The sequence below is a fragment of the Bidens hawaiensis genome, unplaced genomic scaffold, assembly GCF_021521415.1.
Source record: "Bidens hawaiensis isolate Kalapana, Puna unplaced genomic scaffold, B.hawaiensis_p1.1 tig00018610_1, whole genome shotgun sequence".
Lineage (NCBI taxonomy): Eukaryota > Viridiplantae > Streptophyta > Magnoliopsida > Asterales > Asteraceae > Bidens > Bidens hawaiensis.
This window is the reverse complement of record NW_027492819.1, coordinates 104,148-176,236: the sequence shown is the minus strand read 5'-3', so window position 1 is coordinate 176,236 and position 72,089 is coordinate 104,148. Positions and strand designations below refer to the sequence as shown.

The 72,089-nt window shown below is 37.0% G+C and overlaps 4 protein-coding genes across 4 annotated transcripts in view; 2 read left to right on the top strand and 2 right to left on the bottom strand.

Moving 5' to 3' along the window:
• LOC143556541 (putative serine/threonine-protein kinase PBL7) overlaps window positions 1-3,026 on the bottom strand; it is an 8,198-nt gene extending 5,172 nt beyond the window's left edge. Inside the window, exons 1-2 of the mRNA XM_077045831.1 lie at window positions 2,735-3,026; window positions 1,118-1,486 (exon numbers count right to left, since the gene is read on the bottom strand). Of these exons, the coding sequence (XP_076901946.1) occupies window positions 1,118-1,469 (352 nt within the window). The 5' untranslated portion in view covers window positions 1,470-1,486; window positions 2,735-3,026. The remainder of the gene's footprint in view (window positions 1-1,117; window positions 1,487-2,734) is intronic.
• A 21,056-nt stretch (window positions 3,027-24,082) lies between these two features.
• Window positions 24,083-37,914, bottom strand: LOC143556546 (uncharacterized). Its single transcript, XM_077045836.1, has 22 exons — window positions 37,797-37,914; window positions 36,840-37,198; window positions 36,065-36,216; window positions 34,804-35,043; window positions 34,582-34,691; window positions 34,428-34,505; window positions 34,204-34,310; window positions 33,033-33,127; window positions 32,729-32,951; window positions 32,570-32,647; window positions 32,403-32,481; window positions 32,162-32,330; window positions 32,010-32,080; window positions 31,829-31,909; window positions 30,612-30,682; window positions 30,371-30,527; window positions 29,288-29,342; window positions 27,852-28,234; window positions 26,164-27,036; window positions 25,048-25,623; window positions 24,571-24,629; window positions 24,083-24,481 (listed from the first exon to the last, which is right to left on the bottom strand). Exons 2-22 carry the CDS (start codon window positions 37,190-37,192, stop codon window positions 24,286-24,288), a joined length of 4,206 nt encoding a protein of 1,401 aa, XP_076901951.1. The 5' UTR covers window positions 37,193-37,198; window positions 37,797-37,914; the 3' UTR covers window positions 24,083-24,285.
• An 8,664-nt stretch (window positions 37,915-46,578) lies between these two features.
• On the top strand, window positions 46,579-48,021 carry LOC143556533 (WRKY transcription factor 22-like; the record flags this gene model as incomplete). The annotated part of the gene is made up of 2 exons (XM_077045824.1): window positions 46,579-46,733; window positions 47,455-48,021. Coding segments are annotated over 2 exons (621 nt in total), but the record flags the coding sequence as incomplete, so codon positions are not given.
• Window positions 48,022-53,441: 5,420 nt separating this feature from the next.
• On the top strand, window positions 53,442-53,981 carry LOC143556532 (uncharacterized). Its single transcript, XM_077045823.1, has one exon. It carries the CDS (start codon window positions 53,442-53,444, stop codon window positions 53,979-53,981), a length of 540 nt encoding a protein of 179 aa, XP_076901938.1.
• Window positions 53,982-72,089: the final 18,108 nt, after the last annotated feature.

The following is a 72,089-nucleotide window of genomic DNA, read 5'->3' as shown; positions in this document are numbered from 1 at the left end:
TAGGAACAAAGGACAAATTGCACAAACTTATAATGTCGAGTTTCTTAAGATTTATGAAAAAGGGCAATTGCAAAAACTGTCCTAAGGACCATTTCCCTATCACTAACATGTATCTCGCGAGCACGCGCATATATCATAGACTCCTAAGTCCTATTAAACGGCTCATAGAATCATCTTCACGATATTGAGGTGGATGTGCTCCAATACTTGGTCTTCAATTTTCTAAAAAGGTAATTTCAATCGCTACGATGACGTTTACGTCAATCGATCGTAGATATTGAAATTACCTTTTTTGGAAAATTGAAGACCATGAATTGGAGCACAAAGACATAGGTATGATAAAGATGTTTTCATGGGCCGTCCGCCATCGTCAAGAGGCAGTAATAGGGGTCAGTGGTATACCAGTGTGCGCGCGATACAACTTTGCTGATGGGTATATGCTGACAATAGTCCATAGTAGGTCTAGTAAACCGGGTGACCCAAATCAACCCGTAGACAATTTACATTTTGCCCATATCAACCCATTGTTTTAAAACCGGGTCACCATTGCCACCCATAAATTCCTTAGGCCAGTTTGTGCACTTTGCCCTTCTTCTTAAGAAACAAGACATAATAAGTGTTACTAATATCAGCAACAAATTGTTCCCTTGTGAAATTTGCCCATTTAAAATAAAAAAAGCTAACAATAGCACTTACAGGTACTACTAACAACCAATTTTAACTACTTTTCTTAAAAAGAGTAATTGAAAAGACAAAATATTTAGACATCCCCACCAATTAAACTCATTGAAGATTGAACCCACCTTTGTTTCTCTATCTTTAACCAATTATTAACTTTTATTCTTCAAATGTCTTTTTGTTCTAAATGTTTAAAACAAATCACGCATAAGGTCGTTAAGACTTGCCCTAAGGACTATCATTAACATTTCCCTATTAAAAAAATAGAGTTAGAAAATGATCATTTTTTTCAAACGAAACAAATATAATTTTTGTTTTCCATGTAACTATTTTTTGCATATGTGGGCATGTGACAAGGCAAATAGCATGTCATCAAGTAGTGCCACATCAGCAATGATGCAATATACAGATACAATCAGTTAAAACAAGGTAAAGTTACCTGGGGCAGGAGCAATGGGCTTGAACCAGATTAAGTTAAGAAGCTCATAGCCACCGACAAGCTTGGGGTCTAATTGAACCTTGTGCATAATAAGTGAAGAGTTTATACGAGAAGCTTCAGTGGAAGTAAAACTAATTCCTGTGTGTGGAGTTATATCCATTGTAATATTAAGTCTTGATAAACTTAGTAAATAGAAGTTTATTAGCTCAATTTGAGAAACCCTAAGACCAAGTTGACTAGAAAATTGTTCAAGAAATTGATCCCAATTCGGGCTCGAGACATTTATAAGAAGAATGTCGAGCTTTATCGGATATACACAGTCACACTCCTTAGTGTCTCGTTTTAGCACCATTTTGGGTCCACAACAGTCTACAAAAAAGAAACAAAAACAAGTGTTAATAAAAAGGAAAAAAGAATGGGCAATTTGCCGAATGTTCTGTGAGCCTTTCAGCAAGAAGTTCACTTATTTAATAAACGAACGAATGAACTCATACAAATGTTGCATTCCTTTTATTTAGTTTCATTTATGTTCATTAGTTTATGTCTGTTACATTCATTTATATATTTATTTAAAATAATTATGCTCAATACATTTTGGTCTTATTCTGTGAAATTATCACTTCTTACAAGCTATTTTAATTTTATTAATTTTTTTGACCCAACAGATGTTCCCTTTTGATTTTAACGGGTGTGTTTGCTCGGTTATGTGAGTTCATCTATGATCATTCATTCATGTTTGTTTACATTTGTGAACTGTTCATTTATACTATTAACAGACAAGCATAGACGGACGACACCAACAAGAAAACCATGTTCTTTTAATTGTTTGTTTGATCTTTTTGTTTGGTTAGTGTTAAACAAAAGAACATGACATGCCGTTTTTGTGATTGCTCGGCTCGATTACAAGCCAATAGCAAACCAAAACAGCTTGTGGTTAACAACTCATTTTCCATACGAAATGGTCCAGTTTAGATTAGGTCGGCCTTCAAATACCTTTTGTCTGCTTTTTTTAAAGGTATATGAATACATGATATGTTGTTTATGATTAAAAACAATAATAACCCAATGATAATCAAAAACTTCAAATAAAAAGACTTTGAAATTGTAGGTAGTCAAATAAAATAAACTATGGGTGAGTTTTAACCCGTATGACATGTTCCCCCGGTGGATTAATATATAAGTTTGATCCAATTAAGATTAAAAAAACAAATGAACTCATTCATAAGTAAACTGTCAAAATTTACAAATGCTTATAAAGTTAAACTAGTCTAGGTCGGGTTGGGTTGATCCACAAACACTTATTTTATCGGTTTTTTAAAATACCATATGCAATTCCTGTGTTAAACTTGATCAAAAAACAATATTATCACAATCATAGTCTATATCACTAAATAAACGATAAAACGACTCAAAAGGTTGTATGCACTATGCAGTAAAAAACTATAGCTTTGGGCGACTGTCAGCACATTTGACCAAAGTAATACTTTGTGATCAAACCTAACACAATCAGCACCATTGTAAGTAAACGGGTCAAACTTAACAAAAACTTACACAAAAAAGTAATGAAAACCTTTTGTAACTATTTTCAGAAACATATGTCAAAGAAAGGAGTCTTACTGGAGGCATGAGGAGACAATGGTGGCTGGGCTAAACCAGTTGGTGATGCACCCGCACCAGATTGACTAGGAGCCAAATCGGCTAACAGCGGGGGAGTAAACAATGGTCCATGGTTAGGTGGCTCAGCTTGTAATAGCACAAATTTGGGTCCACTATGGTCTGAAAGACGTCTCTTAGGTCGATATATGATGTGTGGCCCGCCTCGGTTATCAGTAATTTCAGCATAAACAGTGAATATTATAATATACAGAATAAGTAACTGTTTCAACAAGAAACGAATGGTATTGTTTATTGATCCTGCAATTTAAATAAGGAAGCATAATCAAATCAACCATATGTCAATTAATCATGAAACTGATGCTATGCAGTTAACGCAGTTGAAAATCAAATAGCGGTCAGTCAAGGGCCGCTATTTGAGATATAGGTTATCGAGGTTATTTTAATATCATGCAAAATTTGTATATATGTATATCATATATTTATCAAACGTAAAGCATATATAATATTAATAGTAATATCAAAAGTCAAAACATAAAAGTGTCAATATTTGAAACATGATCTAATCATGAGCAATGAAATCTTCTTCCAAGTCGCATCAACCAAGGAATCCAATTGTTCATCAAGATAGCAGGCAAATAGTGGTCGATAATAGGGGTTCTGCTATTCCCCACTATTTTGCAAGGGACCGCCAACCGCTATTGACTGCATAGAATTAAATTCTATGGAAAAATATCGGTTATTGCGGTGGGATATCGGTAATTTAAATACCTTTGAGAATTTATATATATGACTTGACAATTTAACACTATCAGTTCAACATACTATCCTACCATTAAGCACTAACAATTGTAGCAGAGCAAGTAGGAAGTTAATAAGACTTAAAACAGTAACATTAAGCACTAAAAATTGAGAATTAAGAGACTGATACTGATAATATCAGGAGCAAGGGAGCGATAACTGATATATCATTTACTTACCTGCATAGGAATTGAATTGAATTGATGATACATATAGATAGTTGAAGTAATTAGGGTTGAAAAGGCTTCTAACATAATCAACGAGAATGAAAAGAACATTATAGAAGAAAGGCTAATGAGAATTATAGAAATCAATCAGGAGTGTAGTGTAGGTACAATAGAATAGAATTGAATGAACATATATATATATATATATATAAGGAATGAATTATAATTAGGTAAAATCGCACCAGTGCAGCAGCTAGAAGTAGAAGTAGAAGTAGAAGTAGAACGAGCAGGCGACTTTATAGCTTCTGGCATCACCGATGGAGGTTGAGGTTGAGGTTGAGATCTGCGGAGATTCAATCAACAAAGATCAATCAGTTAGATTAGATTATAACAGATCACATTCACTCCGCCATCAATACGCACAAATTAAAAGGTAGGTTTTCTCTCTCTGTCTGTCTGACTTTAACGGAGAAGAAAGATACACACACACTTTATAACGGTTAACAGACATCGCCGTCAATCTCCTCACCGTCCAACCAACTTTCAACTCTGCTAACTTTTTTTTAACGGAGAATTTCACAGTTAACTTGACCGCAGCTCTCAAGTCGGAAGCCCCAACCGTCCCACTCTGGTCAAGACTATGTTGTTTTAATCGGGTCCACGCTTGACATCCGAGTTTGGCTAGGCGTTCCTCGAGAAAATTTACAGCCACCTGCCACGATGTTTTACCCTCCACAAGAGCAAGTCCTCTGAAGTAAATACATTGTAATAGAAAACTCAAAACGGCTTCCAGATTCGAACTGAGACCTCAAGGAGGTTAGGTTCTTATCCTTCGACTCCACTAACTACTCTTCTTCTTGTAGTAATAAGAATTTACACTGCATTAGCATTAGAGTTTTTTTATTTAAGGGATTGAAAAAAAATAAGAAAATTTATTTTTTTTATTTTTGAGTTTTTTTATTAAAAGAAAAGAAAAGAATGGAATGAAAAGTTGATCTTTTTTTCCTTCAAAACTTTCATGTCAAATATGGCCGGATTGTGAAGTAAAGTTTATATTTCATTACCATATTATCAATTTACCCTATCTTAATTCTCTTTTTCATGTTGATCCAAAGCCTTTCAAGTGAGCCTTTCAAATGGGTTGATTTGGGTAAATATTTTAACTAGAATGGTCAGTTGAAATTTCATCTTGTTAATTTTGGGTAAGCGGGTGACAACTATAAGCAAATGGATTGATGTGAGTTAGTGTCTTAAAGAGATGTGACATGTTTTGGATAGTAACAGGTTTGGTTGAGAACACGTTTTCACGCCCGACGGGTTTTGGATCGGAACATATTCAGTTAAGATCAGGTTTTGGGGCGGGACGTGATGGGTTTCGGCACAAGACAAGTTTCGGGTAAGAAGGGAGTTGGCTCGGATAGTGTTTTGGTTCATAACGGGTTTCAGATCGGAAAGGTTCGGTCGAATTGGGGTTCGTTCGGTTTCTATTTATTCGAATTGGGCTTCGGTCCGGGATTGTCTTGGGGTAAACACCGGCAACACAATGTTTACAAACACTACCCCAGCCACCCAAGCTGGGGCAAGTGAAGTACATTTTACGAACACTACCCCAGTCACTCATGTAGGGGCAAGTGGAGTAAATATTCCACTGGGATTCACTGATGCCCAGCTGGAAAAACGAACTCGAGCCCCTCGCCAAACACTTGATCAAGTGAAGGCATGGGCCGAGGCACGTCAAAGAGAATCAGGCTGAGTTGGACGAACGCTTGCGTTCAGTCCAACAAACTGAGGAATTCGGTAGTACTCGCCAGCACCTCAACATGAGTAGTGAGTACGAGTACTCAGACGCCGAGAGGGAAGACTCCGACACCGACGCGAACCCTCGCCATAGGGCGAAAGGGAAGCGTAAGGAAACGGATCCCCAGCCAAAAAGGAATTTTGGGGAAGCATTCCAACCAGTCACGGAAAAAAGCTCGCGTGACTTCTCCAAGGCCTTTAGACCTACTGCCACAAACGCAGGAAGGTCAAAATTTGCAAGGGACATTGCAGAAGCAATCGCCCCGAGGAGTGCCAAACAAATGTCCAATATTGGCACATACGATGGTATATCCGACCCAGATGACCATCTGAACAGATTCATTGCGGGGGCAACCGTCAGTAACTGGACGGAACCCACGTGGTGCTACATGTTCCAGATGACTCTGGTAGGAGCAGCCAGAGCATGGTTCGACCGTTTACCGGTCCACCACATTTATGACTGGGCAGACTTCCAGAACAAGTTCAGTCAACAGTTTAGTCAACAGAGGAAGCACACTGAGGAGCAGTGGACGATCCTCAACTGTGTGAGAGAAGAGGATGAATCCTTACTGGACTTCATCACCCGCTTCAACTCCAAGAAGCTGAGTCTGGGCAACATCAGTGAAGACCTCGTTCGCGCCGCTTTCATTCAGGGCGCTGAATACCCAGAACTCATCCGCACTCTGACGGGTAAAGACGGCATGCCATCCACGTGGGATGCCATAATGACGGCAGCCAAGCGCTTTGCCGAAACGGAGAAACAGCTGGGAAGAGATCTCCCCCAGAATACAAACCTCTACACGCAGAGGACAAGGGAGAACAATGTGAGAACCGCCCGGCTAAACAAAAAGAGGCGGCAAGGTATTTGGCAGTCAAGGATAAACTTTGACACCCCCTCAAGCTCTCGCCCTCTGGTTGGCGGAAGGGACAACACGCACCCTTCGAACCGGAAAAACCGTTGGACGCCACTCACCAAGAGCGTCACGGAGATATTTGCCACGGAAAAACTGCCGTGGCCAAAAGCCCCAGCGATCCGACAGAAACCCAATGCGGATCAAAGCAAGTCTTGTGACTTCCATGGGACAAAGGGCCATAGCACTGAGGAGTGCACATCCTTGAGGGACATCGTCGAGACATTCGTCAAGGATGGGAGGCTCGCACACCTCGTGGCATCTATCAAGAAGGGAGGAAGGAACGACAACAGGTACAGGGGTAACGGACGAAAGCCCGTCGACATTAGCATCAACATGGTCCATGGTAAGGTCAGAGGAAGAAAGAGACCGATAACCGAACCATGCGCATGGAAGGAAGCAGAAGTGCGCTTCCCGCGAGTGCCGGGAGGCCCAAACAAAGAAGGCCCCATTGTCATTAAAAGCCAGCTGGGGCACTACATCACCTCCCGCACCCTCGTTGACAATGGCGCATCGTCGACAGTGATGTACAGGCAGTTCTTCGACAAGCTCGACGATGAAGACAAGGAACGCCTGGAGACGGTCTACGCTTCAATGGAAGGGTTTGACGGCAGCATGAACACTCCCTTGGGCATCCTATCTTTCCCCGTCACTCTCACCGATGGAAATTATTCACGCACGGAGGATGTGGATTTTGTTGTAATGAAAAAACCACATCATACGTATGACATCCTATTCGGGAGAGACGGGATGGCAAGATTCAACGCCGTGGTATCCTCAGTCCACGGCATGATGGGATGGCCAACAACTGAAGGCGTAGCGATGATCACGGGCATTCCCCAGGTATGCATCGCATCTGTCTCCTCTAAACCCAAACCGAAGATGGCCAAACAAACCATCACTGAACCTGAACAGTGGGCATTCAATGGGAAATATCCCGATCAGGCCGTTACCATTGGCCCGACAATTGTTGATCCAACACGCACCTTACTCAAGCGCTTACTGCAGCGAAACGCAGACATCTTCGCGTGGACACCAGCCGACATGACTGGTGTACCCCGGGGTAAGGCAGAGCATAAGCTCAAATGCGATCCGGCCGTTACGCCGATCGTACAAAAGCGCAGAGTAATGGGGCCCGAGCAAACCAACGCGTGCAGAACCCAAGTCAAGGAACTCCTTGATGCGGGCATCGTGCGCGTTAGCAAATATCAAACGTGGGTTGCAAATCCCGTAATGGTACCGAAGAATAACAAACAATGGCGCATGTGCATAGATTTCAAAGATTTGAATAAAGCATGCCCCAAAGATTGTTATCCGTTGCCAGAAATTGATCTCAAGGTGGATTCGGTGGCACCATTTCGCCTTAAATGCTTCTTGGATGCGTATAAGGGGTACCATCAAATCCACATGGCTGTAGATGACCAGGACAAAACCGCCTTTCGGACGCCCGATGGCACATTTTGTTATAAAATGATGCCATTCGGACTTAAGAACGCGGGATCCACGTACCAACGACTAATGGACAAAGAGTTTCACGCCCAAATTGGGAGAAACTTGGAAGTCTATATGGATGATTTGGTCATCAAAAGCCCCGAGCCAGAGGCGATGTTGAAAGACATTGAGGAAACTTTCAACACACTTAGAAAGATAAACATGAAGCTCAACCCGAGCAAGTGTTCATTTGGGGTGGAAGAAGGGAAGTTCTTGGGAGTCATTATTACTAAAGATGGCTTCAGAGCGAACCCTGAAAAGGTCGAAGCCATTGTCAAAATGGAATCACCTACCACCATAAAACAGGCTCAAACACTGAATGGACGACTAGTCGCGCTTAACCGCTTTTTGGCAAACCATGCGGATAGGTCGTTCCCATTTGTGTCAACACTAAGAAATTGTTTAAAGAAAACGCACTTCCGCTGGACACCAGAAGCGGAAGCAGCTTTTCAGGAGATTCGATCACGCCTGATCGAACTCCCAACACTCACAGCACCACAAGCGGGGGAGGAGTTAATCCTATACCTCTCCGCAACAGATAGAGCAACCGGGGCAGTCCTGCTTGTAGAACGAAAAGGTATCCAGATGCCAATCTATTATGTTAGCCGCGTGCTGGCAGACGCGGAAACCCGGTACTCTACCCTGGAAAAACTGGTCTTGGCACTTATTCACGCTTCACGCAGGTTGAGACGATATTTCCAGGGTCACCCAATCACTATTCTCACCAACTTCAAACTCTCAAATGTTCTAGGCAAACCCGAGTTATCGGGACGTCTAGCCAAGTGGGCAATTGAATTGGGAGAATATGCGATTCAATACAAGCCGAGACCAGCCATTAAAGGCCAGGTCCTGGCTGATTTTATTGCAGAAGTCCCCGCTTCACGGGAGAAAGAGTGCCAGGAGGAGGTTCAACCCTCCCCAGCACACGAAATCAATGAGGTCTGGCGACTCTACACTGATGGAGCAGCTAGTAACGAGGGTTCAGGCGCAGGGTTAAAATTAACAAATCCAGCAGGCCAGGAATATACTTATGCTATTCGGCTGGATTTTCCAAGTACGAATAACGAGGCTGAATATGAAGCATTCCTGGCCGGATTGAGGATTGCGCGTAAAATGGGTGTAAAAAATTTGGAAGCCCATGTAGATTCCATGCTAGTGGCAAACCAAATAAACGGGACGTACACGGCTGTGAACGACACAATGGCCCTGTACCTTGCCCAGGCCAAAGCCATCATGCGCGATTTTAATGATTGTAAAGTGATACACGTCAAGCGCAGCGAAAACAAATCTGCGGATGCGTTAAGCAAGCTTGCATCACTGGCCTTCACCCACTTGGGAAAGGACATCCGCGTGGAACTCCTCGAAACACCATCAGTCCCGCACAAGGAAATCTGTGTCATCCAAACCGGTACAGAAACATGGATGACCCCAATAATAAAATACCTTGAAGCAGGAACGTTACCAGAGTCGAAGTCACAGGCAAGAAAACTACGCTGTAAAGCACTGAATTATCAGCTGGTCAATGACATCCTTTACAGACGTAACTTTCTTGGCCCATTGTTAAGATGCGTGGACAACCAAGATGCCGACTACCTCCTAAGGGAGGTTCACGAAGGCATCTGTGGAGTACACGCAGGCCCCCGCGCTGTGGTAGCCAAGCTAAACAACGCGGGATACTTCTGGCCGGGGATGCATATGGACGCATTGGCATACATCAGAAAATGCAGATCTTGCCAGCTTTACGCACCCAACACGCATCGCCCGAAAAATGAACTTGTTCCTGTCACTTCCTCGTGGCCATTTCAGAAGTGGGCCATCGACGTGACAGGCCCATTTCCTACAGCAGCTGGGAATGTTCAGTTCCTAGTGGTAGCCATTGACTACTTCACCAAATGGATAGAAGCGAAACCTTTAGCCCAAACAACCGCAAAGCATATCAAAAAATTTATTTGGGAATTTATTATTTGTCGTTTTGGACTTCCACAGAATTTGGTAAGCGATAATGGCACCAACTTTGCTGACAAGAAGCTACAGCAGTGGCTGAAAGAACTTCAAATCACCCACACCTTTACCTCAGTGGCACACCCGCAAGGTAACGGTGAGGTGGAAAGAGCAAATAAGAGCATCGTCGAAGGCATAAAGAGAAGACTCTTGGAACATAGATCCGGTTGGGTGGACGAGCTTCCACACGTCCTTTGGGCAAACAGAACGCTGAAGAAGACCAGTACGGGAGAAACCCCGTTCAGTCTCACTTATGGCACTGAAGCCATGATCCCAGTCGAAATCGGTTTACCCTCACCAAGGGTCTTAATCCAACCAGAAGACAATGATGCGGAAAGACGGTTAGACCTTATGCTAACCGAAGAGCGCAGAGACTTAGCCGCCGTGCGTGAAGAAAACTACAAACGACAAATGCAAAAATACTACAACACGCGGGTAAAACTCTGCAATTTCAATAAAGGAGACTACATACTGCGTAACAACGAGGCTTCGAACCAACAACGCCCAAGAAAGTTGGCCCCGATTTGGGAAGGGCCATACGTTATCAAAGAAGTTCTGGGAAAGGGCGCATACCGGCTCGAAAGGCTCGATGGCACTCCCATCCCTAGAACATGGAATGGAGCTCAATTACGCAAATGTTATATGTAGATCAATTCCAACTTGTAAAGAAAAGGCCTAGAGCCACTTCTAATGGAAATGATTCTCCTTTCATGATGTATTGATAGCTTGTAACCTATGAACTTCCCTTGCGGGAAGAAGTAGTTGCGTGTGGAAGGCGGCAATACCCGCATAAACACAACGCCAAAATGTTAAAAAGTTCTAAGGAAAACCTACACGCAGGTCAGATGTAGGTAAAGTTTAGCCATCCTTGTAAGTGCAAGTGACGGTCTTACCCGCACAATCACAAACAAGGAAGCCAAACTTAACTTACCATCTACCACGTTAAAAGGTTAACTTATGAACACTTAAAAAAGGATAAGAAAAACCTACACGCAGGTCAGATATAGGTCTAAAGTTAAAGCCATCCTACTAAGTGCAAGTGACGGTTGCACCCGCACAATCACGAAAGAGGAAGCAAAAACTTTAGTCCATTATCAACCACGTTCAAAGGTTTAACTTAATGCCTTAGAAATTTCGAAAAGGAAAACCTACACGCAGGTCAGATAGAGGGTAAAGATTAGCCATCCTACCAAGTGCAAGTGACGGTTTTACCCGCACAATCACGAAGGAGGAGGCAAAACTTTAACCCATCATCAACCACGTTCAAAGGTCCTTATTCTAAACACTTGGAAAATTGCTAATTCAAACTAAGTATGCAAGTCATAAGTTTATAAAGCAAGGAACCCAAGGAAGGAAATAACAATCTTATACGCAAAAAGATTAATATTTCACAATCTATTACAAGAATGGCTGGGTAACTACCCGCCTAAAAGAAATCTATACAAAGCCAAGTCTATCCTAGCAGTGGGAAAAGATCTTCAGGATCAGGCTTAAGGGCCACCTCCGCTTGGACCAGCACCGTCAGAGCGCGGCTGCCCAAGGAAAGCCTTAAGGATGTTTAGCCCATCATCAGCAGCAGCAGCTTCATTCACCTTTTCCACCACTGGATGCGGGAAGGAAGCGTACTGGTTCACAGCTTGGTCATAAGCAGCTTCAGTATTAACATTGAATAAAGGGAAGTTGGAGGGCGGAAAGCCTCTCTCAGCAAACCCTAGACCAAGCAGGAAGCCAGTCTTCTCCCCATCCTCATGAGAAGCGTTGAGGGCTGCGCTCATCGCATCGTCATAAGAGGTCTCTGAAAGGACCCGACGCACAACCTACAAAAGAATACAAGTTAGAACATTTTCTAATTACGAGCGGAAAGCGTAAAGAAAAAGATAAAGATACCTGAGGCAACGCTTCTCGAAGCAGCCATTGGAGGGTAGCTTGACTTTCTTTGTAAGCACGTTCGGCTCCGCTTTTATCAAGGTTGGCAAGTTGAACTTCCTTGGCGGCAGCCTCTTCGACGCTTTTGAGTTTCCTTTCAGTGCGGTCAAGCACCCCCCTCTGGTCAAGGATCTCCTGCAGCTTCTTGGCATCTTCCATTGCCAAGGCGTCATGAGCATGCTGAAGAGCCTTTAATTTGCATTTAAGCTGCTCATTCTCTTCGCGAAGCGGCTCAGCAACAGCTTCAGCCTTGGCAGCCCTCTCAGTTGAGTTTCGCGCAGTCTTCTTAGCCAGCCGAAGCTGTTCATTCACAGCTTGGGCAGCCTTGGAGCGGGCCTCGAGTCGCGCCTGGACCTCAACCTCGAGGGCCTTGAATGCCTTCTCCTTCTCGGCTGCGGCAGCGGCCAACTGCCGGTTCTCCTCCCGAAGAGCCCGCGCTTCAGATACATCTTTGGCGCGAGCTGCTTTTAACTTGTCGTTTTCACGACAAAGCAGCTCGACGCGGGGCTGCGTCCGGGCCTGGAGAACCCGAAGCTCATTGGTTAGCCTACCCTCTTGGTAGCTAGCCATGGCTTCCCCCAACGCACCATGAGGAGCAGTGTGGCGAGCCCAGTCCACGCACTCCACAGGGGTACGAAGGGTTGTTCCTCGGCGTATGTTCCATCTTGGAACATACACTTCATTGGAATCCGACACTGCAAAAGAAACAAAGGCAGTTAGGAAAAGATGATAAAAATATACAAAGGAAAAAGAACCCTACGTACCTGTAGGGTCAATAACAGGCCGATAGCCGCCAAACCCATCACCTGAACCTAAAGGAAATCCATCCAACAGGTCAGGTAGACGGGAAGGTGGCATAGATCGGCGGGAAGCCCGGCGCGTACCTGATGGTCCGGCCATCGGTGCCGGTGGCGCAGGTATAGTGGCAGCCGCTGTGGTAGCCATTGTTGGCGCCACCTCCTCAGCAACAGTAACCGCCGGCTCCGTGAAAGATGCTGTAAAAATTGCACTCACGGCCGGCGGAGACAACTTCTCAGCTGGAACAGCCTCAGGAAGGCTGGAACCAGCGGAAGCAGGCACAGACGCCTGGGTCGACGCCTCGGGAAGGCTGACCGAGCCTTCCCTCATTGGCGGGGGAATACTTGCTCCAACTCCACCCTGGAATGCGTCAACATCCACACCTGCACAAGCAAAAGTGTTAGAAAAATTTATTTGAAACAACAAATCTAGACAAGAATTATGGGGGCACTTACGGGGTTTCTTGAGCTTGAACGTACGGACGAGCGGGGGCGAACCCGATGGAGCCGGCCTCTTGACACCGGTAACCGTCGTCGTCGCTGCCTCCCCGGAGGTAACAGCTACAGCCTCCGGAGCGGTGGTCTCCTCACCACCGGGCTCCCCCGCCACCTCTGCACTATCTGACTCCGAGTCAGATAGGACTACCGGGTCGGCCGTAGAGGCCACCTTCTCCTTGCCTTTCCCGACGGCAGCCTTTTTCTTCCGCACCAGTGGAGGACCTTCTGCGGATTCCTCAGAAGAAGAAATGTCAAACTCCAGCAGCAGGCACAGCATTGAGAGGTTCAGGGTAGAAGATAGGCTTACCTGGCCGTCGGTGGCTCAGGATCTCTTGGCCTGGCGGGTAAACCTCCACGAACCGACCCGCGGTCTGCTCTAAGATGGGCAACTCGTTCTCGTCCAGAGCACGAGTACCCATCCGCGCGGGACCATCTTCCTCCCGCGGGTTCAGGAGCGACTGAAGATCGTTCCCCTCTGAAATCAACAAGAAAGTTAGAAAAAATCGAAGTCAGCAAAATGAAACAAGACGTACCATAAGGGACAGAGTTCGAACCATATTCAAGGACGATCGGAACCTTATCCGCATTCGCCGCCTTCCACACCCGGCTCATCCCCAGCATCACCATCGCCGACTCCGGAAAACGGAAAACCGGGGACTGGACCCGGGATATCTTCGAGAACCATTCCGCCTCCTCGTAGTTGAGGGCGGGAAGGTTCGGAAGCGCCTGGCCATTCTTGAACTTCATGGCGATGGGGATGGCGCGAGCGGATATGAAGAAGAACTCTCTTCTCCACGAGCGAAGACTCCGCTCGGTGGTACAAATCTTTAAACCCTTGATACGGGTTGTAAGAGTGTACCACCCCTGGATGCACCTCCAAGTGTAGAAGGTCATCAGACGGTCAACGAGGGGCTCAAGGCCCAGTATCCGGCACACCCACTCAAAGTGCCGGACCTTGGCAATGGCCATGGGGTGCACCTCTGTCAGGTGCACACCGTGCCTCTCCAGAACACGGTACACAAACTTTGTCAACGGAAACCTAAGGTTTCCGTAGACAAAGAATGCAGCATAAACCCCGATCTTGCCACTAGGGGCATCGTACACAGTATGGTGGGGTTCAGGAAACTCAGGCTCGAGAGACTCGAGCATGAACTTCCTGACAATATACTGGTACAGATCGACAGGAAGAGAGCACTGGCATTCGCCAGCAGTCTTCTGGTCATCAGCATCATGAGAAGGCATGGTGGAAGAAAGATGAAAAGAGATTTCAGGGTAATGCTTTACTGAACAGAAAAATTCGCCGGAAATTACTTGAGAAGAAGATATGAAAGTGAAAAGTGTGAATTGCAAATAACCCTCTCCCCCTTTATATACTAATCGCAATTAATGCGGTGAATTTAATACGGAAGAGAGAGAAGTCAAAGGTGCAATGAAACTATGACACGTGGCAAAGGCAAGCTGGCAACAGCTGTCAAAAGGACGTGTGCCAGAGATTTCGCGGCTACGCGCCCGGAATCCCGTGCCCACGCGCCTGAAAAAGCAACTGGAATGACCACATAATGTCATGTCGCCATAACTTCTGACACGTCCTGACACAGTCAGAAGAAACCGTCGCACGACGTTTGAGGTATTGGGTTGTTATCCATCCACCAACTCTTCAAATTTCAAAATTTAAAAAATTTTTTTTGAAGACTAAGGTTCGAAAAAGTAAGCGGGAAAATACCCCTTACCTTGGCAAACAAGTAACCATAAGCCGGGTGTGGGTACAGTGTAAAGGCAAAACCCTTCACATACCTAACACCCGCAGGGAATTGAAGCCAAAATATTTGGCAACCAAGTAACCATAAGACGGGTGCGGGTACAGTGTAAAGGCAAAACCCTCCACATACCTAGCACCCGCAGGGAATGGACGCCAGGAATACCTTGGAAGTAAAGTAACCATAAGACGGATGCAGGTACAGTGTAAAGGCAAAACCCTTCACATACCTAGCACCCGCTGAGAATTGAAACCAGGAAGGATCTTCTGGGCAATGCTTGTGAAAACGGAAATAATATCCCCGCATAGCGGGAACATCGAGTACTACGTTGTTTGAGGCTCCAAGATGGAATTGGTGGTTTAAACATAATTGATCACTATGTTCAAAAAACTACCAGAACCACAGGGAGAATCCGCACAACTAAGACTCAATGCTCCTGACTTGCGAGGAGGTTACAGACCTACCCGCATCATACCCAAAGACCAAGCAGGAAACTCGGGAATTTCTGCAAGTGACAAGGACTTCCGCGGGAAGAACCCCCATGGAAAACCTTACAAAAACCCCTTTTCAAAACCCTTTGCTTAAGTCCAAAAGTTCACCTCACTTTATTAGACATTCGTGAAAAGAACATTGGACTGGGGGGACTTGAAGAGGTAGGTCCCAGCAGGGCTCAGTTGGTCCCGCATGACTCACCTTGAACAGGGATGTCTGCGCAAAGACCATCTACTCCCGCAGGACCCACCATGCTCAGAGAAGCCTACGCGCAGTATGCAAGCTGCATACGCAGGGAAAAGCCTCCCAATGGTAAAGTAACCCGCCTGTTCCCGCAGTTGCGGATACAAGCCATCAGGGAAGGCTACCCGCACAGCATAGCTACACGCATAAGGCTTAACACTTACAAATATTCAGTGTCACCTGAAAGAATGAGCAGAGGCGGGAGGGGGAAAACTCCCGCCAAAATGGGCCAGTCTGTATGATGGAGGATCTTTTGCGTGATACCTGACGAGGTAAAGACAAAAGATCTGACCAAGAATGCGACAGCTCACTGACAGCAGCGTGGCAGACAGCACGCCACAGCACTGTGACCAATAGCCGCCGCCTGCCCACCAACTCCTGCCAGACCACGTGCCTAGCCTGCAGTTGGTAGAAGACGAAGAGTGCACGGCACGCCTGCTCTGTGTCAGCCGCTACCTATCCACCACTCACAGGTAGGGCACGTGCATAGGTTACAGTTGGTAGCGTGTTGGGCCGGCTAAACCCCTTGGAAACCCACCTTCGGCTATAAAAGACAGCAAATGGTATTATCATTTCATCATCTACTATCTCGTATAACTTACTTGATAATTGCTCTAATAGTATCCATATACTTTTATATTTAAAGAGCAATATAGACTGATTCTCACGCCGGAGGGTGGTCACAAGGAGGAACCCCCCCCCTTCTCAGTGACGAGCTTACGGTGTCTGTTTTGCAGGTTCCTTGAAGTACAACTTACTCTGCTGGACCTAACCTTCGTGGGAAACATTACTTAGCCCCCAGATTACCCATAATCTGCCCGGGGTCACTTAGTGTTTCTTCAGTCCGAGATGGGTTTCATATCGAAACATATTTGGTTCGGATGGGGTATTGGTTAAATACGAGTTTTGGTCTGGCGCACATTTCCGAAACCCGTTTCGACCCAATCCAAAACAATCATTTTTTAATTTGACTTTTTTCGACCCTAACCCTTTCTTGCCCTAACCCAATTTTACCCAACCCGATTGCTGGTCCTAGTTTGAGTAAAATACAAATTTATCCGTTACGTGTATACTCAAGTGGGGGTTCGATTTGTAACACTTTGCAACCTTAAACTAAATGGGTTTGTGACACTTATTATACCAACACAAAAGCGTACCATCACAAAGTGTACCGACACTGTTGGACCTGTGCTTGCACAAGAATGTAACCAACGTAAAAAGGTAACTGATGCCAAACGTGTATCGGTTCCAGAACGTAACGGTCCCGAACCGTAAAACTTAATATATCTAGGTTGTACGAATAGTTCATATGAAAGTAAAACTTAATATATCTAAGACCAGTATATCACCAAAGACTTTATTTTTAGAGTGTTTTAAGTTCTAACTTGAATTTTAAACAAAGATTTTAAACATAAAGTTTTTAACACTAAATAGTAGTATAATAATAATAATAATTTAACTTATGTTTTTTATTTTGCAAACAGTTTACTCTTCACTTAATCAGTTGCAATGATAATTTGGCGAGGTAGCAAATGTGATTTAATAACAAATTGGAGGTTGGGTATTCAAACCTAGACACATGTAAATAATATTTGCTTGTAAAAAAAATGGTAACTTAATAAAAGAATAAAAGTGTAAAAGGTTCTTACAAGATTTTGTTTCTAGTTTGTACGAATAGCTCACATGAAAGTGAAACTTTAACATGTCTATAGTCTAGGTAGGTCTAAGAGTAGTCAATATCACCAAAGATTAAAAGTAGTCACTATCTTTTCTTTTTCTTTTTTTCAATGACCAACAAAATAATTACATTAAGACAAAACTAACAAGACGTTAGATACACCAACCACCTAAAAACAACACGGCCAAAAACAACACAAAACCGACCGAAACCCAAACGAGCCTACAACACCGCCATGACTCTATAAATTAAAGCGACACCAATTTTCCCAAGTAAGACCCGTTTTCGTCTCCCTATGCTTGATCAAAAGAAAACCCAAAACCTTAATTTCTTGAACCAAGCTTGAAACTTGAATTTGAACACCATTATAAGCACATTTCTCCTTTTCCACCAGCACCAAATTGTGGATATCACCAAAGTATATCATATCATGTATTTTATTTTATTTTTACTAACACTTTTATGTATTTTATTTTATTTTGTTTTACTTCCATATTTTATTTGTACAAACAAACTATTATGTATTTTATTTTATTTTCATTCCCAAAACCTTAATATTATGTATTTTATTTTTACTAACATTTCTACTCTTCATTCATTTCTATTAGTTTGTTTGTTTATTAATATATATATTAAAAGGGGAATTTTCTCTACCTCATAAAAACACTATTCATTTTACTATTTAATTTAATAATATTTTATTATATTTTATTTTCTTATTAATTAACTTTTACTATATATTTATTACCTTTACTTACTTTTTTTTAAACTAATTAAAAAAATTTAGCAAACAAAATTTTTAACTTTAAACTTGGGTAAGTGTTGGTTTTATATGTTTTATTTGTCGGTTAAACTATTTTTTTACCTTGCTTTCGTATTTCTTATAGCTGGCTTTACAATCCCATGTCGTGTCGTGTCGTGTTAACATGCATGTGTCATATATTGACAATCCTAATATAATTGGTTTTCTGATACAATGACAAAGAGGTGTCGGTCACCCATTACTATTTACTTAATTTGATTGGAATAATAAAGGTGATTATAAATTTATAATTTATGGGCATAAAGACTCCACCAATGAAGCCTATATAACTTAAACTCTCCTTCATACAAATTAACAACACTAAACTTTCAAGTTTCAACAATGTCTTCCTCCACCACCCAAACAACCCTAAACCACCAACAACTAGTTACAAACACAATCCTCAACACCAACTCTCTTCATTTCATCCTCCTCTCCCTCCTCTTCCTCCCCATCACTGTCTCCACCACCGCGACAGTTCAACTCTACATCGCCTCCTCCAACACCAATCCCAACCTCAACCTCATCAAAACAATAATCACCTCTTCTCAAAACCTACTCACCATCAAAACCCTAATTTCAATCCTCACCTTCACCTACTTCATAACCCTTCCAACGATCATCGGCATCGCTTTAATCACATGTAGCACAACTCATGCAATCCACCATAAGCCTCTCACCTTCGCCTCCACGTTAAAATCCCTCATGCATGCAAACATGCATCTTGTTTTCACACTCATCATCCAATCAATAAAACTAATAACCCTTTTGCTTATAGTCACCTTCTCCTTAATCGTCATCACCGAAGCTATTAAATCCGTATTAACCTTCCCTTTCGGTTTGTTCTTCTTTTCAATCTTTGTATGCTTACTTGTTTCATATGTTTTAGAACTCACTATAGTAATATGTGAACAAACATCAATGACTAAAGTACTACTACACTCATTTTCCATAGTGTTTAGAACAGGATTCGCAATCGTCCCAGCGTTGTCATACTTGTCGGTTTCACAAAGTTTGGGGCAGAAAGCAAAGTGGATCTTGATCATGCAATTCGGAACCATATGTTTGCATTCGCCGTTGATGATCTCGCAATATGTGGTGGAGAGCACGGTGGTGCATGTGTATGGTAAGGTAGCAAGTGTGGAAGACGAATATTCCGGAGAGTATATTCGGATGTTTATGAATGATGATGAGGTTGTGGATGAACTGACTGAGAAGGAGGCTAATGGAGGTTTTAATAATGTGTTATATTTGTTAACTATAGTTTGGGTAATTTTATTATGTTTTCAATATTATTGTATATATACTTTTTATAGAAATATATAGTTGGAGCAATTACCTTTGTTATGATTAGATAAGTAACAAATTTTTGTTACATATGATTTGATAAGTAACTGATTTCTGTTGGGAGATTTCATAAGTTGAAAGCACAAGTTACATAATATAGATTCTCCACGTGGTTGCAAATGTGTACGTGTGGGACAATGACTGACTTTTACTTGCTTGAAGATATTTTGTGCTAGAGGGAGCCGTGTTATTCATTCACGTGTTTTGTTCAAATTTGCCATTTTGGTTTAATATTTTTAAAGTTTGCACTTTTTGTCTATAAGGTTTCATTTTCATTGCGATTCTTTCACTAACATATTTTGGATTGAAGTAACATATTTTAAGAAACACAGAGACGGAAATTGGAATGAAAACGAAGCCTCATAGATAAAAAGTGCACTGTAAATGAATCTTTATGGATGGAAATAGAAAATTTTAAACTTATGAACTGAAATAGCAAATAACAACCACAAGGATGAAAATCAAAGTTCTCGTTTTGTGCTAACTACTAGTTCACATTAATGTAATTGGCTCGGTTAACAGGCATCGCCGTCAATCTCGTCACCGTCCAACCACGTCACTCAACATTCAACTCTACTTACTTTTTCTTTTTTTTTAAACGACCAACTAAGTAACGTAGAGTACTCCGAGCGCGGCCCCCATTGGCTAAAGATAACCCAAGCTGGCCACGAGTCCTGATGGACAGAGCCTTTAGCGGTCCACCTATTGAGGAATTCCCCGGATAGAACCCGACCCCCACGCCCGCCAAACGGAATGACAGCGAGGAGCCGGTAAAACCGGGTGAGATCAGGACTCGAACCCTGGCAAGCCAGATTCATCCCTCATATCTTCCATATAAATTGGTGATAGTGAGGTTTGAACATCCTACCTCTTACTAATCTTTTTCTTGTAGTAATAAGGAATTACCGTATTTGTTATTAGCCTTTTCTTCTTTATATTTTTTTAGCTTGTTTTAAGATATAACAAGGGCGGATGGGGTGGTGCGTGATGGGGCTCCCGCCAAGCGTGGTAGAGCGTGGAACACCGTCGCCGGTCCCCCATCACGCTTGGTGGGGGGGAAAGCGTGGCGGTGATCACGCTTGGAAAAGTGATCGTTGTGTGGGGACCGGCCAATCAAGTGCCTTATTATAACACAAATTCCATCACACCACCACCCTCACTATATTTCATCACTAGTGATGGATTTGGTTGGGGTGAGGTAGCACATTATCATTGTAATTATATTATGTAGTAATTATAATTACTCTATGTGTAATTAGATAGTTACTTTAGTTGTATATATATAATTAGACTACTTAATTCTCACATTTAGCACGTTATTTTCATTTGTATTTGATCTAAACCTTACTTTTATAATAATAACTTGAAATAATTTGCCAATCAATTATGAATGTGCTTTCTCCCTTCAAATTGCTAGGCATTAAATTGAAGAAAATTGTGTGCGATCATACGTAGTATAGACTGCTTTAACCTAATTTATTTAATGTTTACGTGATGATATTATTAAACAAAATAAAAAAAACCATGTTTTATACACGACTAACCGTTAAATTTGAGTTGAACATCTAGTTCTCTAAGCAAGTGTATATTTTTAGATTATAAGCATATCAAACTCTATACAAATAATATACAAGTATATAAAAAGAAGGGATACAATAATGTTATTACATTTTGTGTTTTTATTATATTAACCTTACTATTTACTTTTTTTACACAGCCTGACTTAACTGAATAAGAAAGCACGCTCCAAACATCGAATCATTATCCATGAAAGCGATCAAAGTTGGTTTCTCACATAACATGTATTAGGCACACAGGTTTAGTGGAATGGCATGTGATTAGCAACGACCATGAGGCATGCTTAAGTTATTGCATAACACGCCCAAACATGTGTCGATTATTATGTATCATACAATATCATGTGATTGGACCCTCAAAAAGTGGGTCATAAGACATCATATGACAAGATTCATTCATTGTCCATGTTATATAGTGTTTGGTTATGCTATTTGACCTTACATATGTTTCTTGTCATAACATGCTTAAATTTCAATGATATATATACTTCTACTTAATGACTAATGATTGAAACAGATTAATATCTTCTTTGACAACATGTTAAGAACATATATAAAAGTCAAAACTAGATAAAAATAAGTTGTGTGCAAATATTCTTGGAGGATGGCTCATGACTCATTTTACATATTAGTGAACTGTTTTATTATTATTATTATTATTATTATTATTATTATTATTATTATTATTTATTTATTTATTTTTTAGTTAGGGTGAAAGCATAAATTGGGGTTCTTTACATATTCATATGGCAGGTTTATTGGGGAATCATAAAAAAAATAAGATCTGAAAAACCATATGTTTTACATGTAAATTTTTTTATAAAAACTCATTTTATATGTAAACACATGTAGAACTTATTTAATAATAAAAAAAATGTTTAGAAACAACAATTCCTTTCATAAGTAAAATAATTATATAATTGGATATTTTAACTAAGCATACAACTAGATTATTTTTTATCATAAATAGAGTAATTATGTAACTATATATTGCGCATAAACATATAACTAGAGTAATTTCTTTCATAAGTAGATTAACTATACAACTTTTTTAAATTTAAAATAGGGGATATCATAATTACTCTAGTTATGATTAAATAATTACTCTAATTGTGCAAATATTTACGTGTAATTAGTTGGTTTTTTTTTCATTTGTAGCTTATTATATTTTTTAAAAGTAGGACAATTATTTTTTATAACTAGTGTAATTAATTTTATAAATAGTGTAATTAAGTGGGTATAATTACAAGATTGCCACCACGTGACTTTTGTTTTCCTTTGATTTGAATTGCGAAATTCCCACCTCCAGATTTGTTATATCCTTCAATTCGCACATTTAGTACACTAACCCACCCCTAAATAAGTAAGAATCTACTTTCGCATGTCATGGTGTTTTGAGTCCAACCCATTGTACGTTTATCCTTTCTCTTATTTCACATTTAACCTCTTCGTAATGAATAACTTTGTAACTAGCAAAGTTAAAGAAATTTGATTTCAGTTTGAAACAAATTATATTTAAGAAGAGAATTGTTTTTCACCTCACAATCCACTTTCAATCATATCTTATCTTAAAACATCGTTTTATAATTTCTAAATCTTCATTACTAATTGTTTAATATTTTCTTTATTCAACTAGTGGAATACACGAGTTTCTAACATAGTGTGTGTGTGTATAATTTTAGAAGGTAAAAGGTAAATGATATATAAGTTGAGGCGTTGAGCCTGAGCTAGACAACTAAAATTACTAAAAAAAGTCAAAGTTTAAACACTTTAATTAAAGCAGTCCTAGTTCGAACTCTCTGTAATTTAATAAGCTAAACTATTAATAGTCGGATTTAAATTAGGGTCAACTAAGATTCATTATTACATGATCACCATTATTGTCTTTGTATACTTCCATATCAAGTGTGGTTCTAAGACTATGTATTGTGGGTTAACTAAAAAGTGTAGAAAACGCTCTGCCACGTCACAAGCACGTGATGGAAATTTGATACGTATTTGCTTGGTTCAGTATAGTACTAGTACGATATCACACTCGTTATATGAACCAAAAGAGAAAATCCAAAAAGTGAAGTGATATGCCCTGGCACGTGTTTTACGATTTTGAATAAGATTTATATCGAAACATGGATTAAAATAGAGCCTCATATGCCCAAAAGAATATTAGCACGTGATATGCCCATTCTAATAGGGCCCCTTTAATCAACATAAATTATTATTCTTATTAAAAATTAGTTATCATAAATTAGTTGAATAATCAAAGTTAATTATTATTCTTATTAAATACTTAATTCAACTAATTTAACACAGACGATGCTATTTTCATCAGAGAGTCAGGAATCTGAGATGCTTTCTTTTTAGCATGTGATCTCAACACAAGTCGGGTGTTCAGGTTTGGCATTACTTCTTTTTGGCAATCTTGCCGCACATTATTTACTTTGTTTAGAGCTCCTTTTGTAGGTTAATTTGGAGCTTGAGAGCATTAGAAGACTTTGGGCAATTGATGTGCCTGTGTGTGTTATGTTTAAATTGAAGTAAAATACATAATTTGAGATGTCTTCATGTATAGATAGTACTACATTGGCAAATGGAAGATATATATACATACGTGAAGAATTGACCGTGAAGATGGAGGTGGGATCGTGTGCCCGATACACACACAAAAAAAAATGACTAGACCACCGTATTTTAGGTGCATCTTCATCTCAAGCGTACAAGTCCACCATAAACATAGTAGGCATCGTATTTGGATTTTGGATCCACCATAAATTACGATGTAGGTTCTACAACAGTATGATTCAGCTAGGTACGATTGAGCTGATCTTCTTGGTTAGCAGTGAAGAAACGAGCTATGATTTACCTGATCTTGTTGGTTATCAATGAATTATTTGTCTTTCATGAGTTTTCAAGTAATGAATTATAATTGTTACTAAATATAAAACTGAAGAACTTCTTTAAGCGGTTATAATGACACGATGCTTTTATTATTATTCAAACTTATAAATGTAATTTATAACTTATAAAAAAATTGAGAGAGAAAAAAAATGATATGTTTATATAACCATCTGGCCAAAAAGGTTGCAAATTGTGTGCATTCCCATATATAAATTAGTTTGTGCATAATAAAAATACAACTCAAACAATCTATTTTTGTTTGGTCTCAACAAAACCGATTCAGCCCAAATATATGGACTTGCATGTTGCACCTATATTTAAACCCTGTCACATTATAACAATATGTTCCTAAGTTAACAAAACATTTTATTTCCCTACAATTCTGATAATTTTCTGTCAAACCATTCCGAAAGACGCGTCATTTTCCCCAACATTTCCGTGTGTTTTGCAAAATAGGTACGGACATTCGCTAGCATCACGCTGATGTCATGTTTCATCGCGTCAAAGCTTCGATAATAGAAGTTTTTTAATCTTAGCTCGATGATCTCGAGAGTTAACGGAACCGGAAACCTGAAAGTAAGATTTATAAAAAGTAAAGGGAACTAGAGTTGTAGAGTTGACTTCAAAAGTCAAAGAGCTAGGAAAGTCAAAAGCTTTACCTGTTTATAAAGTCCAGCCTCTCTGAAGTTTGTTTTAACTTCATAATTCCATACTTGTCCTGCAAGTTTACAAGTATAATATTCAGTTTCATCATGAATCTTTATAATACATGGGGATGGTCCCTGTGATTTGACCATATTGCATGTTTAGTCCCCAATTTTTTCAAAGTTACACTGTTCGTCCCAAAAATAGGTAAAATTGTTTTACAAAATTAAACCTATCATAAGATTTTTCATTTTTAATTTCGTGTCTTTTTAATAATGAAATAAAGATAGCTTTTTCACAATGCGAAATTTACGCTAACCTTTTCATAATCAACTATTTATAAAACTAAAAGCACTACATTATTTTCAACTTTCTGAGGTAACCTTTTATTTATTATATTTATCATTTGTCTTTTTTTTTGTGTGTGTGTATTTCGAGTCGACTAGACCTGACCCGTTTAACTTTTTACCAACCTGAAAAAGTAAAATTACCTGATTGCCCCTAGCCGTATGCTCTAACTTTGAAAGCAAAGAAAGCATCATTTTTCTAATATCCGGATCAATCCTGGGCTGCTCCCATTCACTATCTTTATCTAATAATTCCCACGGGCTATGCCTTATTGGGTCAAGAGTACCGTCTGCATATTTAACAAGAAATCTTTCCCATTGACTTCCGGGAAAGTCAACCGATTTATCACTGATTGACTCAACCGAACCGGCCCACAAACTTCCACCACCACCACCACCCTCATCCCGCCACCACACGGTACATTTCTCACCAACATTCCAATTTCTCTCAAGTGAATTTTCATAACGCGTTCTCTCAACCAAGAAATCGGGAAAGTCCAACTCCGGTAAAGTCAACGCGAATATTTGACCGTACACGTTAGATGAAGGATCAATAAATTTAAGCTTGAGTTTACAACCGCTTTCCCCTGAGCCAGCCAGCGTTGTGTAATCCAAATCTTCAACCGAACAAATTTCCACGTCTCTAATAATTTTTTCCTTAAATAATTTCCATGGCTCACGTCCTAATGAGTTGCCTGATATTATGTACTCTTGATGACCCTGAAATATAAAAGAATGTCTTAATTACCTAATTAATGAATTATAAATATAACATAAATAATGTATAAATAAGGTTTCACTTATACGAATTCCAGAAAAAAACTTGAAAGGTGACGGCCCTCCTAAGGGAAAACATAATTACGTTGGATGACATGTAAACATGTTATTGGTTAAAAGAATCCTTACTTTTATAAAAGTAAAGGATATAATTGTCATTTTACAATCTTCCAGCTAGTTTTTGCCAGCATAAATAAGACCAAATGGATACCTAGAATGCCAAAAATTTTGTTTTTCCCCTACTAAGTTAGGGGCAATTTTATCATTTTACAATTGTCTGCCAAGTTTTTGGCAGCATAAATAAGACTAAATTGATACTTGGATGGCCTAAAATTTTGTTTTTTTCTACAAAGTCAGGGATATTGTTGTCATTTTACAACCTTCCCGTAAGTTTTGGCAGCATAAATAAAACCAAATTGATACTTAGATGACCTGAAACTTATGTATTTTTTCTACAATGTTAAAGAGGCATTTCGTCAATACCTGTCTCAAGTATGCAACTTCATCGCCTAGTTGAGGAATATACCGACATCTCCCTTCTTGACCCGACAACAACAGCCAGTTGGTTTTGCTGATTTGACCGTTTGACTTGCTTCCCGAGCCACTTGCCATAGAACCACCAGATGAAATCAAATGCAGTTGATTTTTATGATTTTGAGGTGCATCGTTCGTTTCACGAGAACCCGACTGAAATTTCATCGAGTCAACTTCGGTCAAACTATCCTTTTCTTTGGTACTTTGACTTTTGAACTTCAACTTAATCGTCTTTCTCTTTTGAGGCCCGATATCTTCATTTTTCACTTGAGAGCACTCACCACCTGTTGGCTTAACATCCTCTTCTTTTTTCACTTGTTTAATTCTTATTATTGTTGGCTTTGTTGTTTTATGGCTTTCAGATGGTTTTGAAATTTCCTCTTCTACCTTTGAAGATGATGATGGTTCATTGGATTGACTAAGGGTAATTGGGGTATTTTGGGGAATTGGTAATTTTTTTGAGAGGGAGAATTTTACTACCAATTTCAGTTTCGACTCAGGTGGTGGGATTGAAACCTTTGGTTTTTCTTCTTGTTCTTTTTCTTGTTCTTCTTTTTCTTCTTCTTCTTCTTCTTCAATATCTGGCTCGGTCTCACTTTCTGAAGAATACACGTCATCATCATATTCTTCGTCATCTTCAAAAGCTTGTGATGAGATTTTTTTACCATTTCGTGTGGAAACCCGTTGAGGTCGTGATAATGACACCTTCGGGTTGCGGTTGTTTTTTGATTTTTTTGAACGTTTGTTTCTTGAGGATGTCCCTTCGTGCTCATTAGTGTTCTTTCTTTTAACGCGCCGGCCGGATGAAGATGTCCATTCCACCTGAAAATATGTGTTATTATTAATATTATTTAGTTAGGAATTAAACGATAGGTGGGGTAGGTTAAAGCCAAAATGGGCAGTTTAACATTGCATTTATAATTTTAAAAAAGACAAGAAAATAGCGGGTCGACCCAACCCAGTTGGTCCATTTTTATGGGCCTGTTTGACCTGTTCTCGCAACACCCATTTTTCTACCTCTAAATGTAACCCATTTGACCCATTGGAAGCTATTATAACTAGGAGACCCGAACACGAAATGAAAACAATCAGGTTTTGAGTTGGCATATCCAACCCATTAAAAAGACAAGCTGTGCTTGGGCTGGCATGTTCAACTAAAAGGGTCGTTTTCGGGTTGGCCCGTTTAGTTTTTCAGGTTGACCCACTAACCCGTTTAAACCCTTTTTTTACAACCAATAAAATATGATTAACTTGTTTAAAACTTAATAATTACGCACCAACCCATGACGTGTAGATAAAAGGGTTAAACTGCTTTGTGTCCGGGTATCATGATTTTAAGTGTGTGGATTAGGGTTGATGTTCTTGACACGAATAAAAGTATGGATCAGTGTTCTAGTAGAGCAATTCAACCCGCTAACCCGTTTATGACCCATTTAAACAATTTGTCAACCCGTTTAGATGAATGGGTTTTACGGGTCTTCGGGTAATGTTCGGGTTGCACGATATTAAGTGTGCGAGTTAGGGTTGATGTTTTTGGCATGAATAAAATTACAGGTGATGTTTGGGTTAGACCAAATCAACCCGTCTATCCATAAATGGGTCAATCTCCCCCCTCTAGTTCAACATATTACACTTACATCCTTCGGTTTCTTTCTTTTTGACCGCCGTCGGGACGACCCATCATCAATATTATTTCCACCACTGCTATCCACTGCATCACCTGAGTTGTTACTTAAACTTGCTTGCTCATCTTCACTATCATCGGTAACATTATATTCTGAATCCGTACTGTCGATGATGATGTCATTTTCCGGTTCCCAAAACATGGCGTCCAAAAACTCCGGTAGCGGCTCCACCACCACATCTAAGTCAGCCAAAGGTAACATTTGATACTCTTGACCTAAACCAATATCTGTACCGATTGCAAATTTTAGAGATGGGGGACGCCACTCTAATTTAAGTGCCCCTAGCCGCCGCCTTTGGTAGTTACTCTGATACGGTTCGGGATATGGAAGCATGCCTAACATAAAAAAATTGTTATAAAAACTATAATGTAAAATAAACGAGACGAGACGAGCCAAGCCCGACTAATATCGGCTCGTAAAGTAAGCTCAAGCTCGGGGCAACTCATTTAACATTTATTAAATAATTTATTTACATTTTAATTATTTATATATATATATGTATACATATATATAGAAAAAGATCCAATACACTAATGCTTAACGTACATTACGTACGCGAATTCATTATTTCACGAATCGATCCATGAAATCACATCCAAACATCTCGGAATCGTCAATACATATCCAATCAATCATTTGTTCACCGAAAAAAACAGTTTTGGATGGTTAATCGATCAATTTTTCACTTTTTTCACGAAGACCGTTTTTTGAGCGTTTGCTGAGCGTTTAAGTTTTGTGAGCATTTTCTGAGCGTTTTAGGGTTTTGCCTTTGTTTTTTGCCTTTGAGCGCCTCGCGTACCTACCGTACGTTAAGGCATTAGCGTACAGTAACTGCACCCTATATATATATATATATTTAATCATAAGTTTTATATATAACATAATATATATTATTTAGTACTTTTTATCATTATTTGAGTATATAAAAACTTATTATATACATTTATATTACATAAAATATATATAAATAAAGGGCTTGTTTATAAAATAATGGGCTTGTTTATATTACATAAAATATATATAAATAATGGGCTTATTTAGGCTCAAGCTCTCGATTCAAGTTATAAGCGGGCCAATCTCGAGTAGCTAAGGTTAGGTGCTGCCACATGAGATGCCACATATAGAAAAAAAAACTTATTTACAAGTTTGAAAAATGATTTTTCTTTAAAAAAAAGTATTTATTAAACATCAATCAGATGCCATTTTGTATATACGCATACACTAAAATGACTACTAAATGCCATTTAAGAAAATAAGTAAAATATGAGGGGCTAGTGGTTGAAAATGTCACCCGTAGCTACAATGATAATAAAATGTAACTTGTTTTATATCATAGTAGTTCTGGAAAAAATTATTAAAAAAAGAAGCAGAATAATTAATTAGCATACTTGAGTCACAAAGAGCATCTTGAATATTCCTTCTGTAGGGAGCAAGTTGTGTCTCCTGCATGAATGATACAAATAATCAATGTATAAATTATTATTATTATTATTAAGAAAACTATATTATTACAATCTAAATTAATCTTAGAATGAAAACAATTTAAGGGATACCAAGATTGCTTATTTAAACAGTTTATGCTATAAGCAAACGCAGATAAAGCTTACTGAAACAACTTAGTTCTTCCTAAATCCCAAGGGTAAACTTGCAACTTTAAATCCAACAAAATTAATATAAAAAAAATTAATATTACCCACCAATTTGATAAATTAGAGACAAAATATAACAATTTAACCCGTTTACCATAACGAAAAACGATTTAGCAGGTTTACGCATTTTTAATACATTTTGGGTAATCCTTGACATGTTAGATTCAGCCCATTTCCCTTTAAAACAACTATTTAAAATATTACCCAGCGGGCTCAACTGCTCAAGCTTGACTCATTTATCTTAACGAGCTGAAATGTTGAGCTTGAACTTAGCTCGTAATTCGTAAAAAGCTTGAGCCAGCTCATGTTACTTTTTCTAAACTTATTTTAAATTGTTACACATATTGATATATAAAAAATAATAACATTTTTAACATACACATAATGCATAATTAACAAACTATAAAACTTATATATATACAAATAGAGTAATTATATATACAAGTAGAGTAATTATGTAATTACTCTATGATAATTACTCTATGATGTAATTACATAATTACTCTACTTGATTCTCACGTTTAGCTCGTTAATTTCATTTGTACGTTAACCTTCCCCTATATATGTGTGTGTGTGTGTGCGCGTGTGCGCGCACATATATGTATATAAGTAGGGAATTGTTAATAAGAACCAAGAAACATGTTGAGAACTGCGAGAACCGCATAATGCACTTGTACCTCTTACTTTAAGTGTTATGCAAAAGACGATTTCATATCTGCCTACATACAAGTGCTTTATGCGGTTCTCGCAGTTCTCAACATAAACTGGCTCTGAAAAGAATGAGTCCCTATGTGTGTGTGTGCACAATCATTGGCAACTGACCTCATCAATGGCGTGTCCATGAGCATCCCGTCCAAGAGGCCGATAATCACCAAGAAAAAACTGATCATATTTGGCATCCTTTTGGGACTCTCCTTGACCCGTATTTAGCAAATATATTTGCCCAACATCATCAGAAAGCACAACTGAAGTCCCATCCCTATAATATTAATTCATTTAACACATGTCAAAATTCACATACATGAAGACCAAAAAAGTTAACCAAACTTCACACGTCACTTACGGGGAAAATTTTCCATCAACCAACTTAAAACGTCCAATTTCGTATACACGAATAGGTATGCCTTCCCAAATCTAAAAAGATATCACACAAACATAAGATCAAGTAATAACAACAATGTGGTAATTGTATAGAGGCAACTGAGTTTTCTCAAATTTATATTTTAGGTAATATATTATTTTCTAACTTAGAAAAAGTTCCCCCCCCCCCCCCCCCCCCGGTCCCAAAAATTATTGTCCACAGGTTTCTTAGTTTGTCCTATAATAAATGGGCCGATTCTTAGTATGGATTAACAATTTACCAAATTTCCTATTTTACCCTTATCATTTAATCTTGTAAGATTTCCAAAAAAAATTGGAATCTAGGGGTTTAAATAAGAAAAATTGCATGTGAGCTACTCGAGATCTACTCGCTAAAGGCTCGAACCAAGCTGAGCTTAAATGGGCTTAAACATAAGCTCATTCAATAAACGAGTCGAGCCCGATTTTCACTTATCTAGCTCGTGCTGGCTCGCGAGCCAAAATGAGCCTATTATTCATATAACTATTATTTAATATACTAATTATAAAATAACTATTATTATATACAAATCAATGATAAAAACAACAAAATAATACTCCCTCCGTCCCATTAAAAGCGTCCATAATCATTCAATCTACCTTGAACTTGTGTTTGTCAAACCATGACACTTAAAGAGGGACGGAGGGAGTATATATTATGTTATGCATAAACTATATATTGAAAATAACTTAAAATGTATATAGATTTATTAACAAACAATAAACAAGCTAAGCCGACTCGAGCTTGAAAAACTACTCACGAGCCAACTTGAGCCTAGTCGAGCTCAGACTCGGTTCGGCTCGTTTACACCCCTATACATGACTTAAGAGTAAAAATGTAAATTTGGCAATCCGCTAATTAAGTTCTGCATCATTGTACATATCTTAAATTGTGTGTTTTGTTTGTGATCAAATTTTGGAGAGTGAGTAAAAGGTTACAAACTTATAGTTTCTTTCTTTTCAGTAATTAATAATCTTGGCACATGGGAGCAATAAATAGAACACTGTGAAAATGACCATTTCAGGTTCGTTACCTTGAACAAAAACTTTTCATGAGTGAGAATTGAGAAAATACAATATTACCGCCTTACCGGAACATAAATTTGAGTAAACTGATTACCTATGTAATAATCTGAAAGGGTTAAAATAATAGTAACTTACATCCCAAATTATCGTCTTCCCATCATACCCGGAACTCATTGCAATCCGGGGATTAAAAGGATGAACATCCAAAACATAGGTCTGCATGCATAACAAAACAGAAATTTACGGGAATGATGTTTGTTGACCGACCTAATTGAGTAAAAGTCAACTTGCAGAAAATGAGTTTTGTATAACTTACAGATTCACTATGACCGGTCAAGGAATGTACCAAACGACCATCGCTAGCATTCCAAACACATATTCTGCAATCTGAACAAAATATATTTGAATACAATAAACCAATTTGTGTGTGTGTGTGTGCATCAATAAACATGTAAAAGTAAATTTTACCCATGATGGCGGCAAGCACAAAACGATTATCAAGACTCCATACAATCATATTAACCCCACGAGGAGTTGGAAGAAACCGCTGACGTGGACCTCCACGGCGTGGCTGAGGTGGCATTGGTGGAGGGGGGACTTTCAAATGATATGCTCGTGTCCACCTTCCAACTTTTCCCTGTAACAAATCAATTATTATGTTTGTCAATAAAAATAAAAATTATAAATTAATAATAACAATAAAACTGACATGGGATTTACGCGATTTGAGAATCCAAATAATCGCACTGCCATCACGGGAACACGTAACAATATTGTCATGACTATACCTGCTCATTTAAAAAATTAGAATTATTATAGTGACCAAATACAACCATATGAAAATTTAAAAAAGAAAAGGAAAAATATATAACAAACCATAAAGTTTTTAATTTTGGTACTTTTTCATCTGTTGAGGTGTCTAACGTCAACGACCTCGAAGCCACAGCACAACCGCTGCAAAACAAAATAATTAAATAAATAACCAAATATATTTTCCAATATATACACAATTAAAAAAAATACAAACTAACTAACCTGAATTGCACATAATTCACATCATTTTCATGGCCTGCCAATACATCAATTTCATGAACCGGTTGCTGTGAATCATCTATATTCGGTTTACATGCGCTCCAAACCCTAGCAAATGTATCCGAGCTCCCGGTAACAAAAATGGTTCCGTTGGCATTGTAAGCACAACATAATATTTGATTGTTTTGTGGATTGCTAGTACTTGATGACGGACCGCTGTTACTCCCTATAAAAATAAATTAATTTGAAAATGTTTTAATTAAAATATTAACAAATCTATAAAATTCACAACTGCTCAACTACTAACCAGCTACATCATCTGTTCGCCTCGGGACGTAAACTCTTGCACAACCCTGGGTATATCTAGCATCCCAAATTCTACATGTGCCATCATCAGACGATCTGCATATGTCAAATACAATTAATAATCGGTTACTTCCACACAAAGGCACACACATAAATATCTAACGGTTTGACAGATTAAGGTTCAGTTTATCGTTTAAAACTGGGTAACCAGCCGTGTAAACTAAACCAGCCGTAACATTTATTTATTTATTTAAAAATGTTTTAGAAATATAAAGTTGTGTGTATTATATTCATGAACATTTCTTACCATTTTTTAAACTTTAATTCAAAATTATGCTTTTAAAAAAAATGTCCAAACCCGCAAAACTAAGGGTGTAAATGAGCTAAGCCACTCGTGAGCTGCTTGATATCGGCTCGCTAAAAGCTTGAATCGACCCAAGCTTAATCAAGCTCGAGCTGGCGAAACGAGCCTTTTTTTATAATTTTTATTTAATGTGCTAAATATATATTTATATAATCACAGTTATTATATAAAAAATTATGATAGAAATAACTAAATAGTATATAGGGCAGGGTTCCAACGAAAATCACATTTAACTTGGAACTCGTGAAACCATTTTTAAACACTAATTTAATCATTTTTATTTTTTCATTCTTTTTATGTGTTATAAATCTTTGCCAAAATAAAAAATAAATAGAAAAGATATGTACATTGCGGAAGTACATACGTGTATCTCAAACGAGGTAAATATATGTAGATTACGAGCAACATATACGTACTTTCGCGAACTACATACATTTTTTTATTTATTTTTTGTTTTGGTAAAGATTAATAGCATATCAAAAGAATGATAAAATAAAATGCTTAGTGATTTTTATTTGAACCCTCCTCATAATGTATATATAGTTATGTACAAAATGTATAATTATAAAAAAAAATAATTAAAAACGTAAATAAATTAATTAATAAATAATAAATGAGCCAAGCTCCAGCTTAGCTTGAATAATTATTAACAAGCCGAGCTCGAGCTTAAGAAATACAACATGAATTGAGCCGAGCTCCAACTTCAAAAACTATCAACGAGCCGAGCTTAAGCCTAGTCAATCTCAAGCTCAAGCTCGGGCTGGGCTTGGTTACACCCCTTGGCACACACGCACACTAAGATACTTACGATAAAATCTGAAAAACAGAATTATGTCTTGGGCTAAATGCAATGGCGGTAACCGCACCAGTATGTCCCCGCAAAACTGAAATAGGCATCCCATCTGGCATCCGCCACTAAAAAAATACACAAAATTACTTACAATTAGTAACAAGTTACAACTAGCAACGAGCCTAACAAATAAGACAAAAAGAGAAAAATGCGAATGTTTAATTAGTGTAAACAATACTTACAACACGAATATTGTAGTCATTTGATGCGGATGCCACTAAAGTATTGTTTAAATTTACTGCTAAGTCAGTAATATCACCCTATATTATAAGAACAATTAATAAACATTGTGATATGAATATGATAGCAATAAAAAAATATAAAAAATTAACACACTTCATGTCCTCGACAGCTGGCAAGACAAAAGGCTGTTTCCATTGACCAAATTTTGACCAAACGGTCATCTGATCCTGTAATCACATATCTCCCGGTGCGATCAAATATTGCTGAAAATCATTATAAACAACTTTTAATCTTGTATAATAACAATCATATAAACAACTGAATAGAGTAATATATGTTCAAATAAAAAAAATTTAACGAAAATTATTAACTTACCACAATAAACAGCATCCCGGTGTCCTCTTAATTTCTTTATATTTTGCATTTTTTGCACCATCGTTGACGGTTTAGCAATAGCATAAGATGCAAACCTAATAGATGGGGCCCGATGGTGTTTTGGAAAACCACCTCCAATTTCCCTCAATCCAATCCCTCGAACCTGGTCAGCCTGCATGTGGGGCCACCGAAGATATGATGGCAAAGGCTTAACATTTGAGCCCGCTTCATTTTTGGCGCCTATATAACATAATACGATAGTAAATAAAATGCATTCACTCATTAAAGGCCAAGAATGAACATTGTAGGGGTGGCAACTTTTGACACGGCCCGAAGATAATCAGGTTTTGGGTGGGCATTTAAACTTGTTTAAAAATGAGTCATGTTCGGGTTGACGTGTTTAAATAAATGGGTCGTGTTTGAATTGACTTGTATAACCCGTTGAGTTAAACAGGTCGACCACCAACTTGTTTAGTTAAAAATGTCAACCAGCTAACTCGTTTATAATCGAGTTTTAGGTTGGCATACTTGACTTGTTTGAAAAATAAGTTGCGTTTGGGTTTACCTGTTTAATTAAACAAGTCTTTTTCTGGCTGACATGTATAACCCATTAAGTTGAACAAGTTGACTCCCCAACTTGTTTAGTTAAACAGGTCTACCCACTAACCCGTTCTTGACCCATTTAACCCATTTTTTACAACCCACCAACCCTATTATCACATTTACAACTTGATTATTATCCACCAACCCGACACAATTGGCGCCCCTAAATTTTGTCGTGATTTTTTAATATGTAATTTTTTTTATTTCAATCTTTTGCATAGTTGATAAAATTTTCATTTTTGTCACTACTTAATAGAAAAAAGAATTTATTGTAAATTTATATGTCAATAAAGTATAATATGACTGTTTTATTCTTATTGTTCGATTATAATCTGGCACAAGCTTTCTTAGTACTTAATAATATTAAATATTTCAAAACTAAACTCACGTGGTTTAAAAAAGTCACATTTTTGTGGTTATTTAAACCGCAGAATGTATTATTGTAATTTGATTACCAATTGCTTTATGTTTACCGTTATCTTGATCTTAGGCTTTCAAAGTACTTAATGCTATTGAATAGTTCAAACCTAAACTTAAAATGATTTATTTTTGTTGCTATATAAACCAAACAATGTATTATGGTAACTTGATTACCGATTATAACATGATTTATATTTAAATTTTAATGCTATCTTAACGAGTTCTTAGAACGCCATACCTCCAAGAAGTGAAAATGTGCCAGTTCCAAGAAGAGTAGGAACATCAGCAGCAGTTGGTGGTGTTTTTCCAAATATACCCCTAGACGGGGCCACATGCAAGATTAATTGTTTCAACAACTGCACCAAGTGATCCTTTTCAATATGAGAATACCTAAGACGTCAACATGTCCAAAGTCAATCCAAAAGGTCAAAGTCAGTAAAATTCAAAAATGTCAAAAAAATGAAGAAGATTTCAGTCATTTAACATCTTCTTGGTCAATTTGGTATAAATGAAACTAGAAACTGATTTACATAAAAACGAAAATTTTCGATAATCATATAATCCTGTTCTTTTTAAAAAACTATGCAAAATAAATAACTGGTTGTGCCAGGTGTCACTTTTCTGTGAGCCCAAGATTCTTTTTTCCATTTATCTTATTTCACCCCTTCGTATTTATAGTAATAAAACATAATATGTTAAATATATTAAATTATATATAGTAACTTATGTCCGATATTTGATTTCCAATATATGGGTTAGTAGTTAACTTGTATGTAATTTCAATCATATTTTATCTCGAAATATGGTTTTATAGTTCCCAAATCTTCATAACTAAAAATTTAATATTCCCTTTATTCAACCCATGTAATACAAGGGTTTCGAACCGAGTATAGTATTAATGTGAAGGTCTAACTCTAACCAATGATTGCTTAGGTTATATAAATCATTTAAAATTAAAACAAGTTATTCCCAAAATAAATAAATCACAAACCATAAACAAATATTAATAATACCTTTGTGCAACACCTTCATAGCTTAAAGGAAATGAAATGCCATCATCGTTTTCATCTCCCGAAACCTCACCGTTTCTTGAGTACCAAGCATGATATCTCTTAGGCAAAAGCCGATATTCCATAAGTTCATTGCAAAACTGTGAAAAGGTCCTTTGGCACGGGCCCGCAGACAAAAAATGCATAACTAAAAAGTATATTTCTCTTAAATCTACATCTAAATCCGCTACAATCGTGTCATCCAGCTTATTTTCGGGTTGATTTTGGGCTTTTGTATGCAACCTATCTAAAAAGCCCAAATGTTGCATAGATGTGGATGAAGCCTTGTCATAAGATGCTTGATTTCCAAACTCCATAGTCCCCTAAATCAACATAATAATAAAAAAGATTACGCTTTTCAAACGAAGAATATATCGTTGCCTACGATGAAAATCAACCAAGATAACGGGGTGTGTTTGGTAATGTTTGTAGTTGTGTAATAAATCAACCAAGATTACACGTTCTAAATAATAATAATATATGTTTCACCTTCTTCACATAACTCATAAAGTTTCATAGGAGATAGAGAGGCTGCTCCCCGTCGGTCTCATATAAATTTACAATACCCAATTCCCATATCATCACTTAATCAACACGGGTTAGGGAAATAAATGAATATTATCCAAATACGCAAAACTACTGATTAATTCAAAATTACATTTCCACTTTGCAATAAGAATTGACAGGCTAGGTACATTTCGTTGTTCACTAATCAATTAAAGAATTTGAATTTCGATATGACCCGACAAATCAACAAGTGAGTGAAATAACTTCTTAACCCAATTCGCATTTACAAGCAAACTAATTGAATCCCTAAATCAGTCAGTTACAAGCTTAAAATGATGATTGTTAATATTATTATTATTATTGTGAGAGATGAAGAAGAAGAAGAAGAAGAAAGATCTGAAATTGTTGGTTTACCTGATGTTCAAGAAGAGAGTGTGATGTGATTGATTGATTTCATGTTACTTTGACCAACAAGCTTCATGCGATTTGACGTGATCCTTAATAATCAATCAAACTGATCGATTATGATTATGATTATGATTATGATTCATCAATCTTCTTTTCTTTCTGGAAATAGAATTACAAATTGGGGGCAGTCAGGCCACGAAAGACAAGAGACCAAGGGGAAAATCTTTATGTTTATAGTTTAGGTCTTTATATTATTAATTCATATGATATGTTATTATTATTATTATTATTATTATTATTATTATTATTTTGAAAAAATGTATAATGTGCAGTATTAATATTTTTTTATGTATAGTGTGTGCAAATTCAGGTTTAATATTTTTCCATTTATAGTCTATTATTATTATTATTATACAAACAATTAACATACCCTACAAATTCAGGTTTATTCTTGTATCGTAGTTTAACGTTTTCTAAAACCGTAATCACCTATAGCATATCACGTCCCTCCTAATGAGACGTGTTTGACACTTCTAAACAAACTGTTCTTGGTTAAATAGTTGAAACAGCCTGCTTTTTAAAACCCTAGTCGCCGCCACAAGTAGCAAGTTGTTCTTATTAGGGTCTTGCAATATAAATAACTTGCTAGCACATTTGCTTCTCAACACAACCTCTTCATCAGCATAAATGACCAAAACATGGTTGCGACCGAATCTCATACAAAAACCATATAATTTTATTTTATTTACATCTCAGAATCAAAGCTTTGCCGTCCTTAGTTTGAGGGGAAATATTATACTACTTAAATAATTGTCATATCTATAAAGTATTCAAGTATAATATTATTATGTAATATGGAGTCAATCTGGAAATGCAATACATTAGGTTAAAAGGGAGTTCATTTCAGAAGTTGTGGTTAATAATTGTAATGTACTTTTGCATAATTTTTTATTGTTATGTAACTGTTGAACTCTTTATCTCTCACTGCATAAGTAAATTGTGAGGTTTGGCAGTTCTTGGCACATTTTTGGTTTTGAAATGAGCATGCCCGAGTTTAAGATAAACTAAATTAATACGTGTTTAATACATGGTCACTTTCATGGAGAGCGCTGTATGAATTGTACATGATAACTACACAAGATATGTGTACTTAGTGCTTTTCTAGTTTAATCGTAAAGAGAAATGAGTAGGGTAGGCTATTATATGCAAGTATTTGTAGGTTTCCGTAGACCTCTATATGCTAGTAGCCTAGTATTTGTAGGGTGACGACGAAGATTCTCCCAACAATTAAAATATATGTTCTCTATTTTGTTGTTGGTACTCTATCAACGTCGTCAAAATGAGTTTGCATCATTTTGACCACTACCTCACCCGTTAAAAACTCGGTTGTAAATCCCTTGGAAGCATTGGCATTTGTTGTTTATATCGGTTCATTTTCCTGATAGAGAATTCTTTGTTGGTAATCATCCCATTTCTTCATAACTTGGAAAAAAAAACTCCCAAATTATGCCTTATCGTTGATAATTGGCTATAAAAAATAAGTTATATGTTAACCACTTACCACATTCGGGGTATCCTGAGACCATGGTTCACAAACATGCAAGCGTCAAATACTCCTCTGGTGTTCAAAATTGAACAACTTTTTTAAATGAAGGTTCGGACTCGTCTTTCTTTTTGTGTGAGCGCCATTGCTCGATCCGGTTTTTCTACCTTGCTTCAATCGGGTTGTGTCACCGGCTCGTCATGCGTAAACGGATCGGCTTGCGTCTCTGGCGCCGTCTTGTGTCTCTGGCATCGATGTTAGGGCATAGATTTTATGCTGAGGATACTTTATCCTTGTGTAACGTTTGGATCATTTATCCTTGAGATATGTTCCAGGTTGCGTAGGATCAATGATCCTCGGCATTGGTTGTTACTAATGATTGTTTCTTATGTGTAGGTTAATAATTAACAGGTCTAACGGCTAGAAAACCTAGTCTACCTATTTTTACGTTATGGAGCTCATTCAGCACATGGTCAAAAGACTTGGACGTGGCTAGTGGGGGAGTGGCACAAGGATAGAACTAGTTGTTAGCTTTTATTTTTTTGTATAATAACGAGCTTATGATCAGTTAGGTTATACACTTGACACTCCACGTTCATTAGGCAATTCACAGAGCTTACTATAGCAGTTTACACACACTTAGCAATCTTGTACTCACTTATCATAACCTCCAAACCTTGTAACACCAATTTTTGATTAATAAAGAGGTGATAGACGATTTGTCATCACCCGGGGTTTTTGTGCCGACGATCCGACCAAGATCAAGGCCTTTTCCTCGCAATAAATCTCTGTGTTATTTTTTGCAATTGTTTCATAAGCATTATTATCATTCCAGCACTAAACTTCACTTTACAAATTTGGTTACATTATCTTAATTGAGTTTTGACTAAAACAATCGACGATCCAAAACCGACTGAGAAGGCGGGTTGGTTAAAAACATTGGCCGAGAAATTTGGCGTCCCTAATAATTGCATGTATGATAACATGTTGGGGTTGAAATTACCGACCGGGAAGTTTGGATGAGTCGGTTGAGTTAGTTTTGTGGTGTTCAATTGAGCCGGTTGAGTTAGTTTGGATGAGTCGGTTGAGTTAGTTTTGTGGTGTTCAATTGAGCCGGTTGGTTGGTGTCGGGAGTTGAGTGGATGTGTATTGCCCAAAACCGAGCATCGGACGGTTGTACAAATGCATTATTATAAATTTTTTGTGTGTTGGGTTATTTGTTTTGACTTTTGAGAGAACGAGGAGTTGTGGCTTAAAATAATTGATAAATGGGGTTTTATAAGGTTTAAAGTTTCAAATAAAAAATATTTTTTATAAAGAACTGTTGGCAAACGGTCATATTTGACCAACCAATCACCATCATCTTCAACATCGTTGTGGGGGAAGCAAACCCACCTCCAAAACCTCCAAGGCGCCCCCTAGGGAAGTGGGGGGGGGGGGGGTTATGGGTTGGGAAGGCGACGGATGGTCTCACACACCACATGAATGCGCAATAAACAGATAATTCTAGAGACACTTTCCAAAAAAAAACCTAAAGTTTTTATGATGCTTCATAACTTATTCAGGATTTTAGGGAACAAATGCGACAAGTTATTCTACGCCCTGCTTGCGGTGCGCACATATAATGTATATATGTGTGAACCCTTGGGTGGGCAAAAGTAAAATTGCACTAATTTTGACGTTATTTTACTAATCACGTGAAAATAACGTTAAAAGTGGCGGAAGGTTAATCAGGCATCATGTGGTGGCGTTGATAGCCGAAAGACAAGGGCACATGCACCAATCAGCCGGTGTCCCGAGGATTGAGTGTTATGTGTCTTATGTCCAAGGCTTGATTCAAAACTACTATCGAGCCGAGGGTCTCACCGGAAGCAGCCTCTCTATCCCTATGGGATAGAGGTAAGGCTGTCTACATCTTACCCTCCTCAGACCCTACCATAGCATTGCTATTGGTGGGATATACTGAGTACGATGATGATGATGATGAAATGCGACAAGTTATTCGGTGACATACTTTAAATATGGAATTGGGTTCACTTATAGAAGGAGATGTGAAGAAATTAAGAGCTCCCCAACAACAACCTTGCAATGCACTTTCTCCTCTTGATTATATAAATATTGATTCTCATCCTTAACACATAGGTAGCGTTTAAGAAATGAAATGCCATGTGAAATGAAATGGAGTATTGTAATGGAAAAGGAAAAAGGGATATGTTGACTATATCAATAACAACATGAGCAGAAATTGAACTCTAATATGTTCTTTTAATCATAATCAAGTATATAAACGTAATCAAGGAACTTACTTGATGGAATTGATACCTAAGAGAAGGATGATTCAATGATCGATTCCGGTTTGGTTCCTGTTATAATGCATCACCGGTTCTAATAAGTGAATCCTTATAGAGAATATTAAGTGTGTGTTTCTCTTGGTCTAAACCCTTTTTAAATATAAAAAACCCCACCGGTTAAAACTCTTTAACCAAGCCGGTTCCTCGTGAACAACTCACATACTCAAAGGAGTATGACACTCTCTCCTTTCCTTGGTTGTAGCAAGGCTTTACCTTTTTGGGTGAGTGAAGCTTCTATCTGTTGGACAATAGACTTCCTTCACTCAACAATATGCTACATTGGTCATCGACCTTCGTGCTCGGTGTATATAGACTTCTTCTGGACGTTACTATTGATGTCCCATCACTAGATGCTTTCAAGCCTTTTACCATTTATGTTTTTAAGTTATTAGATTTGTGAGTTGGTGGGTTTAAGTATTTTGTCTACTTGTGGTGAGCCCACCTACGTTGTCAATCACTCTTATACTACATAGGTCTCAAGCTAGTATATAAATAAAAAGATACTAAAAGTGTGTTAGTTTTATATATTTATAATCTTTCGAAAATATAAAATACAATAAAACATCTATAAATTAATAACTGGTAAAGTAATAACCTTGATAGTCCAATCTCAACTTGGGACTAGCATAAAATTGGATCACAGTCGATAAAATAATAAAATAATAACCTTTTTTTAAATCCTAGTGCATATATATTGATCCCAACGAAACTACGAAATTTAATTATCAAATGATTCCAAATTCTACGATTCTTTTAGTAAAAAATTAATCCATAATCAATTTTCTTTTGTTGAACTTCAAATATATATTAAGTTCATATTTAATCTTCTCATTGCATTTAAGAGTTGGGGCATTATCTTCTCGTATTGGAACAAAAAGATGTGAATAATTGTTGCCTTGAACTTGGTTTTGTAATTTATGTTTGGTACCATGAACCAACTTTTTAATTACTCAAGAACAATGAACTTAACAAATTTAATTAATTTGTGAATGTACATTGCATTGAAACTTTAAAGGTCAAACTTAAAACCTATTTAAGTTAGTAAATTATTAATTTATCGATATAATAGTATTACGCTAAATTAATAAAATATCTCGATCCCAACAATATTATTAAATTATAAATACTTTACTGTATATGTTTTTAAGGTTTAAACCTATGAATGATAAACACATGAAACGTGTAAACATATCCAAACATGCATAAACTTGTTTCTTGATGTTGTGTTACTTTGGATTTAACCTCACCCAACTCCTACTTAATAATAAACTCGTCCACTTGTATATTTGATAAACTATGGATAAAAAGGTAAAAATCCTGTTATCTGTTGCCGGGATAAAGGGTATTAAAGTAAATCTACATGGGTGAAAGTAGTGAAGTGCATGTTTATGGTTTTTGTCATATATTGCTTTATTTCCTTTTCTCCTCCCTCTTAATCAATTATATCTTTCTTTAATGCTTTCTTCTTCCTCCTGCTTCCGACTTCAATTTCACCCATTCAACAAGTTTTTTTTTTTCAGTTTTCTCATCATATAAACAAGTTCAAAATGGAAGATCATGCTTCCAAGAAAAGGCAAGTACACTCTTCATCCAAGATCAAGATCGAAATTAAGATTTTTGTTTCTTTTTTATTTTTACTTCTAACTATAGGTGATCAAATCGGGTTGGTCAAAGGAACCGGAACCGGTTCAGAACCGGTTCCATTAGTCAACATCACTGTTTAAACCGGTTCCATGGTCGAACCGGTTAGGGAACCGAACCGGTTCCCCAACCCTCGGACCCGGAACCGGTGGAACCGGTTCTGACCGGTTCCTAAACCGGTTCTTACACTGTAACCGGTTCCAACCGGTTACAGTGTAAAATATTTTTTTTTTTCGTTTTTCGTTTCCGCTGCTTGTGTAGGTGATGATTTGTGTTCTTCTGATTTCTGAAGAGACTCATGCTACTTTTGTTGTTCACCCACAGAGCAATGGTAAACAACATATTGAACTTAATGCTATGAGTGTCAGCGTGTTTGAATTGATTAGTCTGTATCGTGTATCGTGTAATGGTGAACTTAAATCTGTATCGTGTTACATTTGTTGAGTTTGCTATGTATTATAGTCTTTTGGCTTACGCAAGTCAAATGCTGAATTATAATCAAGAGCGGTGTTATACGATTCGTATTTGTATAACATGTTAAATAAAAAAAACAATTAACATAAAATTCATTTTATTTACTTTAAGAAGTTCAAAAAAAAAGGTTACATGTTTTAAAATATTCAAAAACAAACTAACAAAACATTAAACTTATAAATATAAAGTTGTGACATATTATTTCTAGAAAAGCCTTCTTGTTCGTCGTAATTATTGAGTGGCGACTTATTCATCAGAATTACTTGTAGAAACGCCTTCTTGTTCATCGTGCACTCGAACATCAAGTGGTGTTTCGTCTTCCAGAGTGGTTACGTGTTGAACACGATCGATTGAGTCCAAGTGATCCTTCAAGCAAATGCACATCTCCACCGACTCCGAATTCAGTCTTGTTCTTCTCACCGATATTACCCTGCCACTAAGAGAAAAGGCAGATTCCGAAGCTACCGTAGAAGCTTGGGCGGTTAGTAAATCACGGGCCATGGTGGCAAGAATCGGAAACTCGGTTTCCTTTACCTTCCACCAAGCCAAAACATCAAAAGTGTCATATTCCTCTTCGGATAAACCGGTAGAGAAATCATATGCACTATACCTTCCTAGTTCGCTTGAAAGGGTGTTACCCCTTTGGTTTTTAGCCGTTACGTTGCGAACGGTGTTCATAAGGCTAATCATGGGGTCTCGTACTCTAGTAGCACTTGAACTTGATGAAGACCCCCCCCCCCCCCCGGCGTAGGCATGTGTATGTTTGACCCATATTTATTTATATAAAAGTCATACATAAATTTAAAATTAAAGTTAAAATCATTTTGTGCCTCTGTTGAAAAGTTTGGGTCAACTTCATGCATATCTAAGGCTGAAAAAATTTCGTCTAACACATTCAACCCCCGTAACATTTAACATTGGGCTTAAAGCGGCGGCGCAAGTAAAAATCGGTGGTAATTCAAGAAAGTATTTTTTTAATTTAAACTTCATTGGTAATATGATGTTTGAAAACATTGGACTTTTATTTTCAAATTCTTTAAGATTGTTAAAAATTAAAAATAACTCCGAAAGAACCAAGGGACTTGTCGGATAATACGTTCCCGATAGTTTCGTAGTTGATGTTTTAAAAACTTCAAGAAAAGTCGATAAGTCATTGATAATTTCCCTTTTCTCATTTGAAAAGGGGATTGCCAAATCATTCTCGGCAAGACTAGAATGAAACATTTGTAAAGTTTCTCTTTGTTTCAAAGCACTTTGAAACATTATGCAAGTGGAATTCCATCGATGAGGTACATCCCAATTAGCTCCCAAAGCTTTTCTTCCCGTATCTTTACAAAATTTTCTATAATCCATTTGTCTTTTTTTACTTTTCTTAAAAACTTCATGTAGCATTACTCTAAAATCGTTTATAACCGATGTAACCTCATCCGAAGCAAGTCCGTCTTGCACGATTAAATTAATGATATGTGCAACACACCTTGAGTGAAAAAATACACCATTGCAAATCGGCGTATATTTTAATTTTAATTTATCAACCGCCGATGTATTATTCGACGCGTTATCAAATGCAATTGAAAATATTTTATTTTCTAGTTTATAAGTTTTTATAACATAATCTAAAATTTCAAACAAATTATCTCCCGTATGTGGATACTCAAAGAGTTCGAAAGTAATGGTGCGTTTCATCATTTCCCACGATGACGGGTCTACCCAATGAGCGGTGACACAAAGATAAGATTCGGGTAGACCAAGTGGAGCCGACCAAACATCACTAGTTAAGTTTATTCCCGTATTTATATTTTCAAAATATGCAATTAGTACCTCTTTGGCCTTCTTCCACAATTTTAAACAATAACGTTTAAGAGTATGACGACTTACGTGAGTGTATTGTGGTTGAAGCGTATCTCGAATCATGGCGGTTAAGCGAGGGTTGTCAAAGTGGCTAAACGGCAAAGCTTCTTGAATCACAAACTTCGCCATACGATATTGAACTTGATCAATTTGGTATGTAAATATTCCGCCTTCACTATCCATTTGCGTTTGTTGCGACTCGACGTTCTGTTTCAACGCCCTGCAATACGGTCTTTCGATGTGTTTCTTCAAAGTTGAATTCGAAAGTGGGTTTAAATAAATCCCACAAAACTTGCACCGAGCCTTCAATGAATGGTCACTCAATTCAACCAAATCCCAATTGCACCAAATCTCTTGATTACGATTATGAGGTACAATACGAACGAAACTTGGTCCGGCGGTGGAACCTTGACCAACCGATGATTGTGAGGCAGCCATAACAACAAATATGAATATAGAAGAAGAGAAAACAAGAGATTAGAGAACTCAGAACGTTGTAATAGCGTTTTTTTGTATTTTTTTGCGTTCGGGTTTGCGTTTTGAGTGTTGTGATGAACACATTACACCAAATACCTATTTATACTAGTAGTGGGGTGTTTGGGGAGCCAAAAAACGGCCATAAAACCGTTTCCCAACGGCTAGAACTACTCCAACGGCTAGAACCGGTTCCGAACCGGTTCCGGTCGAACCGGTTCCAGAACCGGTTCCGGTTCCTACCCGGTCCACCTCCAAAAATGTCAAACCGGTCCCGGATCGTCGGGTTGAAACGGAACCGAACCGGTTCCTACGAAAAACGGGTAGGAACCGGTTCGGTTCCGGTTCGGTTCCACCGAACCGGTTCCAGGAACCGGTTTTGTTGTCCACCTCTACTTCTAACTTGTATATGACTCTAAAGGCACAAAAAGTTTTCATATTTTTTTTATGATTCTTTTTGCAAGATAGGAAGGTGGTTGATAAGATTGTGGTGAAAGTGAAACTTGAAGAAAATGAAGGGAAAAAGAAGAGTGAGCAAAACCCTTCTTGTGATTGTTGGTCTTGGAGGAAATATGGTCAAAAACCCATAAAAGGATCTCCTTATCCAAGGTTCTTGATGTTTAAATTTAGTTTGTTCAATTATTTTCTTATACTCACTCAAGATTTTTTTTTTTATATCATAATAAACCAACATATTCTTTTTTTAGAAAATTCCTAAAAATTACTTGTTAGCTCATCGATATAATTATATACTCTTATATCAACATTGTTACACACTTGAATCTTTATTTAATCAACTTTTTTTCAGTTTAAAGGTAATAAATCACTTTTTTAATAAGGTTTGCAAAATACATGTATTGTAAACGTATTTAAAAAGTTTGAATAATGATTTAGTATGATATTAATAGTTCTTTTTTAGTATGTTCCATACTAAAAAGGTCTTCTATTGTGGGAAGAAATGATAGGATTCCTACTTTTAGCATTTATCAATATAAATTGATAAAATTTCACAAATGTGTGATATTCCTGGTCTCCTAGTTAAAAACAGTTATTATTATCTTTTTATTTACACCTAAAATAATGGTACAATTGCCCCCAAAATATTATTGTCATCCTGATTTTTAAACATGTTGATGAATAAACAACATAAGTTTATTGCTTTTTAGGAATTTTCTAAAAGGGTACAAGCAAGGCTTGCACATATAAACATGTGAGAAATATGAATGCTAAATGTATAGAGGAGGTTTTTACCAATCACTCAATTCCACCAACTTAAAACATCAATTATTGCTCATAAAGTTGTTTTTTTTTTTCTAATAATTTTTTATAGGGGATACTACAAATGCAGCACATCAAAAAGTTGTTTAGCCAAGAAACAAGTGGAGATATGCAGAACAGATGCATCCATGCTTATAGTCACATACACTTCTACCCATAATCATCCAAACCCTAATCTCCCCAAACAAACCAAAAGTAAACCAATATCAGAAGATAATGCAACCCGCAAACCCGATCAAGAGATTGAAGAGCAAAAACCTGTTATCACGCTTGGAAACGATGATTTTCACTACATCAAAACTCTGGAAGACGAAACATGTTTGGCAGTAAATCTTGAAAATACATTCATTGATGAAGAACCGCTCACATATCCCGATCTTATGAAATCTTCATCATCAAAAACGGAAGAAAACGACTTCTATGATGAACTTGAGGAGTTACCCATGTCTTCCTCATCATTCAAAAGTTTCGTAAGTAGCAACTTTTTTGAGGAAAGACTTCTTGTTCAACCTTCTTAACAAGTGAACTAAAATATGTAATTACATTTAGTTGTTTATAATCTAAAACTAACTAGTAATAATGATCCCGCTAAACTATTAGTGGAACTAGATCTCTATCAAATGTATCCAGCGTTATAGTTTTCAAAAGGGGTGGCGGCGCAACTTGTTGCCCGTTTATTCACTCCTCTATTGTAATTGGATCCTTTTATTTAATATATGAAATATCTACATATTTAAAAAAAAACCCTTTAATTTGTCACATGTAGAGTTCAGTGTAAAAGAGGTTTATATCTTGATCAAACTCGTTAGTTAAAAAAGTTTTCATTTCACGCGTTGAGTATCATGCTAAACTAAAGATGGTTACTGGAGATCTTACGTTCGTTAACATTATTTAGTCGTCGATTATTGTTGGTCCCAAGATGTTTGGGTTCTGAAAATTTTAAGATTACATAATCAAGAGGTTAAGTTAATAGTGCACAACTGCACACTGGCAAATGTGGTTGTGACTTGTGAGATAAGTGGGAATACCATTTGGAAGCATGCATGTACTTTTTTGGAACTCGATCAAAAAGGGTTCTGGATGTTGTGATAGAATCTATTTGCTACAAAGTGGGCGTCAAACTTTTTGGTTTTGTTAATTTCTTAGCACGAGTGGTTGTATATATATTCTCTTTTTGTAACATGCCAAATCTAGAACATCCAAAGATTCTTACAAGTGGTTGTGCTTGCAATCACGGTGTGGTTAGGCTTTTAATTAAGGTCGTGATGACATAGATGCAAACTAACTATATTTACAAGCCCAAAAAAATTCTATTTGACTAATCATGTAAAATTATCTGCTAAAATCTACTGCTTTAAAAAGAAATTATATAAACAACGTACAATGAATTTGAGCAATTAATTAATAGTGTTGTCCATTTACAAAGACAAAACATTTAAACACTAGAGTTTGGGTTTAAATCTCACCGACAACAAAGATTAAAGAAAAAATCTTTGTTAAGAAAAGAGAAAAACATTGGATTAGAGAAAATGCAGCATATATATATATATATATATATATATATATAATATTACACAACTAAATTAGAATAATAGAATTTGTAAGATGTTTGAATTTGAGTGAGTAGACTTTTAAAGATATTGAAGTTGCAATTTTTGAATAGTTAATAGTAATAATAATTGTATGAACATATTTTCCACTAAAATTTAAGTTAATGTTCAAAATGTCTACGGCGTGATTAATAATAATAACAGCAACAACAACAATAATAATAATAATAATAATAATGACGATAATTAACTCTATAATTGGTTGTTTTTGGCTAGGCCGGTGTGTTAATTTGTTGAATCTGAAATTTGAAGTACTCAGAAGTGACGTCCGGCTAGTAAGAACAAAAATGGTAATAGGACTGTTTGGGAATCGATATTCCATTTCACCAAATATATGTTTAGTTTATGCCAAGGTGTTTGGTTTCAACTAGTATCCCTACTAAAAGTTTGCGAGCATCAGGGTATTCAGGAAGAACAGGTTGTTCCAGCTCGATATCGTCAAGAATTCCTGACTATTGTATGGGAACAAGTTCATCTTCAAAGTATTTTTGCCCTCCAATATTTTTCCATTGGAGCTTCCCTCATTCCTTTTATCAAGCATAATGACGTGAATCGAGCTTTAATGAATTCTAATATGCAACGCCAAGCAGTCCCTCTTTCTCAGTCCGAGAAGTGCATTGTTGGAACTGGATTGGAACGCCAAGCGGCTCTAGATTCAGGGGCTCTTGCTATAGCCGAACACGAAGGAAAGATTTTTTATACCGATACTAACAAGATCCTTTTATCAGGACGACTAAAACTAAAACTAAAACTACTAAAACTACTAAAAGTATCAAAAGAAGAAGGTAAAAATGGACACATATTTATACAAGTAATGTTCTGTAGCATATTTTACTCGGATGAGAGAGAGAGAGAGAGGACACAAATATGACAGTTAACTTAAGTAAAAGAACCATTTTGTTGAGTTTAAACATTTTGATTTTAAATGAGCTTACTTGATTATGATTAAGAGTTGTGTAAAAAACTTTTGTATAAAATGAGCTTAAGTCTGTCTCGAATAAAACTAGAACCTACAAACTTTTGGTTAGATGTTATATTTTTTTACCACTAGACCAAGCTAATGGTTATATAATTTTGTTGAAACATTGATTATACGTATTTTGTTCATAAAATACATAATTTTTTTTTGAAAAAAAAAGTATTTCGGGCCTAGCGGGATGTCGGGTCTGTGGCCGTCGACTACCCTGCCATACCTTAAGGACGACCTGCATGATTGTATAAGGTGTTAATTGCCTTTTGGATCGATTTACGTTTCTCTCTCACGCACGGGGTGTCGGACCTGTGGCCGTCGACTACCCTGCCATACCTTAAGGCCGACCCTGCATGATTGTATAAGGTGTTAATTGCCTTTTGGATCGATTTACGTTTCTCTCTTGCGCATAAGCACAAATACATTGAAGAGAGAGAGAGAGAGATAGAGAGAGGTTACGAATACATGAATGTATTTTCTATACCTATTTTACTTAATGGTTCGTATTAATGAAACTGACAAGAGAGATGCACAAACCGGTTATTTACTTAAAAAAAAGATGAAGTCAAAACCAGTTTATGACGAACTTAGCTACAACCACAATCAGTTTGAAGTACTAAGAAAGCTAGTTCAAAATTGGTTTCTATATAAACTGGTTTCAAATCGCTTTAATTTAAAAACTTGGCTTTAAACGGCTGAATAAATTTCCAACGATATTCTAGTCATTTTGGACCGTTAAAAGTCAGTTATTGGTTTAACTTTCATTGTGCTCTCTAAAACGCAAAACCCCTCGTACGTTTCAAGTTTTCAAGCTATGAGCCCGATGGCCAACAACAGTGACATCGTTATAATAATCGAAACCCAAAGAGCCTTGGAGATTTTCAAACACTACGACGAATAAACATTATTAGTTATTAATGAGATGTGGGAGTGCATGTTCGTTTATTTCTAATTAATGTTGTGTTTTTTTGGGCCATATATCAATTGGATTATAATTGCAAATGGGCTTGGAGGCCTTAGAGATTTTACTGAAATTGGGCTAATTCTTTTAAAGACCCAATTTGGGATCTGTTTTGGATGACTTCTAGTTTTCATGGGCTTTGGCATATGACTCGATTGGTACTAACAAGTAACAACTAACAACCTATACACAACAAAATAATATAAAACAACTCAAAACTTGGACTTAAAATGTGATTTAAATAGGGCCACAACCCTTTAGTTTAATTACAAAACGAAATCAACATCTTCAAAGTACATCACTTTTCTTCAAAACCCGTAAAAAGTTATCTTATTGTGTCACTAATCAAACACTCGTTTTATTCAAAAGAAGGGTTACCGGCTACAAACCAAATCACTAGTAACAACCAAAAATCATATAATCGTTTACAAAGCCTGAAAGCTTCGAACAAGTTGCGAGACACTCATTAAAGCAGTGGTGTCGAGACTACCGGTCGATCAAGGTAAATCAAGCGATATAGCGATAGTGTCAACAATGGTGATGAGGAGTTGACCCGTCTTAGTTTAACTTTTTTATGAAAGATACAATCTTAATCTTACCCATTCTCTAATTTGAGTGATCTAAATTGACCCAAATTTCTAATTTGAGATCATAAAACTATATACAAATCAACCCGGTTTTTTGAAAAATAAGTTACGATTACCAATCCTATATTTAGCCTTTATTCGTTCATAAATAATATTATTTATATTATAAAAAAATTTGGGTGTCAACGATTAACAATGTAAAATAAAATACTAGAGTGGCGGCAGGTGACGATCAGAGAGAATCGGTATCATGCCGATGTAGTTTAGGTATGTGAAAATTCACCACAAGTAAATGATATATTAATTAACAATCACTGTGTATAAACAATTTATCCATTTCCTAGTATAACTTTTGTATAGATGAATAGATGATACGTCATTTTGGTAGTCGAATAATAAAAAACATTATTGTTGAAGAATTGGAATAATAGATCCAATACAAGTTTGTTGTTAGTTTAAGTTAGGTTAGACTTGGACCCATGAACACACACACGTCTATAGGTGATCAAATCGGGTTGGTCAAAGGAACCGGAACCGGTTCAGAACCGGTTCCATTAGTCAACATCACTGTTTAAACCGGTTCCATGGTCGAACCGGTTAGGGAACCGAACCGGTTCCCCAACCCTCGGACCCGGAACCGGTGGAACCGGTTCTGACCGGTTCCTAAACCGGTTCTTACACTGTAACCGGTTCCAACCGGTTACAGTGTAAAATATTTTTTTTTTTTTCGTTTTTCGTTTCCGCTGCTTGTGTAGGTGATGATTTGTGTTCTTCTGATTTCTGAAGAGGCTCATGCTACTTTTGTTGTTCACCCACAGAGCAATGGTAAACAACATATTGAACTTAATGCTATGAGTGTCAGCGTGTTTGAATTGATTAGTCTGTATCGTGTATCGTGTAATGGTGAACTTAAATCTGTATCGTGTTACATTTGTTGAGTTTGCTATGTATTATAGTCTTGAATCACAAACTTCGCCATACGATCTTGAACTCGATCAATTTGGTATGTAAATATTCCGCCTTCACTATCCATTTGCGTTTGTTGCGACTCGACGTTCTGTTTCAACGCCCTGCAATACGGTCTTTCGATGTGTTTCTTCAAATTTGAATTCGAAAGTGGGTTTAAATAAATCCCACAAAACTTGCACCGAGCCTTCAATGAATGGTCACTCAATTCAACCAAATCCCAATTGCACCAAATCTCTTGATTACGATTATGAGGTACAATACGAACGAAACTTGGTCCGGCGGTGGAACCTTGACCAACCGATGATTGTGAGGCAGCCATAACAACAAATATGAATATAGAAGAAGAGAAAACAAGAGATTAGAGAACTCAGAACGTTGTAATAGCGTTTTTTTGTATTTTTTTGCGTTCGGGTTTGCGTTTTGAGTGTTGTGATGAACCCATTACACCAAATACCTATTTATACTAGTAGTGAGGTGTTTGGGGAGCCAAAAAACGGCCATTTTTGACCTCAACGGTCAAAAAACGGCCATAAAACCGTTTCCCAACGGCTAGAACTACTCCAACGGCTAGAACCGGTTCCGAACCGGTTCCGGTCGAACCGGTTCCAGAACCGGTTCCGTTTCGGTTCCGGTTCCTACCCGGTCCACCTCCAAAAATGTCAAACCGGTCCCGGATCGTCGGGTTGAAACGGAACCGAACCGGTTCCTACGAAAAACGGGTAGGAACCGGTTCGGTTCCGGTTCGGTTCCACCGAACCGGTTCCAGGAACCGGTTTTGTTGTCCACCTCTACACACGTCACAGTTGGTTCGGTTATCACTCACCAAGCCCACTTCTACCGGTGCTAGATGGAGCGGTTTAACTAACACTCCCTTTTACCTTTTATTATAAACTAAAATAAAAACCCATCACAACTTATTACGTACTCTAATAACTCATCACAATGGGGAACCACATCACCTCTCACGGCTCGACACGGGTCTTACTTCCCGATGGAACGGTTCTGGAATGCACCAAACCCGTGACCGTGGCCAAGCTCATGCTCGACCACCCGCAACAAGTGGTGGTCGAGTTCAGCCACCCGGTTGGGATAAAACCCAAACCGTTGGCGGCTGATGTTACATTAGAGAGTAATAAGGTTTACTTGATGGTGGCCATGAAGAGTGGGAAGCTGGCCGCGCCTTCGATATCGTTGGAAGAAGCACGGCGGATTCTTTTGAGGACGGATGCGGTTTTGACTGCCTACACCGGGTTTATTCCGGTTTTTGCAAAAATGTGTCCGGCTGCGGTGGTCACGGGTAAAAAGAAGAAGAAGGTGGTGGCGAAGTGGCCAACGGTGGAGGTGAAGCCGGAGTTGGTCGTTGGACCGGAGGATGGTTATTACTTGAGCCGGCAGTTGTCGGTGAAAAGATCATGGAAACCGAGTTTGGATACGATTAAAGAGAAAGGGGTTAAGGAGAAGATCCGACATTGGTTGGTTTGAATCGTTTTTAAGTACGAGAAAGAAAGGATGTTTTGTTAAGGGTGAAGACGTGAAAAACTATGACATACGCATACATGATGTATAGAAAATAGTTAAAACGAAGTGAATGACAGAAAGTGTGACGGTTATGTAACCATCTTATTTATTACTGTCTATTCATCATGTATAACTGTATAAGTAAGTGTATTTTGAAGTTTACGTAATCCTAAACATACTATTGATTTTGAAATAAGCGTGATGTAACTATTTGAAGGTTTGGTTTCTTTGTTGCTTAGGCGAGTGAAATAATAGTTGTTATAAAACCGTACATAAATCAAATTGGAACGTAATGAACAAAATGGCAATTTATAGTTGGTATGAAACATGGTACCAATTATATGAAGGACCGGATTTTATTTAAATTTCTGATTGCTTTAAAACTAAATTAGCCCAAACTTATTTATGATTAGAGGCACGTATAAATATAGTCAGTCTAGAATTGAGCAAGTGAGATGTATGCAACCAACAATGTAATAATAACGGATTAACGGTACCATCACTTTGGACCCAGACTAGTGGGTTTCGATTCACCTTAAGGCTTAGACCGATCCAGTAAAGTTGGCCCAAATAGTAGAGGATTTCGCCTACGGCCCTACACTATTAAAGGCTCTTGATTCTAGGGCCGTCCAAACAGCTCGTCGCTCAAACTCGCTCGCCGCTCGCTCGGAAATTGCTTGGAAAATGCTCGCTCGTTTTTCGCTCGATTGTAAACGAGCCGCTCTGCTCGGTTCGGTTTGTAAACGAGCCAAGCAACGAGCAAGTCTGCTCGGTTCGGTTCGGCTCGGATATTTTTAATTTATTATAGATATAATTATATATTTATATATGAACAAATATATAAATATATAAACAAAACACATAAATATAAGCTTATAATTTTCTAAACCCCTTAAAAATTCTCGTATTCCGTCAATTTTTTAGTTTTATTTGTTCGCTTCAAGGTTTTGTAATACTAAAAGTTTGTTTACATGATCAATTTATCTCATTTGAAACTTATTTTTAATAAAACTTTACAATATATTACACGTTTGAAGTGAAAAAGAAATAAATATTGCTCAAAAACGCTCGATGTTCGATCGAAAAATGCTCGATTCAATTTTGGCTCGTTTCGGTTTTTGCTCGGTTCGAATATCAACCATTCGGTTCGGTTCGGTTGTAAACGAGCCAAGCGACGAGCAAGCCTTCGCTCGGTTCGACTCGGCTCGTGAACAGCCCTACTTGATTCTTGTCTGTGGTTTTAAATCATATTGAGATTTTCTTTTAAAAAATAAAGTTTAAAATTTTAATTTATCGGAATAATTCAACAAGTAATGTTTAATAACATTGTTTCTTACTATAAAATAACGTAGTAGAATGTAAAATAAAGTAACAAGAAATAGATAATACTATTATGGTATCTTTGTTGCTTGGGCGTTTGAAATAATAGTTATGTTTTTTTATTCATAAATTTAAAAACTTCCAGCCTGGATGACTACATGTCGGACTTAGATAGAAGTCAAACGTGAGAAATTTAAATGTTGTACAACCTCAATGAAAAATTTTCTCATCTCTTGACAAACTCATCCAACTTTTATCAATCTCGTAAAACATTTGGTTATATTAGTTCAGGTAACTAACACGGAACAAGCCATATGTCATGTAAGATTTCTTTCAATCTAGAATCTTAACATCTGTTTCATCATTTTGAATAACTAAATAGATTGTAAAATGTAAACACATGATAGATCTTTGTGAGTGCTACCGATAATAGTAACATGAAAAGGTGAGTTTGATATAATGTAACGGGAAATAATAAGTCGCTTTCTAAAAGTAGAAAGCACATGCACACCACGTGAAGGGTCATCCACAACTCTTGATGAAATTTGCATTACTTTACTTTGCCATTGGCCCAACCAAAACCTCATCGTACTATTTTTTAATCCTTTTTTTGTATTCATACTTAAATCGCTTAAAAATAATGTGACCATGCCCTCAATCTGAAAGGATTTTTTTTTTGTAACAGCTTTTGGATTTGAGAACTATCCTCAAAATAAAAAAAAACACTCAGAGTGAATTTTTTGAGATGGGGTATCCGTGTATCAATCATTTATATTGATTTGACGTTCTAGACATAACTTACCTAAGAACACCATTAAGGAGGACTCACCACTATAGGAAAACCCCAGTGAGTCAGGTTTTGAACTTGGGACGATACTATCTCAAGCTTTAACCATCACCTAATGGCGTTAAACCAAAAGGCCAACTTCAATCTGAAAACACACACACACACACATATGGTTAGGTTATTTTGAAAACCTACTCGAGATGTGAAAACCCACTGTAACAATCGATAAGTTTTTAAATATTACGTGGCTAACAGTTGCATACGAGTTACACATTCGTTTCGATAAGATAAAAGATTACAAATCACTTTTACATATTAGGTTAACTTTAATTTACTGCAACACTTTTTTTTTTTTTTGTTAATGTGTCGTTGAGAGTGAGTTTTCTGATTTTCCCCAAAATTTCGAATAAAGGAAAGCTCGGTGTTTGACTTTCAGTTTGACGTCCTTAGACTTTAAATACCCCTGACCCGATGTGTAAACCTTGGATCCACTTTGACCCGGATATCTCTACTTTCAATTTAACTTCTAACTTGCCTATAATACACCTAACCCAATACTAGCCCTGACCCGATAATACACCTTGAAAACACTTTGATGACTAGACCTGACCATAAACATCAAAACATCTCCACTTTCAATTTGACTACTAATTTGCCTTAATACCCCTAACCCAATAATGCCCCTGACCCGATCATACACCTTGGATCCACTTTGACTCTATCTGTCCATAGCATCAAAATTTCTAGACTTTCAATTTGGCTTCTAATTTGACCTCTAATCTGCCTACACCTTTAACTTCTAGTTTGACTTATGTGTATAACTAATTCTAGCTTGCAAGTCACTAAACTATTTGCATGTGTTAGGACTTAGGAGTCCAACTGATCATATCATATTATGATCTTTTCATCCGGATGAATCAGTTACACCCTTAGTATATACTATTTAATTTCATTCATTATTAATATATTTAACTAGTTAATTTCAACCATCTATTACAAAATACATATCGAATTGGTGATCATTACAAAACATTACAACACCATGATACCATGATCAAGAAAAAACCTTGATCATCAAAAAGATAACCTTGATCAACTAAAATTTTACACATAATTAGCCATTAATATGCAACATGAACCCATAATCCGTACTCAATGTGTTACCTTCCTCGTTCCAATGAGAAATTGAAATTCAAGTTCGGCCACCAATTCGACAACACCTTTATGTACAATTGTTGGTGAGCGAGGATGGCATTCACCCTAATTCCGACCACAAAATGTTCAAATTAATGTTTGATCATCATGAATCAAGTTATAATTAAAGTTCGATGCTCATTAAACAAGTTTGATGATCATTAATCACAGTCAAAATCAAGTTCGAAAAAAAAAACTATTACTTATGAAGTTTAAGTGTGTCGATGACGACGGTAATCAAGGCCATTGTTGTTGATACATTAGTTTTCGTCTCGTTTTTTGTTAATTGTATTTGAAATAGATTTAAAGTATAGGGGTTGGTTTGTAACTTAGTGATGCACATTCGCTATGGAATGTATAGCGAATGTGATCAGTTTTGGACCTCATTTGTTAGACATGTTAACAAATTAGTAGTATAATGTATTAGGGTCATTCGTTAAGCTTGTTTAGCGAATGGCGTAGCAAATGAGGTGCTCATTCGCTAAGCATGTATAGTGAATGAGCCACCTCCTATAAATACCCCTGTAAACTATATCTTAATTATCAGTTCGTATTTTATTGAAATCCTCTCGTTGTGCTGCCAAAATTTCCTCAAAATACACACAGTTAAACCTAATCGAGTGTTCAAACGGTTGTATCATAGACTATATCAAACTGAGTTAAATCAACCATGGATTCTCAATTGTTGGAGGTCGATTAGCTGACGATTATCAGTCGGATTGTGCGAGTGGTTGCCGTCAAGATTAGAGGGACTCAATCGACGTTGATGAAATGAAGAGAAGGAAGAGATTGTGAGTAGGGTTTTAAAGTCCAAGTGAACGACCATTTTACTCCTGGCTTGCCTGCTTCACACTTTGAAGGGGAAAGTTGATGGGGATTGATGGCCGAACGCAAAATGGAGACTAATGTAGACGTCAGGGGGTTAAAGTGGGATATTTAACAAAATGGGGTTGCATTCTGCATCCGCCCATTCATCACAAGGACGCAAAAACTACTTTTATCTCTTTATTATGTTCACCATTAAACAAGGATCTCATGTGACTTGTTATATCCTTGTTGTATAACTTGTTAGATAATAAGTTGACATAAATAATCAATCAGCTCATGGGTGGAATAACAACCAAAGTCAAGCGATTATGGACGAAACAAAGTCAAAGTGGTTCATAGTGCAATGTCTAGTCGAACCAATAAACAATAATTTAGTATGCATGCATGTGGCCATATGGTTTCATATATGCATGTCAACGCCAATCCAGACCATTGGGGTTGGTGGGGTTGGGTTAGGAAGCTTATAAATTTATGATGAACCTGTCGAATGATCTATTATATAAAGTTATAAACTAGTTGTTTTGAACGCGAAAATTGTGACGGGGAAGCGCCCGAAACTCAGTCGGTAATTTGGTATTGGTTCTGTACTGTAAGTGACGAACGATGTAACAAATGGCATCATGCGGACTTTTTTTTATATGTTAATATATTGTATTGTATTGGGGTGTTGACGAATTTTTTATTGGTTTAGGTTCAGTGACGTAACCTCTACAGACTGAATATGTGCCAACTTGCACCTACACCACGCGTGTGTTACCAATCGACTACACGACATTTAAAATATGTTTTAATATCATAAAGTATATGAGTGTTGATGCTATTTTGTGCATTTAAGTTTTTGGGTTTATAACAGTTACCATTATGAACTTAAAGATATCGATTGAGTTAGCGTCGTTGCATTCTCGCAACACAACGGGTTTTATTACCTCGTTTTTATGAAAACTAAATGTCATTTATTTATGAATTAAAGTTAATCAAATTAATTTATTTAAGAATCAAAGTTAATATCAAATTTTGTGAAAGATTTAACTATATTTTTAAACTCAAGGGAATGAAATTTCAAAAAAGCAAAATTGTTAAAAACTAGGCCCATAAATGAAACGGACGTTCGGCATACGTTCGTCATGCGAGAAGTTCGTTTATGTTCGTCTGTTTAATAAACAACCCGGACATGAACAAAAATCTTCGTTCGGTAAGCTTAACGGACGAACATGGACAGAGGTCTTGTTCGTTCAATAGTGTTCATGAACATCCGATAATGATTATACTTTTTGAAATTAACATGTACTTGTTTATCTTTGTTTGTTTATTAGAGTTGTTTATGTATTTTGACCATTAATGTATGGGGTCAAGTTATTTTACAAAAGGTAATAAAAATGAGAAGGGTGAGAAGCCATAAAAAATTGACATGTGTCAATTGAGACAAAAGGAAAAAGGGTATAAAGGTAATTGTACATATTTTCTCTCTCCACGTGCAATGCACATGTTAATACTCCCATTATATTAGAACGTTTATAACTTTTTCGTATGATGTTTTTTTAAAAAAAAAATTCATCATAATAACAAGCTTTTTTTTATCTTTAATATGAGTATGATTTTTGTTAAATAAAACTTAAAACAAAAATCACGTCATTGTGTCTTTTCGCACACCATTGTATCTTTTCGCTTATCATTGTGTATTTTTTCGTCATTGTGTCTTTTTCGCACACCATTGTGTCTTTTCGCTTATCATTGTGTCTTTTTTTCGTCATTGTGTCTTTTCACACACGATTGTGTCTTTCGCACACCATTGTGTTTTTTCGCTTATCATTGTGTCTTTTCGCACACCATTGTGTCTTTTCGCTTATCATTGTGTCTCTTTTCGTCAGTGTGTCTTTTCGCTTATCATTGTGTCTTTTTTCGTCATTGTGTTTTTTCGTCATTGTGTCTTTCAACTCATCATTATGTTTTTTTAAATACTAATAACACCATTGTGTAATAATAATATGTAAAAATAATGATAAAATAACAACAAAATATCTAATACATAAAACACAATGATTAATACATGTTACACAATAACTTGAAACGTAAAACACAATGGTGAATACGTATAACACAATGACCTAAAATGTAAGGCACAATGGTGAATGCGTATAACACAATGGCCTAAAACGTAAGACACAATGGTGTATACATATAACACAATGACTTGAAACGTAAAACACAATGGAAACAATATATTACACAATGACACAATGAACAACAAAAAAACACAATTAAAAAACCCATTAATTTTTTTATTTTTATATAACAATATGATACTCATATTAAAGATAAAAAAACGCTTATTATTATGGTGACTTTTTAAAAAAAAAAATAATATCATATGAAAAAGTCATGGACATTTTAAAATGATAGGAGTAATTGGCATGTGCCTTGCATGTGGAGAGAGAAAGTCAACAAAGGTGTGTTATTACCTTCATACCCTTTCCATCAATTTTTATTTGTTAAATTAATCTCAGTCATTCAAATCTATGATCAATGGACTGGATTCTTTCTCACCCTTCTCATTTTTATTGTCATTTGTATTTTAACTTTACCCTAATGTATGTTAGTGCACATTTGTCTATTAGTGTTCATTAGTATATGTGAGTTCGTTTGTCCGTCTGCAAACATACACAAACAGACATTGACAAATTCAGTTCCTTAATGGACGGACATGGACACGAATAAAAATGGGCGCAATTTCAAATTTTCACTTTTAATATGTAGTACAATTTTGTATAGTTTAATATTAAATTATGCGATTTTTGTTTTAAAGTAACTAGCACGAAAAATTTCTTTTTTTTTAAGAGAGGGCGGGGCACCTATATCGGTAGAGTGTATGGTTTTCAAACCATATGGCAACACCGCCACCACCCCATGTGGGTAGGGTGCAAGAGTTCATTTCATGACAAAGGTTTGCCACAAACTTGATTCAATGACAAGGGTTGAAGAATTAAAATTACTTAATTATTAATTTATTACACATGTGGGTAGGTGCCGTCAGTATATTTGTAGTTTGTAGGTACTTAAAAATTAAAATGAGATGACAATGTAATATTAGACGGTTAAAGGATAATATCCATGAGTGTCCCTTCCGATCTAATAAGATTATTGATTTTATTGCAAACAAGTTGTTTTCGAGTTCAAACTCTAACTCGACTATTCAAGTTAAACCTTTATTAAGATCGAGCAAAAAACGAGACTAAAACATGTAAACTCAAGCTTAACATAAGAATACAACTTGAAGTCTTATTTGAGATGTTCAAACCCAATGCAAATGTTTGTGAGAGAGACACGTCTAATAGATAACTAATACGTATTAAATATGAAACGATAAAAACCGGATAAGTACTTAAATATAACGTTTTAATGTTTATAGATGAAACCAAACTTGTATTCAACCTTATAATTGTGTAGTTTCTCTCTCCTACTGTATTTAAAACAACAACATATCAAAATAATTATGGGAATCTTGCATTTGTTCACTTAGGACGTAGGGTACCTGAATGTATCACCCCTACCAGCATTTGTTGTCGAATTAGGTTATTTTATGTTTTTGCTTTAGTTGCATGTTTTTTATTTTTATTTTAATTTAAGTATTGTTATTTATTTTAAATTATTTGTAAAAAAAGAAGGTTTAAAGCCCTTCAAGACAACAAACCAAAGGGACAACATTGGAGGGGCTTTATTACGGCCCAATGCCCATGTAGCAGTGGCATGGTACTGTGGATTAGGGTTGTTTATGAGCCGAGTCGAATCGAGTGAAAGCTTGCTCCTTGCTTGGCTCGTTTCCAACCGAACCGAACCGAACAGCTGAAATTCAAACGAGTCAAAATCGAATCGAGCATTTTTCGATCGAATATCGAGCGATTTCGAGCATTATTTATTTCTTTTTCATTTTAAAATTTTCAATAATAAACAAATTTGAACAAATTTGAATGTTGTAAATAATATATTTTATGAATAAATTAGTAGTTTTTAGACAAACGTTTGATATATTGTAAATTTTTATTAAAAATAAGTTTGAAGTGAGATATAATGATAATGTAAACAAACTTTTAATATTCTAAAAACTTGAATCAAACAAATAAAACAGTAAAATTGATGGAATATGAAAAATTTAAATGTGTAAAAATAATTGTAAGCTTATATATATATATGTGTTTTGTCTATATATTTATATATTCTTTCATATATATAATTATATATAAAATAAATTAAAAATATTTTACCCGAACCGAACCGAGCAGGCCTTTGCTCGTTGCTTGGCTCGTTTACAAATTGAACTGAGCAGAGCGGCTCGTTTTCAATCGAGCGAAAAAACGAGCGAACAATTTTCGAACGAGTTCGAACGACGAGCGGTTTAGACGGCCCTACTGTGAATGGACAATATGGCCCCCCTCCATAGGGGAAATCCTAATTTGAAACTATAAAACTATTTAATGCATAAACATTTATTATACCAAAAAAAAGTGTTAGCATTGCATGTGTCCTAAATAATTGAGGTTGTAGTGTCCACTTTCTAAAGAATTACATTTTTAACATTGAAAGGGAACAACTTTAGTTAGGTGCTGTTTGTTTTTCAGAGGTAAAATGTCAGAAGACTGCGAAACCACATCTGCCAACATCTGTAGCAGAAGAGGTGAACCAAAACTCTGCAGTCTGCAACAAGAAGACTGTTTGTTTTTTAACATCTGCAGACTGCTAAAATAAGCTGAAATTTAAATAATTAAAGAAAAATAAGTAGTATAAACGATGATGGTTCGGGTGAAATATATGACTCAAAAATCTTCAAATACCATCATCTATAAATATCAAAAGAAACTAAAACTTGAAATTCATCAATGATTTAATAATCACTATAAAGAGGCTCAGACCTATCGAAACATTGGTGCAAAAGGTTCAAAGTGCCATGGCTGCAAGGGTACCTGCCATCCTGCATTTTTGCCACGCCAGGCACATATCCTGAGCTGATGTTAACTCGAACAACATTAGATCATCACAGCCACAAACCTGATTTCATATTTCAAACAACCATCCAAAAAACCCAAATCAAATGTCAATCGACATCGACAGAGGCGGCAACCGGCGTCAGAAACCGTGGATTTAAAAGCCATCACTTCCCCACACCGGAGTACAGCCACCACACCGAATCCGGTAACAATCAGAGGTCATAAACCCTAGATTTAACAACCGTAAGTTCCCAACATCGGAGAGCTGCCACCACCACACGATCGCTGCCTAGGGTTCGTAAATCAAACCCGGTAACAATCGGCGATGATGGCGGCAATCGATAGAAAAACACAGCCATAAACAAAGATTATGGTGACAACAAATGAAAAGAATAAAATGAAGAGTGAAGAATTGTTGGTGGAGTCATCAGTAGCAACTTGGCTCATCACTTCTGGGAGAAGTGGTTAAAGAAGTAATAATACCAACACTTCTGAGAGAAGAGGGCGCGCAGACGTTTTTTAATGAAACGTCTTCGAAAAAACAAACACACTGCAGAGCCCAACGTCTGCACGCCCTCTTCTCAGTGCAGACAAAAGAGGTGGAGAAGTTCTTCTGAGGAAAAACAAACAGCACCTTAGTTGTACCTTAGAATGCCAAATCATTAATGCTTGCAGGTGTAAGGTTCGAACTATTTTAGGCAGAAATATTTGTTATTAAAATTTTTTACTGTTTAGAAACTGGTTTGAGAACTCCTCCGTGGTTTGAAACTTGTTAAACCGAACCGATTATATTCCTTTGTAATCTATTTTTAGCCGAACATTTAATCAAATAAAATAAACTGTTTTGAACCTAAAAATCGGTTTATGTATCAAACTCCATGTTGGATTTAGTTGCCCTTACAGATGGCACCTAACTGGGTTTATGGGACCACCTACCCTTGTTGCTTTCTAAACCCCTCGGTGTCTCAACTAACCTGGACCAATGGTCCTGACCTACTCTAATATTGTCAACCTAGTCCGAACCCTACTCAACCGCTTAGCCATAGCCTTCATCAATAATATTCCAACATTAAACTGTCTTCCACCAAAATCAAAAACTTTTGCTAAAATCTTTTATTCACATTTTCGTATCTATATATTTCGCTATTAAAGTATCCTATATGAATCCCTAGCAATTCTAGACACATTGAATTTAGGGAAAATTATCAAAATAGCTTATTTATAGTTTTTGTTTTCAAGTTTATCCTTCATAATTCAAGTTTCCAATTTTAGCCATTTGCTATCTCGTCGCCGACGACATGATAGCGAACACCGACGATGCATTACCGAAACAAATAAGATAACGACACATGTTCAACAACTCACATGTGTTCTTGTTATCTCGTCGCCGCGATGTGTTTTTCGGCCCAGACGATGTGTTCTTCATCTTGTTAACGAAGTCAATGACTCACATCGCCGACGACTTGTTAGGTATAACATAGGGTTGACGATGCGTTATGTTGCTAACGTATGGTACCAGCGATGCGTTATCACTAACGCATCGCGGAACCTCTGCTTTAAACATTAACGTGTCGTAGAACCCTTATGTTATCCACTAATGCATCGCCTAACCCCTTTGTTGTCCACTAATACATCGTGCCCTTTCCTCTTCACCACAAACATATCTTTTTAAAATGTACACCCAAAACATCTGGGAATTTTTTCAAAATATGTACATTGCTTTTTTAAAATGTACGGGAGACGATCAAAGATCCATATCTACAATAGTAAATAAACATTTGATAGCCACATGTTTAAACATTAATTAACTATTAACTTAAAAAAATAAAACTAATCTTAAAGGCAAAAACAAACCCAACCGTTGCATAGGATAATAATGGTTTTTAATTAACTATTAACTTAAAAAAATAAAACTAACCTTAAGTTATATAACATGAAGTCGAGACCCTACGTTAGCAACATAACGCATCGTCAACCCTATGTTATACCTAACAAGTCGCCGGTGATGTGAGTCGTTGACTTCGTTAACAATAACACATCGTCTGGGCTGAAGAACACATCGCGGCGACGAGATAACAAGAACACATGTGTGACATTCGTCAATTTCGGGTCACTTTTGTTATGTAAACCCGACCCGTTTGTAACCCGAACATTTCAAATATATAAAATATTGGATCTTGTCATTTAAAATATATAAAATATTGGTTTTTTATATTATGCATTGTTTGACCATTTAAGCATGCATATTTTTATGCAAACCATAAAAGAATCTTTATACCCAACCCTTCACTCCTTCCCTATATATACACACCCATCTTCTTCATTTTACTCTTGCTACATCTCCAAAAACTCTCTCAAAACTCCATAGATTCAAGGTTGTTATTTCTTATGTATTCTTGAAGTTTTGTCTTCTCAAGTCAAACTAACTATAGTATTTCATTCTAACTTGTTCATCTAACATTACTAACTCTTGAATATGGTGGTACAACATATATATAATACACACCCCTTGTTTCCTTTATTTGTTACTTCACCGACTCTGGTTGGTTAAGTTTCGAATGTCATAAGGCAAGGCTTCATGGAGGACTTCGTGTTCTTACACACACATAACTTATTATACATATCACTTATGACTAACTTCTAACCCTTTAGTTTGTTCATCTTATTTACAAGTTCCATGGTGTGGGTTTGTATAAGACTAACCTAGGTTTAACCGAAACTAGTCCAAACCAGAAACCGAACTTTTGTTTACTAGTTTTGTTAAAATAGTTGTTTAAACATGTTTATTGCTATATTTGAGTTTCAAAAATCATTTTTACAAGTTCTTTGATATTAAGCATATGGAATCCATCTATGAACTTGTTGGGAGATGGAAACCGAACTAAACCGAAACTTTTGCTTAAAAGACCTGTAGTTAACTTTTTTTGTTGTAAAATTTAAGCTTTCTTCATTTATAAACCAATATACAAGTTCTATGATATTTGGGCATGTAGAAACCATCTATGAACTATTTGTGAGATGGAGACCGAACCAAACCGAACTATACCGACTTTTACTCGCTTAAGACACACAAGTGTGTTTTTAGCTATCAAGACTTGTATATTTCTTTAAAAAATAGTTTACAAACTGATTTTAATTATTTTCTTAAGTACTTGGAATAGTTGGATCCAACTTGATCTCATAACATAGTTTGGACCGACAAAACCGAACACTCGCTTAACGTGCGTTGTTAGTTCTGAACAATAGATCTACATACTTGGTTAAGTGTTAGTATGTTTTAATGAGTTACCTCATAACAATTAATATTCTGGGAAGTTGACTTTGGGTTTGACCATTTGTCAAGACCCGAACCGACAACCCGAACACTCGTTAAAAACCCGTTTTAGTATCTTTAGCCTAATGGAAGTTGCATTTTAGCATTTTCCCCACCTTATTACTTAACATTGGTTAAGTAAATATTAAGGTTAGATACTTTAACCCGGTTTTGAGTAAACTTACATTTTATAAAAGGGTTATTGTTATAAATTCATAAATAGTTACATTTTAAACCTTGAACTTTAATTGATTAGTTTTTGCAACAATTATTTTATTTAAAGATCTTCAAGACAACCTTTCTAAATCCAAGACTTTCTTTTATTTAGGCTTCATACGTTAAACTCGTCGTTCCGGTAAATCTCCAAATAATCAATCTTTCAAGTTTATTACTTGAACGTGAGTAACTTCATACCCCGTTTTCTATCTTTTATTTTGGGGGTGACATTTCAACTTATCTATACTAAATGTTTTATACTTGGGTCTTAAACCACAAACGATGTTGTATACCTTACTTGAATAATTGCTCGATTTGGTGTTCTATGCTTATTTGACTATGTGTTTATCGCTTTTTGATGGTGGAACTATAAATCATAGACCATTTGGCAACCCCTCATGGCAAGGTGTCGTTAACGTAATGCAATTAACGATAACTATAAAATCCTAAACTATTTAGCAACCCCTTATAGTTGGGTGTCGCTAACTTGTTAGCGATAACTATTTATCCAGGTTTATAGCTATTATTTATGGTTTTGTATACTAGTTTTGTGACTTTTCATACTATATATCTATTGTTCAAACTTATGAATTGTTCACCAACCTTTGTGTTGATAAACTTTATTTTATGAAATGTTACAGGTTTGCATCTAGGTTGATTATGGAGTTCGGTGAAGAAAACGTCACAAATACCGTTAGGATATTAGCAAAAATGAACAATATTTGATTTGCTATATTTTGTTATATTTTGTTGTATTTGAGTTATGAATATTTGGTTATGTGACATTTTCGATGTTGTGAAATGAAATAAGTTTGTTAAATATTGTCGCTTTAAATAGTGTCATGCGCTTATGAGCAATCGTTGCACCCCGGCATGTTCCGCCGCCTTTGGTCGGGGTGTGACAACATGTGAGTCGTTGAACATGTGTCGTTATTTTATTTGTTTCGGTAACGCATCGTCGTTGTTCGCTATCATGTCGGCGGCGACAAGATAACAAAGGGCTAAAATTGGAAGCTTGGATAATGGAAGGATAAACTTGGAAACACTAACTATAAATGGGCTTGGGAATTTTCTCTTGAATTTATCATTCTTAATAAGATCATATTTAATGTATAGTTTGTTTAATGACTTTTTGATATAATGAACTAGCAAAAGCTATAAAAAATACAATTACATGACAAAGAGGATATTAAATCCATTCGGTCTAACTAACACTACAACTTCTATCTCTATTTCCCTTTTCCCCTTACATTAATGAAATGACAAGTTTACAATTTGTATGATTGCAAGCCATGATACTATGAACTTATGAATGTGTTTTAGGGAACTTAGGGGCTGTTTGTTTACATCTGAATGGAACCATTCAGATGTAAACATCTGATTCATTCAGACTTTAGACTGTTTGGTTTCAAACAGAAAAACAATTGAATGGTTAAAATTATGTCTGAATCATTCAGACTTGTTGTTGTTGCTGAATGGGACAGTGACTCATTCAGATCTGATTCATTCAGATCTAAATGAACCAAACAGCCCCTTATATTAAACCAGGTTACCGATCACATGAAGTTGTTAGATGGTCAAACTTTTGGAATTATTTTAAACATTTATGTGGAATTTAATTATAGTATATTTGATTAGTAATATATATTAGTTAGGTCATATGTTTAAATAATTGGGATAAAACAATAATAACCGGCAATTATACCATTATATTATGTACCTAATCGATTTACTATGGAACATCGTTGATTTACTACAGTTAAATTAGTTTGTAAGTGGTAATTGACTAATTTCCACGGCGTGACATCGTTGTACCTTGTTTTAAGAGCACCCGTAACGCTAAAACTCAAAAACCTATATTTTAACATGTCATATCATATTTCCAACCTTCTTAAAAACCTATCATCTTTTCACAACACAAAACCTCCACAAACATAATTAAACTAATATTAAAATTGTATATTTATAATGTATATATATGTTTATGTGAGACTAATGAGACTATGAGAGAGTGGTGGCTTCACATACCTCGTCCAACTCTAGTTTGCCACAACCTTGCTCATGGACTTGAGCCTTGCAAGCAAGTTTGTCTCCTCAAGTCCTCCTACCTCCACATATATTCGGATCATGGGGGCGTTGCGAGTGATCTAACATATAATCATATTTGTCATCGAGTCGTATATGTTGTTAATACATTTCTTTTGTCCTTTTTGATATGAAAAAACACCTTCAAATATCCTATCACTTGCATATGTTTATAAATTTCTTGTTTAGATTATAATTATATTGTAAATGGAGAGAATCGTGGACATGTATAGTGGTGTTTTCAAATCTTAATGCGAGTATAATTCATGAAAAGGAGGGATCAAAATAATAATTAAGGAAACCAAAAATGTTGGTCGTGGTTTAGCCCTCCAACTACGACATTGTAATTTTCAAGAAAACCATAATATTGGTAAACTAATTAAGATCAACCTTATTGTAAAAATAGTAATTTAACACCACCTTTTATCGATAAATGTTAACGTTTTTCTACTTCATGAAACTAGCAAATCATAGGACGAAAACAAACAAGTAAGGAACTTATATTTTTTAATCATAGGTGTTTTAATATGAGGCATGAACAAGAATTCAAACCTTGTTAAGTTAATGTTCGAGGGTGTTAATTAGGACGGTAATTTTTATACGTCACAAAAGTAGATAGTTTTTAGTCATATATTATCGTTGTGTGGTGGTCTTTTAATCGTTAAGAGGTAACCTACTGTTTGATAACCTCTTAATGTTTCATAACATTTTAATGGTTAAGAATTAACCTTTAGTATGAACAACCATTTGGACTACATGTTACCTCTTAACAATTAAGAGTTTGCATCTTAATGACCATTAAGAGGCTACTAATGATTGAAAGGTAACAATTAAGATGTTACATTTTAGCCATTCAGATTCAAAGTTACATCTTAACAATTAAGAGGTTATAAACAATTAAGATGCTAACAAGCAATTAATATTATACAGATTATCGAAAGTATGACCCATTTAATAAATAAGTGAACCGTTATAGTTATTTGTTGTTTAAGTTATTATTATTATTATTATTATTATTTCCCAGTATATTACTGAAATCCACAAATTGACACTAAACAAAGTCAACATAAAGCACAACACGGTATTAAGTCTTTGTGAGGCTGAGGGGTGTGGAGCGCGAGAGGGGGCGCGTGAGCCCTTTCGCTCGCGCCCCGTGGCGCGAGCACCACACCACCGAGGCGCGAGAGGGGCGCGAGAGGGGCGCGAGCACGCAGACCAAGGCAGGCGCAAGGGGGATCACGGCTGAAAATGGGCGTAAAGTGGCTTGGGAATGCGTGCATAGCCGTTGGGGCTTTAATAAATAGAGCCGTTGGCTCTTTAAGTTTATTAAAAAATTTTTTTTTTTTCTCTATATAAACCAATATCAACCCAATATCACATACCACACCCAAAATCACATAAAATACTTACCACAACCTCAAAAAAACCCAAAATCACCCCATCTTCCAAACCTTTTTTTAAAAATATGGCTGGAAATTGGTACCCAAACCTAGATTCAGATTACAGTTACGACGATTTATGGTCGGCACTGGACCAACCGATGTTTTATTCGGGGTCGCAACAATCATCCGGCTTTCAACCATCCAACATACAACCGTCTCCTAACTTTGTTGTTCCGGAGACACAAGAACCAGAAGGTGAAGCTGCGGGACAAAGAAGACGCGTCCACCGGAAAAAACAAGTTGCAACGGACGGGTCGGGTTCGGCTTCGACTGGAAGGACGAAACGGAAAACCACTCCGTGGTCATCGGATGAGAAGGAAGCCCTGTGTCGGGCTTGGATAGTCATTTCTGAGGATCGGCGTTGCGGTAATTGTTTTAACGTTTTTAAAAATGATTTTTAATAAAAAAGTTAAATAAAAAAGTTAAATGACTTACAAATTTATTTATGCATTTTGCAGCGGACTAACAAAAGAGCAAGGTCTTTTGGACAAAGGTTAGGGAGACGTTCTATTCGGTCGTTGGGAGTACAGAGCGGAACGCCGATATGATTTCGGATCGGTGGACCGAAATCAGAAAATTTGTCGGCTTGTTTACTAATCTGTTCAACAGGAACGCCGGTCGTATGAGACCAAGTGGCAGTGACGATTTGGCGGTTTATAATTTCACTGTCGAAGAGTGGAAGCAGGAGTGCCTGCGGAGGTATGGGACGGTGAAGACGTGGGACGATGTAAAGGTGTGGGAGAGGTTGAGAAGGTGTTCTAAGTGGGTTGAGCTGGTGGCGCCGGACCTTGATGCGGAAGTAGGGCCGAAACGGACTAAAACTAGTTCGTCTGGAGCGTATAGCACTTCCGCCGGGTCGGATTGCCGGGTTGGATTCGACCTAAACGTTGCGGGGGAGGAAATGTCTTCACCGCCGAGGAGGCGGCCATTGGGAAAGGACGCCAGGGGGAAAAAACCGGCTGAGGGGGAAGCCGTAAACATCACTGATCTTGTTGAATCCCTCAATAAATTCAACAAAACCATGGAGGTGGTCTCTAATGACAAAAAGGAAAAAAAAAGAATGAGAGATTTGGACTTCCTTACAAGAGACTTCAGTAACCTAAATCCGGTCGACCAAATGCTGATGGAAAAACAAAAGGAACGTATCCGGAAGAGGTTGATCGAAGAAGACCAAGCCGAAGAATAAGAATAATGTTTTTTTAGTACTTTAATTTTTTTTAGATATTAATGTGTTTTTTTAATTAATGTGTGTTTTTTTAAATAATTTATGAGTTTTTTTAATAATACGTTTTTTTAATACATTTATAAAAAAATTAAAAAAAAACCGCTCGCGCCCCCTCTCGCGCCCCTCCACACCAGGGCCCGGGGCGTGAGCACCACAACCAACACCCATCTTATCAAGTTTCTCTCTCTGCCACACATCACAATATTATTGGCTGGCGCCCCCACTCGCGCCCCCCACACCCCTCAGCCTGAGTTAATTTGATATATTTGACCGTAATAAATACATGAATAGTATACTCATTAAAACTATGATCCCTTTAACCGTCAATCCGTCATGATTAATACCCTTATATGATTACTACAGTCATAAAGGATTAAACATATATTATTTCAATACGTTACTAACACTTGAGGTACAAGTAGTTTTAAGTTTTAACAACATGTTTAATAAAAACATTTTCAAGACCATTTTAAAGAAAAATATTAAATGCACTAGAGCCCAAAAACTTAAATTCCACATAAATGATTTAATAAACAAAGTATTAAAATAACATGATATTTAATTGTGTTTCACTAAAACATACATGCATAATTAAATAAGTTGCCAGCAATGAAACACAAGGATGAAAGGTTTGTCTGAAGTCAAAGCTGGCACTTGTTCTTCATTTAAACCCCCTTTCTCTC

What these genes read in the sequence shown, in the direction of transcription:
- LOC143556546 (XM_077045836.1), bottom strand. Translation starts at nt 37,192, where the DNA reads ATGGAGTTTGGAAATCAAGCATCTTATGACAAGGCTTCATCCACATCT. An exon ending in GTGAATTATGTGCAATTCAG is followed by an intron (nt 32,648 to 32,728) that starts GTTAGTTAGTTT and finishes TTTGTTTTGCAG; the next exon opens with CGGTTGTGCTGTGGCTTCGA. An exon ending in GGAAGACGATAATTTGGGAT is followed by an intron (nt 30,683 to 31,828) that starts GTAAGTTACTAT and finishes ATATCTTTTTAG; the next exon opens with ATTTGGGAAGGCATACCTAT.
- LOC143556532 (XM_077045823.1), top strand. Translation starts at nt 53,442, where the DNA reads ATGGGGAACCACATCACCTCTCACGGCTCGACACGGGTCTTACTTCCC.